General features: G+C 46.5%; 1 protein-coding gene and 1 long non-coding RNA gene across 7 annotated transcripts; one reads left to right on the forward strand and one right to left on the reverse strand.

The window, feature by feature from the left end:
• Nucleotides 1-38,122: 38,122 nt before the first annotated feature.
• LOC123086012 (uncharacterized) lies at nt 38,123-47,724 on the forward strand. 2 transcript variants are annotated; one of them, XR_006440264.1, is made up of 3 exons: nt 38,123-39,578; nt 41,976-42,172; nt 47,592-47,724. It is a non-coding gene; the product is annotated as an uncharacterized lncRNA (long non-coding RNA). The 2 variants fall into 2 exon arrangements; XR_006440263.1 differs by having other exon boundaries at nt 47,585-47,694.
• On the reverse strand, nt 41,934-48,786 carry LOC123086010 (uncharacterized). 5 transcript variants are annotated; one of them, XR_006440261.1, is made up of 8 exons: nt 48,206-48,733; nt 47,815-48,108; nt 46,766-46,816; nt 45,466-46,175; nt 45,249-45,358; nt 42,503-42,679; nt 42,278-42,336; nt 41,934-42,196 (listed from the first exon to the last, which is right to left on the reverse strand). XR_006440261.1 is itself a non-coding variant. In XM_044507713.1 (4 exons), exons 1-3 carry the CDS (start codon nt 48,284-48,286, stop codon nt 46,113-46,115), a joined length of 483 nt encoding a protein of 160 aa, XP_044363648.1. In that variant the 5' UTR covers nt 48,287-48,761; the 3' UTR covers nt 42,506-42,679; nt 45,249-46,112. The 5 variants fall into 5 exon arrangements, 1 of the variants encoding a protein (XP_044363648.1); XR_006440260.1 differs by having other exon boundaries at nt 45,466-45,565; nt 45,638-46,175; nt 47,815-48,733; XR_006440259.1 differs by having other exon boundaries at nt 47,815-48,735.
• Nucleotides 48,787-72,089: the final 23,303 nt, after the last annotated feature.

Here is a 72,089-nt window from a genome sequence, read left to right on the forward strand (position 1 = left end):
TGGACTACCACTTCATCACATGTGATATACATGGTGGATACACCCAAAGAAAATGATGACGAGGAACAGGAGGAAGCAGCGAAGGACAATTCCCTCGAGAAGCAACCAAGGCGACGGCGTAAGCACCGCTCCAAATCCCGCCCTGGCAAAAACAGCGATAACAGTGCAAGAAAGAGTAACACCCCGGTCGACCCCAAAGGAGATAATGACCACATCAACCCAGCGGTGGAGCAGGGCGAACCAGTAGACGACGAACATAGTATGGAGCCGCTGTCCGTTCACGACGACCCCGAGGGTAAAACTCATCAACCTGTCTCCGGAGACATGAATAGTCCAGATGACAATGCGCACATCATCCCTGAAAGACACTTGGAACAAGAGAATGTTCATAAAAGGCTCATTGAAACCGCGCGGAGCCTGAAGAAGCAGAAGCAAAGGCTTAAGACCACACAGAATACGCTCAACAGTAGATGGAATAAAGTGCTTGACACGGAAGAAAAGTATGGTGGTAATCGCCACACAAAAAGCTATCCAAAATGCAAGTTGTTGCCTGAATTCGATGATGAGGCCTTAGAGCCCACTCAGCCGGAAAATAAAATGGCCGATCAACTGGACCAGCCACCCTATGGTCGCGACAGGGCGGCTAACGATGGCATACACAAGTCAGCACACGACCTATGTGAGGACCTACACAAAAAAGCCAGTTTGACCAGGTCCATTTACGGACCTAGGAAGCGCATTCCGGCACAGGATCATCGCCGCCCAAATGACTATACTGACAAGATAATAGTTCGAAAGCAAAACCGAACACTACAACCATGAGACACACCCAAATACAGGGGTGCCGCGCACCCCCTATGCTTCACCGACGAGGTATTGGACCATGAATTCCCAGAAGGATTCAAACCCGTGAACATAGAGTCATACGACGGAACAACAGACCCTGGGGTCTGGATTGAGGACATTATCCTTCACACCCACATGGCTCGTGGATATGAACTCCACGCCGTCAAATACTTGCCCTTAAAGTTGAAAGGACCAGCTAGGCACTAGTTGAAAAGCCTCCCCGGAAACTCAATTGGAAGTTGGGAAGAGCTCGAGGACGTTTTCAGGGCTAATTTTCAAGGGACCTATGTCCGACCTCCGGATGCAGATGATTGAAGTTACACAATTCAGCAACCCGGAGAGTCAGCCCGAAAGCTTTGGAACAGATTCCTCACTAAGAAGAATCAAATTGTCGATTGCCCGGACGCTAAAGCCTTAGCGGCTTTCAAACATAGTGTCCGGGAAGAATGGCTTGCCAGACACCTCGGCCAGGAAAAACCAAGGACAATGGAAGCCCTAACAAGCCTTATGACCCGCGTTTGCGCGGGCGAGGATAGTTGGCTGGCCCACAGCGGCACCAGCGACCCAAGCACATCCAAAGTCAGGGATGGCAATGGAAAACCACGACGCAATAAAAGCAAGCATTGAAGCAACGAAGACAGGCCAGACAACACGGCGGTAAATGCCGGATTCAGGGGCTCTCGACCCGGTCAACAGAAAAGGCCTTTCAAAGGCAGCAGAGATGGACTGTCCAGCCTAAACAAGATTCTGGATAGATTATGTCAGATTCACGGCACCTCCGATAAACCTGCAAATCACACCAATAGAGAATGCTAGGTATTTAAGCAGGCCAGCAAGCTAAACACCAAACACAAGGGGACGGAGACACCAAGTGAAGACAAGGATGAGCCTCGCCAACAAAACACTGGGGGACAGGAAAAATTCCACTAGAAGTCAAAACAGTGAACATGATTCACGTAACAAAGAGGAGGAGCACACGCACACTCCGAGACGTACACACCATAGATCCCGTTACCCCCAAGCTCAACCCTTGGTCGGCCTGCCCAATCACTTTTGACCGCAAGGATCACCCGACTAGTATCCGGCACGAAGGATCGGCTACCTTGGTACTAGACCCAATAATTGACGAATACCATCACACCCGAGTCCTTATGGACGGCGGCAGTAGTCTTAATCTGATATATCAAGACACAGTCCGCAAAATGGGGATAGACCCAACAAGAATCAGCCAAAGCAATACTACCTTTAAAGGAGTAGTACCAGGCCTAGAGGCCCGCTGCACGGGCTCTATAGTACTAGAGGTTGTATTTGGTTCTCCCGACAACTTCCAAAGTGAAGAATTAACCTTCGACATCGCTCCATTCCGAAGAGGCTATCAAGCACTACTCGGCAAAACAGCCTTCGCTCGTTTTAATGCAATACCACATTACGCTAATCTTAAGCTTATGATGCCCGGTCCACATGGCATCATCATAGTTAGCAGAAGCTCAGAGCGTTCCTTACATGCGGAAGAAAGTATGACGGCTTTCGCAGCCGAACACTGAATGACCCCTCCAACCAGAATAAATGATCGGTCCTCAAGACCGCGGACACGGCTAGACGAGTCCGGTGCACCCCTCGCTGTAACAGTTCAGATAAACCCGAGATTGGGTCGATGGATATACCCCCATAGGTGGCGCTAGGGGCTTCCCGCATGTAAAAAGGACTATAGTTCGGTTTGACCTTACTTAGATTGAATTTCAATAGTCTATTAAAAATAACCAATTTTCCGCACGTAGACATTCACCTGGGTGTTTTCTCTCTTGCAGATGACAATCGTGCTACACCCTTCCAGGACACGTCACAACGGAGACACAGGCACAGACATGCAGCAGGGCCCCGCTCAAAGGTTTCTTTCTAGATTAAGACCCTGTGTAAACCTTTCTCACTATCTCTTGTTGCTTCACGCCCTCCGGATACTTAGCACAACCGAGAGGGATGCTGGCGTTATTGGCATTGTTGCCACGTCAGACTGATGCACGTACCTGGAAATTCAGGGTCCATTATCAAGGGCTTCGCTCATCCTGGTATATGTTGTAAAGTCCGAATACCTTAGGGAGTGTTCGGCGTCGCGAGTTTGACCTTATATGCATCAGCTCTGAATCATGTCTTTGGTCAAATGTTGGGTTTGCCCGGCTCCCGTGTTTTTCTACCTTACGTTCCGCTCTATCGGCTAAGATGGCACCGGGAGAACTACTGCGATTGTGCCCTGGTTCATCTGGATGAGCACATCAGTAGAGAAAGTCGAAAACTGACTATCATGATAAAGCATGAGACTGGTCAACCACTCGAGGACTCAGCGGAATCTTCGCGATTCCTCCGCATTAATGAAGGACCGGTTTCTCGGTCATGTATGTATGCGCACCGTATTCGGATAAGCGCGGAAGTACCAGGGGCTATATAGTAGCCCCACTGTCAAACTCCTATGGCTAAGTGAAAGTGTTAAAGCAATATAGTCTGATTGCCTTGTTCACTGCGCTATCACCTCCTTCATGGACCAAGACGTTGGATCAAGTGTGAATACGTGCTTTTCCAAACACCCCCGCATTATGTTCATGGGGGCTGAAGCCGACGACTACAAACTTTCAGGTTATATACTTACATAAACGGCCACATGGGAGGCATCATAATACCTTCAGGCAATAAAAACAGCCTGTATAATTCAAATAATACTATTTTTACAATGGAGATCATTGTTGAGGAAATAGTTAACTGGTAACTGCTCGGTTGGCTGGCGAGTAGGGGATTAATAGGCTAATCGGCAAGTTAATCGTCCATTTAATCAATTAATCGGACGATTTATCAGTTTATTGGCTACTCGGTGACCCTATGAGTAGGGATTAATCGGCAAGTTAACTGGTTAATCGGATGAATTCTTGAACAGGGATGGAGATACATGTCACTCGAACATGATACTCTTTGAGCACTGAGCCTCTATTAAACGAGCGCGTCTAGGACTTCTTCTAAATAGTGCTCGTCCGAGACCTGGCCTACGGCCGGACCCTGGGTTGCAATAGCGGGGGCATCCATCTCTGCCCAGTATGTCTTAATATGGGCAAGAGCCATCCGCGCACCCTCTATGCACGCCGACCTCTTTACGGCATCGATATGCTGCACAACACCAAGTAATCGTTGCACTAAACCAAAAATAACTATTCGGCTTTGGTCCTTCCGTCCAAAGATGATCCACGACAGACCTCATGGCAAGCCCGGATAACCTATGGAGCCAGCCCACTCGGCCATTTGCTCATTTAACAGCAGCGGATGGGTCGGAGCACTGAACTGCGACCAGAACAACTTCTCTACTTCGTGATCTTCTTGATCTTTGAAAAAACGCAGTCGCACAGCAGCACTCATTGCCAAGTCCGCATACGCATCTGCAACACTCCATAATCGATCCAGAGGGGCATACTTCGGATCTCCGAACTTCGTCCACAACAAAAAGGGCTTCCCAGCCGTGATATCTCCGGCTTGACGGAGCTCCTCCTCTGTCGCTCTGACTTTAGAACGGGTTTCCTTGGATGCCTCCACGGCTCTCTTCAGGTCAGCCGCTCTCACTTGGCTTTCCTTTTCAAGAAGCTCATATCGGCTGGCGGCATGTTTCAGCTCAACAGCCATCTTGGCTATTTCATCTTCGCTCTTGCGATGAGCAGCCTGTTCGGCTCTTAAGTCTTCGGCCGCCTTTAGGGCGGCCGCATCACTTCTCCTGGCTTGTTCCTTGGCTCAGGCAAGTTCCGCCCGAAGGGTCTCCACGGCGGCAGCTCCATCTGCAGTCAAAATGTATTATAGGTACTAGCATCATGCTCCTCTTAATACTTGCTGACCACCTGAAAATACATACCCTATGCCTCGTCAAGCTGCTTGTTCACAAGCGCAATGTCGGCATCCGCCGCATCCAGTTTCTGGCTTAGTCTGGCAAACTCAGCAGTCTGGCCAGCCACCGGACCATCCGCTGCCTGCACATGAAAGCAGCGCGATCATTACCAGGGACTATGATCCTCTGTTTGCAACCTCGGGACAGCAACCAGAGTCTCAGGGGCTACTATCTATATAGAGCACACCTAGCGTGTGCGGTATCGTCAAAAAAAATTTGCGTACCTCAAAGCCTTTTAGCAGGCTCGTAAAAGCTTCATGCAACCCACTTTTGGCGGATGAGATCTCAACCACCATACCCATTAAAGTACGATGCTCCTCTGAGATAGCCGCTTGCTCCAAAAGACCCATCAGTACGTCCGGTTGCCCACCGGACAATCCCGGACTCTTTCTGTTACTCCCTTTAGGAGCCGAATACTCTGGACTTAGAGTGGCCGAAGGGTTACCTTCTGGCCTTGGCGGATCAGGAGAAATCCTCTGTGATGACACCTCAGGGTCATCCGCCCTGGGAGGCGGGGAGACAAGGGGAGGAGTTTCGCTCTCCATCATCTCCAAAAGAAGATCCCCCGAAGATGAACTCTATCGGGAAGAGCTACGATCCGGACTGCAAGACATACGTGAGGCTTGCTTTCGGCTTCTTCGTCTCTCCCTTTATCTTCCCCCGAGGGCACTTGATAAGGTGCGTACTCCAGCATCCTGGCTAACAAAGGATCCGGCGAACCCTCAGGAAGGGGGGCCGAACACCTGATCATCTTTGCCTTTCTTACCCAATCCTGGCCAAGAGCAATTCTTTCAGAATTATGTTATGGCAAATGAAAAGACAGTGTGTTCGGTCATGGAAATACTTACCTGGGTATCTGAACGATTACAGTTGAGACCCGCATCCTTGGTGGTGTCCGGAAACTTTATTCGTGATCCGAAGAACAATCCATACATCTCTTCGAGCATCACGCCGAAGAACTGCTCAATAGTTCGCGGTCCTTCCGGGTTGAACTCCCACATACGGAGAGATCGACGTTGGCATGGCAGGACCCGACGAACTAGCATAACTTGCATTACTTTGACAAGACCGACATCCCTCTTGAGGAGATATCAGATGCGACTTTGCAGTGTCGGCACGTCATTAACCGGCCCCCAGTCTAGCCCCTTGTTGACCCATGATGCCAGTTGTGGTGGGGGCCCGAATGGAAGGCGGGGGCAGCCACCCACTTAGTACTTCGGGGAGCTGTGATGTAAAACCACTCACGCTGCCATAAGTTGGATATCTCTGGGAAGGAACCCTTTGGCCATGGGGCATCGACGCCTTTGCTTATTATGGCACCTCCGCATTCTGCGTGTCGCCCATCGATCATCTTCGGCTTCACATTGAAGGTCTTGAGCCATAAGACGAAGTGTGGGGTGATGCGGAGGAAGGCCTCACATACGACGATAAACGACGAGATGTGGAGAATGGAATCCAGGGCTAGATCGTGGAAGTCGAGCCCATAATAGAACATGAGCCCACTAACGAAGGGATCAAGTCTAAAGCCTAGCCCTTGGAGGAAGTGGGAAAAAAATATGACACCCTCATTGGGTTCGGGAGTAGGGATGACCTACCCTCGGGCAGGCAGCCTGTGCGAGATTTCGGCGGTCAGATACCTGGCCTCCCTAAGCTTCTTGATGTCCTCCTCTGTGACAGAGGAAGCTATCCGCCGGCCCTAAAGGTTCAATCCGGACATGATTGAAGGTCCGAAGCGCTTCGCCTAAGCCTTGGGTGTTGGAACTCGGGGTGGGGGAAGGAGGGGATTGAGCGCGGGAGGAAAAGGACAGGCTTTGGCCCCTTTATAAAGGGGGTGAATATCAAGCGTCCTCCATGTGACCATTTGGAACTTGCCTAAAATCGAGGAGTCATACTAACGAGCACGATTGGGTTACCCACACCTGTATTGATGACGATCACGTGATAAGGGGACCGACCTCTGCTTCAACAAGACGTGCCAATAAAACCGCCTCACAACACGTGCAGTGGCTGGTTGAGAAAAATGGTTCGAATAATAACCGGGGCCAGGTCGTGATGTCATGTTATGAAAAGTTGTTAGCAGATTAGATTTGTGGAAACATTATACTCTCTACGGTGGTAGGTGGAATTTGTTTTGCAGAGCCGGACACTATCCTTGTGTTCAAAATCTTCTATGGAGTATTCGGAGGAGGAACCCGCCTTACAATGCCGAAGACAATCTGCTCGTCGGACTCGTCGTCATTGAAGCCTAGTTCAAGGGCTACTGAGGGAGTCCTGGATTTGGGGGTCCTCGGACAGCCGGACTATATACTTTGGCTGGACTGTTGGACTATGAAGATACAAGATTGAAGACTTCGTCCCGTGTCCGGGTGGGACTCTCCTTTGCGTGGAAGGCAAGCTTGGCGATTCGGATATGTAAATCTCCTCCCTTGTAACCGACTCTGTGTAACCCTAGCCCCCTCCGGTGTCTATATAAACCGGAGGGTTTTAGTCCATAGGACAACAACGATCATACCATAGGCTAGCTTCTAGGGTTTAGCCTCTCCGATCTCGTGGTAGATCAACTCTTGTAATACTCATATCATCAAGATCAATCAAGCAGGAAGTAGGGTATTACCTCCATCGAGAGGGCCCGAACCTGGGTAAACATTATGTCCCCCGCCTCCTGTTACCATCCGCCTTAGACGCACAGTTCGGGACCCCCTACCCGAGATCCGCCGGTTTTGACACTGACACCCACCACTCAGGAGTTCATCACCAAGACCACTCAGGAGCTGCAAGACGCAAGAGCCATGCACGGTGACGGCCATTCACGAGGCGTAGCGCCCCATCCTGGCGAGGATGCTGGGCTGCGTGTCTGCATCGATGTCCCGGGGCTAAATAGGGCCGCATCTCAAGAGCGCTTCTGGCCTTCGCGTGTGGGCTGCTGTGAGGACCCGCCACACAGCTACGTTCGCATGCCCTTCGGCTTGCCGAGCATGGCATTAGCCTATCAGCGCAGCATGCGGCGTGTCCTGGCGGCTCAGGAGGCCCGGTACCACGTCGTACTGGAGGAAATGGACACGGTGTTTAGGGAACCTCCCGAGCCCCTAGAGCCTCCCGAGGCTCAGGGCTTCGGTGGCTCATGAAGAGTCATTTCTTCGATGCACGCCTGCAGCTGCACCAACTCTACTTCTTCTACAGAACCAGGTGACATCTTCCAAGCTCGTTTAGCTGGGAGCGCCCCTCGGGCTGCATTATTCCCAGGCCACGTGGGTCCGTCCCTGCGGCATGTACCCCTTTTGCTTATGTCTTTAGCCTACCTTGCTGGGGGCGCCCCTCGGGATGCATCATCCCCAAGCCGCTCGGGCCAGACCCAGTGGCATGTATCTTCCTGCATTTACCCAAGTCGATTTGCCTTCCCTGCTTAACCTGCCTACAGTTATCACGTGATCGATCATCGCCTCCCACGGGGCCTCCTCACAGGCACAGTGCTAGTGCATGGGCCCGTCCCTGCCACGTCGACAAATCTGAGCGGTCGAGCTCTGGCTCGCGGCACGCCCTCGCGCACGTCACCTCACCAGGCCCTCAGTGCCTTCACTTCATCCAGAGCAACCAGCAGCAGGCTGGCAGCTGTAACGGCAAACAGTGTTTCTTCTTGTGCCTGTTCACAGGGATCCCATGGAAAGGATAGCAGGCGGCACCGCGAGTCTCCTTTTCTCCTATACAATTCGCTTGTGCATTAAAAGGGGGCTCCTGAGCATCGTGACTCAGGAGCTCTTACTGGCTCTCCAGCCCTCACCCCCTGGCCTTGACCACGGCATCGCTACCTGGCATACCGGCGGCGGCTGAGCTTGCTCGAGGGCCGGGAACTGAGGACGTAGAGCACTAAGGAGAGCATGGGGGGAGTGTCGGGGATATACCCCGCAGCGTAAACCGGCCGGAAGTATAACCCGGCCGGACTAGGCGTTTCATTGGTAAACCGCCAGAGGATTGGCGGTTTACGTGATTGGCGATTTACATGTCTGGCGGTTCACGAGCCTGAAGACTCATTGGTGACCCGGCGCGTGTTCCAGATGGATGATAAGGCCAAGGCCCAGCATGCCGGTTTATGTTAATGGTGGGCCGGTTTAAGAGGAAAGGCATGAGGAACATTTATCTTACAAGGAGTTAAGACCTGGACTTGTATCCGGTTTGTATTAGAGATAGACTAGTCCTAATCCTAATAGGACTCTACATATAACCCGCCCCTCCAACATATATAAGGAGGGGCAGGGCTCCCCAAAAGGGACAAGATTCACAAGTTCCATGAGTTGGACAAGCTAGGTTTAGACAATAGCTCTCGGGATAGAGCACTCTTGTAACCGTGGTCATCATCATCAATATCAATGAAGCAGGATGTAGGCTTTTACCTCCACCGTGAGGTGCCGAACCTGGGTAAAACATTGCATCTCTCGTCCCGCTCAACCCCTCTCAAGCTACCACATAGATGCGTTGGCCTCGCGACTAAGTCCTGACACTAAGGACATCTGCCGTGACAATTCCATGACAGGGAGGGAAACTCGTGTGGGTCGGCCTAGCTATGCCGCACAAGTTGGCGTGCAGCCCTAGCGCAACGTCAGGAATCGCCTCGAAGTCAACAAGATAAGTTCCGCCCTCGGATCGGCTAAATGCTTGGGCCTAATGGTCACTCACGCCTTGCCGCAACCCCGTTGCGGCCACGTCAACTCCATGTCTTCCCTTACCATGTCCACTTGAGCGCTAAGGGGGACCTCCTGAGCATCGCGCCTTAGGGGCTCTTACTGGACCTCGGGCTGCACACATCCTGGCCTTGACCACAGCACGCGACCTGGCATACCAGCAATGGTTGTAGCCTGCCTAGGGACCGAGACCTGTTGGCGTAGAGCAACAAGCTATCGCGAGGAAAGAAAGGGGGCACCGAGCCTAAACGGGACGCGTGTTCGCCAAATTTTCATAACAAGGAAGATAAGCACAAAAGACATTACAAACCCTTACATGCCCCCACGGGGCACTTCATGATTCTTCGCAGGGAACAAAAGCAGAAACTAAGGGGGTTCCTATCTACACCCTCCCGCGGCGGACGCCATCATCAACAGTGGGCCACGGGAGGCTGACACCTACCCCATCCAGATCAGCGGCGGCGACGGCCGGACACCGCATCTCTGGTCCGATTGCGGCGAGAGCTCGGGGGCACGTAGCTGTCATTGCTCGTCTATGGAGTCTCGTAGAGCTCAGGAGAGCTACTGGACTCCCAATGGCTGCTGCTGCTAGAGTGGCCATGAGCGGAACACGCGTCAGCCTCGCGCTCCTCTCCGGAGCAGCACTCCAGGCGGCGGCCCTCAACATCGAAGACCTTGAAGAAGAGCGTGGAGACGCCATCATACTCAAAGTGGATCACGAGGACGCCCCTCGCACGGCAGACCCGCGCGATCTAGCCCTAGCGACGAGTCATGAAGATCTTGCCGGTGGGGACCGCTTCGATCTCTGCTCTAGTCGCCGGAGCGCTGCAGTCCGCGTGCTGAAACTAGAGCTCGAGAGGCCCCCTCGGCGGCATCACGTCGGAGAAGAACCGCCGAAAGCGGGTCCAAGAGCTTGGAGGCATCGGCACCCACAGCACCAGCTCGCGTGAGGAGTCCCTGGCATGGATTCCGGGGGTGACAGCGCGCGTCGCTCTGGCGCGGCGACCCCGAGCGCGGCGCGGGCGACGCTGCTCGTCGCTCCGTCCTCCTGGGCCCTCGGCTCGGGCATACAAGGGTAGTGGATACCCCAGAGGAGGCAGCTCGCACCAAGGCCTCGTCACCACCTGCATCGCCGCTTCATCACGGTGATGGATCGACCTCTTCTTTGGCGGAAGTGGCCCCGGATCACCCCGGGGGGCCTTTCCCTTCTCTTTGGTGGAGTACCTTCTGATAGGCGCCATTGTTGTTAGCAGTGGAGCAAGAAGGAAGAAGCAAGCGAGCGAGGAAGAGATGGGCGACGGGGGCTCCGCCCCCTCCCCATTTATAGCAAGAGAAGGCCAACCGGCACCTCCGACGATCGTAGGTAATGATGGTTTTCCTTGCATGTCGCAGGGACTTGTCAAGTCGTGCAGTTGCCGAGGCAATGTGGGGAAGCGGAGACGCCCACGTCCAATCAACCGCCACGCGACAACCGAGGCCGCAGGCTTTTGGGGCCCATGATGCTCCGAACTTGACCCTTGGCTTCGCCGCGAAGCCAAGCCTGAGCGCACCTTGGGCCCGAGGGCTACTGTCGGCATTCTGGGAACGGGGGTCCCAGACTTGCCTGCATGAGGCCCACGGCGTGGCTAAGCCAGCAGGTTGTACGGCGCATCTTCATCAACAAGGCATCCAAGACCCTCGCGAGGGGCCAAGTATCGCGAGGCGGACGACGTGAGCCATGACGATCGGCACCAGGCGGGCGCCAGGTGGGCGCAGCGTCCTTGTTTCCTCTTTGGTGCTAAGGAAGCAGGCGCAGGCAAAGAGTAATGAGACCAAGGGTATCGCGAGGCGGACGACGTGAGCCATGACGATCGGCACCAGGCGGGCGCCAGGCGGGCGCAGCGTCCTTGTTTCCTCTTTGGTGCTAAGGAAGCAGGCGCAGGCAAAGAGTAATGAGACCAAGACCCGAAGGACGGCAAGACGGAGGTAATCGTGGAGCCCAAGACGGCGTCACCACCAGAGCCTTTCACAGGCAAAGACCACTTTTGTCAGGATAGCTTGTACTAGTTGTCCCCCTTCGAATTTGCCCGCCGTTGTTGGCTCCCTTCCCGCTCAATATTTGGGAAGAGGACCAGGGCCTATATAAGTAGAGCTAGCCACCACCATAGGGGGGAGGCAGATCACTCTCACCCGCACAAGTTAGCCAAGCACAAGAACACCTCAACCTCAGGAGGTTGTTCTTCCCCTTGTACTGTTCATCATCAGCCCAAGAGGCAATCCACCACCACCACACTGGATTAGTGTATTACAACACAATGGTGGCCCGAACCAGTATAAACCCCGTGTCTTTCTATGTTGCGAGTTCATCGAGTTCGTCCGCGAGATCTTAGTGAGCTAGGGCGTAGATTGGTAGGAGGGAAAGACTTTGCGTGCACCCCAGTGTTCGAACCTTAAGGGTTTTTCCGGAACCCCACATCCGACAGACCCGGCCCCTCCTGGGCGGTTCATACCCAGTGGTTATATCCCCAATAGGAGGTCCTATTGGTTTTGTTTTACCATCGTCAAAATGTTTTGTGAACCGGGATTCCGATCTTGATCGGGTTGTTCCGAAATGGAGGATTTTCCTCTGTGGATCGTGAGAGTTTGTGATCAATTAAGTTGGGACACCTTCGCAGGGTTAAATCTTATCAAAAGCCATGCCCGCGGTTATGTGGCAGATTGGAAATTTATAATATCCGGTTGTAGAGAACTTGACAGCAGATCCGAATTAAAATACACCAAGCGCGTGTGTAACCATGACCGTCTTTTTTCGAGTGGGTTCGAGAAGAGAACATGGTGGGGTTATGATTGACTCGTAAGTAGTTTAGGATCACTTCTTGATCATTACTAGTTGCGACCGTTATGCGTAGTCTCTCTTCTTATTCTTGTACTCGCAAGTTAGCCACCATACAATGCTTAGTGATTGCTGCAACCTCACCACTTATCCATTCCTTACCCATTAAGCTTTGTTAGTATTGATACCCATGGTAATGGGATTGCTGAGTGTAACACCCCGGATATGATTTACCTAATATGTAATCCTACTCTTGCCGTTTCCGGCGTTAAATTATTTTATTTTTCTTGGGTTTGGGTTTTTGTCTCCATGTGTTGTTGTCGTTGTCATGCATCTCATATCATGTCATCATGTGCATTGCATTTGCATACGTGTTCGTCTCATGCATCTGAGCATTTTCCCTGTTGTCCGTTTTGCATTCCGGCGCTCCGTTCTCCTCCGGTGGTCATTTCTACCTTTCTTTCGTGTGTGGGGGTTAAACATTTCCGGATTGGACCGAGACTTGCCAAGCGGCCTTGGTTTACTACCGGTAGACCGCCTGTCAAGTTTCGTACCATTTGGACTTCGTTTGATGCTCCAACGGTTAACCGAGGGACCGAAAAGGCCTCGTGTGTGTTGCAGCCCAACACCCTTCCAATTTGGCCCAAAACCCACCAAAACCCTCTCCATCATCTAGAGCGTTCAATCACAATCGTGTGGCCAAAAACTGCACCTCATTTGGACTCTCCTAGCTCCTCCTATGCCTATTTAAACCCCCCTCCGAAATTCTCGTTATCCTCCCCCCGAAACCCTAGATCTAGCTTCTCTGCGTGGCCGGACACGTCTGCCAGCCGCCGGACACGTCCGCCGCGCGCCCCAGCCAGTACCGCGCCATCACCTGTCTCACGGGGGACCGCTTCGCCGCCTCAGCCACCAGGGCCCGCGGGGCCCATCGTCGGCCCTCCCGGCCCGCTCCTCCGCCGCCCGGACGCCCGTGTCCCGCCGCCTCTCGTCCCCGAGGCCGGCCGCCGGGAGCCACCGCGTCGCCATCTCCGGCCAGCTCCGCCGACCGGGTTGCCGCACCGGGCCGCCGCCTCCAGTCCGCGCTGGCGCCGCGTCCGGCGACCACCACCGTCGCCCCGTCCTCCTCACGCCGGTTCCATCTCCGGCGACCACACCCGCCGGCCCCTTCCATCTTTGGCGCCGCCCCTGCCCCGGTGAACGGCGTTTTCCGGCGACCTCGGCTTCCGCGCACCGCCCGATCTGGATCCGGATCCGGGTGAACAGTAACCCTAGATCCGGAGGGTATATTTTTCTTCTAAGTCCCTGATTTCCAGATTCAAATGCCCTTGTTCATCGTGCCGTAACTTTGCATCCGTAGATCCGTTTTTGGCATATAGCATATCAAAATTTTAGTCTCAGAGAGCACATCATTTCATCTCATTGCATCATTTTCATTTGAGTTCATCCTGATGCCCGAAATGCTGTTGGAAGAGTGCTATTTGAGATAATTGTCAGATCTGCTGCTCCAAATAGCTTTTTGTCATTTTTGCCATGATTAATGTGTGCATGATATGCCCCTGAGCTCTACATATGTTTTGTTATATGCTTTGTCATCTTTCCGGAGGTGCCATCCATGTATTTTTTGTGATTTGTGTAGTGACTAGCACAAGCTTGCAAAGTGGAGCATTCGTTAATGCTGATTTCAGGGACTTAGCAATTCCACTAAGTCCTTGATCTGTTTATATCAATATGCCATATGTTCATGTTATTTCCTAGTGATCCGTGCCTCTTTTGAGGATGATCAGTAATGATGATTTGTTAATCTTGTAGTGCTCTATCCATCCATGTCTTTGTTTGCAATTATGGAGCACCCTAGCTTGAGTCAATCGAGCTCTACTTTTGTTATTTCATGAATCTGGGCAGATTGTCTGCTTGTTAGCGATTTTGCCGAGGATGTTGTAGTTGATCCGTGCATGCTATGTTATTGTTCTTGCCATGTCTAGCTTGTATAATGTGTATGCTTGATGGGTGTATGCTTAGATTGTAATGACATGCTCTATAGTGAGTGCATCGAGCTCGTAAACATGCCTACTTGATATCTGATTTGCATGTTCCAGTTTTTCTCTAAGTCTGTGACCTGATTATGTATTTGCCATGTTCACATGCTTGCAATTGTATTTTCTGATCCCTTTTGGTTCAAGGTCACTAAGGGAATTTTGTTAAGCTCTTTGAGTAGCTCCATGCCATGCCTTGATTTGCCATGTTTAGTTCCTGTAGCATCTAGTTTTCTTGCTCCAAAGTGTGCTACCTGATCTGAAATTCCAGACAAGTGTTAATTTCACTAAGTCTGAGATCTGTTTATCAATTGCACTTTTGCCATGCTTGTTTGAACGTGTTAATGGATGAATTGGCCGTAGCTCAATGTTCATCCTTTGTTAAGCATCATGAATGGATTCCTGCCATGTATTTTTTTGCCATGTTTGAGTGTTGTAGCATGTTTAACTTGTTGCATTTAGATGGCTACTTGCTGTATATCGCAGACTGGTGCCATATTTGAATTGCTTGCCATTTCCAAACCGTGTCTCCGATTCCGGTGTTCTTTATACCGATTTCAACCGAAATCACCTCACCTTTCCTGTGGCACACTTGGTTTTACAAGTTGAGGCCAGGTTCATTCATTCCTTGTCAAATCTGTCATATGCATCACGTATCGCATCCCGCATAGCATATCATGTTTGCATCGTGTTGTTTGAGCTTTGCACGTGGTTGATTGTGTTCCGTTTGTTTGTTTGTCTTGTTTGGGTAGATCCGGGAGACGAGTTCGCTAATGAGGAGCCCATTGAGTTTGCTTTCGAGGATCCAGTCAACTCTGACAACTTTGCAGGCAAGATGATCATACCCTCGAAATCACTTCTATCTTTGCTTTGCTAGATGCTCGCTCTTTTGCTATGCCTATGCTACGATGCCTACCACTTGCTTATCATGCCTCCCAAACTGCCATGTCAAACCTCTAAGCCACCATGTCCTAGCAAACCGTTGATTGGCTATGTTACCGCTTTGCTTAGCACCTCTTATAGCGTTGCTAGTTGCAGGTGAAGATTGGAGACCGTCCCTTGTTGGAACATTGTTTACTTGTTGGGATATCATTATATTATCTTGTTATCTTAATGCATCTATATACTTGGTAAAGGGTGGAAGGCTCGGCCTCTCGCCTAGTGTTTTGTTCCACTCTTGCCGCCCTAGCTTCCATCATATCGGTGTTATGTTCCCGGATTTTTGCGTTCCTTACGCGGTTGGGTGATAATGGGAACCCCTTGACAGTTCGCCTTGAATAAAGCTCTTCCAGCAATGCCCAACATTGGTTTTACCATTTGCCACCTAGCCTTTTTCCCTTGGGTTTCGCGGACTCAAGGGTCATCTTTATTTTAACCCCCCTGGGCCAGTGCTCCTCTGAGTGTTGGTCCAACCGAGTGATGTCCGGGGCTACCAGCGGCAACTCTGGGCTGGCCTACCCGACGTCTTGCTCATCCGGTGTGCCCTGAGAACGAGATATGTGCAGCTCCTATCGGGATTTGTCGGCACATCTGGGTGGTGTTGCTGGATTTGTTTTAACTTGTCGAAATGTCTTGTAGAACCGGGATACCGAGTCTGATCGGAATGTCTCGGGAGAAGGTATATCCTTCGTTGACCGTGAGAGCTTGTCATGGGCTAAGTTGGGACTCCCCTGCAGGGATTTGAACTTTCGAAAGTCGTGCTCGCGGTTATGGGCAGATGGGAATTTGTTAATGTCCGGTTGTAGATAACTTGAACCTAAACTTAATTAAAATGAATCAACCGTGTGTGTTACCGTGATGGTCTCTTCTCGGCGGAGTCCGGGAAGTGAACACGGTGTTGGAGTAATGCTTGCGCAGGTTGTTCTCTAGTTATTCGTTCGCGCTTTGCCTTCTCTTCTCGCCCTCTTTTGCAAACAGGTTAGCCACCATATATGCTAGTCGCTTGCTGTAGCTCCACATTTTACCTTGCCTTACCTATAAGCTTAAATAGTCTTGATCGCGAGGGTGCGAGATTGCTGAGTCCCTGTGGCTCACAGATTACTTCCAAACCAGATGCAGGGCCAGACGACTCCGTTCCAGATGATGCGCTTGAGCTCAAGTGGGAGTTCGATGAAGCTTCCCTTCATTACTATGTGTCTTTCCCTGATGATCAGTAGTGGTGCCCAGTTGGGGCGATCGGGACCGTGTCGCATGTTGGGTTGATCTTTTATTTTGGCGCCGTAGTCGGGCCATGAGTGATTGAATGATGTAATGCTATTTATGTACTTTGTTTGACGTGGCGAGTGTAAGCCAACTATGCACCTTCCCCTTTTATTATCTATATTACATGGGATGTTGTGAAGATTGCCTTACTTGTGACATTGCTTTCAATGCGGTTATGCCTCTAAGTCATGCTTCGACACGTAGGAGATATAGCCGCATCGAGGGCGTTACAAGTTGGTATCAGAGCCTTCCCCGACCTTAGGAGCCCCCACCGATTGATCGTTTTTAGCAGCCGTTGTTGAGTCTAGAAAAATGTTTTGAGTCAATTAGGAATTATATATCGGAGAGTTTAGGAATTCTTTTTACTCCCCAGTCTCCTCATCGCTCTGGTAAGGCATCCTGACGTAGAGTTTTGACTCTTCTCTTCTCAAATTTCACTAAAAAAAATTTAGGATCACGCGGGTATCTTGGAATCGTTCTGATGGTTTTGTGACGAGAACATTGTTCTTGGTGCCTCCAGTCATTTAGGGGTTGGTGGCAGTGTCTCGGGGAGTTGAGCTCCGAGGTGTTGTCGTCACAATTTTATCGTTGCAGTTCTGGAATACCTGAGTTTAGTATGCCGACATCGAAAATCTCTTTTATGCAGTTGTTGGTGAGATAACCTCGACGCCACCCAGTACTGGGGCGGGAGTTCGGGAGTATTGCCATAACTTGTATAACGGATGCTTTTCGAAGGTTGAGGTAGATGGTTTCCGAAGTTTTTCTCGGTTATGTGTTGAAGGATGGATACAGCTGGATGTAGGATTTGCTAGATTTGGGTGAGATATTATGCTTCCCCTGTATCCCCAACACCTGATTGCATAACCGGAAAGGTTCGGGAGTTTCATAGGTGGGAATTCTTGTAGCTCTAGTTCTTCTTCCACGGATATTTGGTTTGAGATTGGGATTTCTTACCGAGTATTCGTTCTTGATCCGTACCTTGTTGATTTATTCCTCTACCTAAATTCTAAGTGGCTTCTCAATTTATGGATATGTGACCATTTCAAGTGGAATGCATTCGTTCATTATGTTCGGATGTGAAGACTATATGTTGCAATTTCAACCCGTTGGATTCAGCTTCAATTTTATCTGTCAATGTGCTAATGGATGTCACCCTCTTCAGGATGGCTCCCGCTAAGAGCAGCAATCAGAATCAGAATCAGGATCCGCCACCACCTCCTCCTCCTCTGGAGGCATGGCAAGCTGTGATGGCTGCTACCAATGCAAACACGCAGTTGATCATGCAAATTCTTCAAGAGCGCAACCAAGCGAACCAAGGCAACCAAGGCAACAATCAGAATCACTTTGCTACACTCAACCAGTTCCTTGCTAACGGGCCAAAGACTTCAGCAATTGTGTTGAGGCAACTGATGCTGACGATTGGCTCGTGGACTTATGCAAGCATTTCGAGTGCAGTAACGTCAGGCCTGAGGACTTTGTCAAGTTCGCTTCCTTCCAACTCAAAGACCAAGCTGCAGAATGGTTCCAGCAGTACAAGGATTCCAGAGGAGGCCGTGTGATTACCTGGGATGAATTCCGTCAAGACTTCAAAGCTCATCATATTCCTCAGAGCGTGGTTGAAAGCAAGCGTGAGGAATTCCGCAACCTGAAGCAAGGCTCTTTGTCTGTCTATGACTACAACAAGTTGTTTCAGAAGCTCGCCCGCTTTGCTAAGCAGGACGTCCCTGACGAGAAGAGCATGATATACCAGTTCAGGGGTGGTCTCAGAGAAGAAATCCAGCTAGCTCTTGTTCTCTTTGAGCCCTTGAGGTACGATGAGTTCTACAACATGGCATTGAAGCAAGAGGCTGCTCAGCTGAAGTGTGATGCTTCCAAGAAGTGAGTCAGAGATGCTACTCCTTCTTCCTCTACTCAAGTGGCCAAGCAGCAGAAGTATTGGCTTCCTCCTCCTCCGTTCCGTTAGCCGTATCAGCAAAAGAGCAAAGGTGGCAGTGGATCTTCCCACCCACCCAACCCTGGCTTTCAGAACAAGACTTCGTCTCAAGCTCCAAGATCGAGTGCTTCGTATCACCGTCCGCTTTCAGAGGTCACGTGCAACAAGTGCCAACAGAAGGGTCACTATGCCAACAAATGCTTCAATCAGAGGCGTCTCCCTCCTCCTCCTGTGAGATCGGCAAGTACAGCTATGGTCAAGCATAACACCAAGTCCGCCAAGGTCAACTTGCTGAACGCAGCTCAGGCAGAGGACTCGCCAGATGTGATTATGGGTAACCTTCCTGTTAATGACATTCCCGCAAGAGTTCTTTTTGATACTGGTGCATCTTTATCATTTTTATCGAAGCCTTTTGCATCCATGCATGATGTGCATACTATTGATTTGCCTAAGCCGATAGCGGTTTCTTCTCCGGGTTTGTTCATGAACACCAAAATGTTGGCTCCGGATGTTACTATCACGTTGGGCGATTACAAGTTTCTTTCTTCTCCAATGGTCCTTGGTAACTCGGATATTGATCTTATTCTCGGAATGGATTGGCTTTCTAAGCACAAGGCGCATCTTGATTGTGCTGCCAGGCAGATTCAATTGACTCATTCGTCTGAGGATGTAATTGTCTTTGCCGCTCGTGATGATACAATCCGTCTGTTTTCTCTCAATGAGAAGGGTGAACTGGATGCCATCTCGCAAATTCCAGTCGTTTGCGAATATCAAGACGTCTTTCCAGAAGAGCTTCCAGGAATGCCTCCGCACCGGCCAGTTGAATTCGTCATCGATCTTGAGCCTGGCACGGAACCGGTTTGCAAGCGTCCTTACAAGCTCGGACCTAAAGAGTTGAAGGAGCTGAAGAAGCAACTCAATATTCAAGAGAGAATGGGTCTCATCCGACCTAGTTCTTCTCCGTGGGGTTGTGGTGTTCTTTTTGTGAAGAAGAAGGATGGAACGGACCGACTTTGTGTTGACTACCGTCCATTGAACAAGAAGACCATCAAGAACAAATACCCACTTCCCAACATCAACGAGCTGTTCGAACAACTCAAAGGTGCCCAAGTATTCTCCAAGCTTGATCTCCGTATGGGTTATCATCAGATTCGAATCCGTGAGCAAGATATTCCCAAGACGGCTTTCAGGACAAGCTATGGTTCATATGAATACACTGTCATGTCTTTTGGCCTCGTCAACGCTCCTCCGACTTTCTCTCGCATGATGAACTTCATCTTCAACGCCTACACCAATGACTTCGTTTTGGTCTATCTCGACGACATTCTGGTCTTTTCGAAGAACAAGGAAGATCATGCCAAGCACTTGCGTTTGGTACTCGATAAGCTCAGGGAACACCAGTTCTACGCCAAGTTCTCCAAGTGCGAATTTTGGCTCGATGAGGTTCTTTATCTTGGTCATATCATCTCTGCCAAGGGCATTGCGGTGAATCCTGAGAAGGTGTCTGCAATTGTGAATTGGGAACCACCTCAGAACGTGAAGCAACTCCGTAGCTTCCTCGGTCTCGCAAGCTACTGTCGAAGATTCGTTGAAAACTTTTCTAAGATCGCGAAGCCTCTCTTAAATCTTCTCCAGAAGCACGTCAAGTACATTTGGTCTCCGGAGTGTGACATTGCTTTCAACACTTTGAAAGAGAAATTGGTCACTGCTCCAGTTCTGACTCCTCCTGATGAATCCAAACCGTTCGACGTCTTTTGCGATGCCTCTCTCCAAGGTCTTGGCACAGTATTGATGCAAGAGAAGAAAGTTGTGGCTTATACCTCTCACCAGTTGAAGCCCAACGAGAAAAACTACCCCACTCATGACCTTGAGTTGGCGGTAGTTGTGCATGCTCTTTTGACTTGGAGACATCTCTTATTGGGAAGAAAAGTGGACATCTTCACTGACCACAAGAGTCTCAAGTACATCTTCACTCAGCCTAATCTCAACCTCAGGCAGACTCGATGGGTCGAAATGATTCAAGAGTATAATCCGAGTATCGAGTATACTCCAGGCAAGGCCAATGTGATTGTTGACGCATTGAGCAGGAAGGCTTATTGCAACAGTCTAATTCTCAAGCCTTATCAACCCGAGCTTTGTGAAGCTTTCCGCAAACTTAATCTGCAAGTTGTTCCTCAAGGTTTCCTCGCCAACCTTCAAGTCTCTCCTACCTTGGAAGATCAGATTCGCCAAGCCCAGCTTCTTGATGCTATGGTGAAAAAGGTGAAGATTGGGATTGCTAAGAGTCAACCCAAGTACAAGTGCTACCGCCTTGATGACAAGGATACTCTCTTCTTCGAGGATCGTATGGTTGTGCCCAAAGGTGACCTTCGTAAAGTGATCATGAACGAGGCTCACAATTCTCTCCTCTCCATCCACCCTGGGAGCACGAAGATGTATCAGGACCTCAAGAAGGCTTATTGGTGGACTCGAATGAAGCGCGAGATTGCTCAGTTCGTGAATGAATGTGATGTCTGCAGAAGAGTGAAGGCAGAACACCAAAGGCCAGCTGGTCTCCTCCAACCTCTTGCCATTCCAGAATGGAAGTTTGACCACATTGAGATGGACTTCGTGACTGGGTTTCCAAAGTCCAAACGTGGCAATGATGCTATATTCGTTGTCATCGACAAACTCACTAAAGTGGCTCACTTTCTGCCTATCAAAGAGTCTATCACTGCAGCTCAATTGGCAGAACTCTATACCTCTCAGATTGTCTCTCTGCACGGTATTCCACAAGTGATCTCTTCAGACCGTGGCAGCATCTTTACCACCAAGTTTTGGGATTCTTTTCAGAAGGCCATGGGCACCAACATCCGCTTTAGTACAGCTTTCCATCCTCAAACTAGCGGTCAAGTCGAGCGTGTCAACCAGATTCTTGAAGATATGCTCAGGGCTTGTGTGATCTCCTTCGGCATGAAGTGGGAGGATTGTCTTCCATATGCTGAACTCTCCTACAACAACAGTTTTCAAGCAAGTTCGGGCAAGGCCCCATTTGAAATTCTGTATGGCAGGAAGTGTCGTACCCCTCTCAACTGGTCTGAAACCGGTGAACGTCAGTTTCTCGGTAATGACTTAATCACAGAGGTAGAGGAAATGTGCAAAGTCATTCGAGATAACCTCAAAGCAGCCCAATCCCGCCAGAAGAGCTACTATGATAGTAAGCACCGTGATTTGGCTTTCGAGATCGGAGATCATGTTTACCTCCGCGTCTCTCCAATGAAAGGTACTCGTCGCCTCGGTATCAAAGGGAAGCTTGCCCCTAGATATGTGGGACCTTTCAAGATCATCAGCAAGACAGACGATCTCGCCTATCAACTCGAGCTTCCTTCAAACTTTGCAAATGTGCATGACGTGTTCCATGTTTCTCAGCTCCGCAAGTGCTTTAAGACTCCTGACCGCACCGTCAACTTCGAGGACATTGAGCTCCAGAAAAGATCTCTCTTATCGTGAGCACCCCGTTGTTATTCTTGAAGAGACTGAACGCAAGACTCGCAACAAGTCAATCAAATTTCTCAAACTCAAGTGGTCACACCATTCCGACCGTGAAGCTACCTGGGAACGCGAGGATCACCTCCGTTCTGAATACCAGGCGTTCTTTCAGTCCTAGATCTCGAGATGAGATCCTTTCATAGTGGTGGAGTGTTGTAACACCCCGGATATGATTTCCCCAATATGTAATCCAACTCTTGCCATTTCTGGCATTAAGTTATTTTATTTCCTCGGGTTCGGGTTTTTGTCTCCGTGTGTTGTTGTCATTGTCATGCATCTCATATCATGTCATCATGTGCATTGCATTTGCATACGTGTCCATCTCATGCATTCGAGCATTTTCCCTGTTGTCCGTTTTGCATTTCGGCGCTCCGTTCTCCTCCGGTGGTCATTTCTACCTTTCTTTCGTGTGTGGGGATTAAACATTTCCGGATTAGACCGAGACTTGCCAAGCGGCCTTGGTTTACTACCGGTAGACCGCCTGTCAAGTTTCGTACCATTCGGACTTCGTTTGATGCTCCAACGGTTAACTGAGGGACCAAGAAGGCCTCGTGTGTGTTGCAGCCCAACACCCCTCCATTTTGGCCCATAACCCACCAAAACCCTCTCCATCATCTAGAGCGTTCGATCACGATTGCGTGGCCGAAAATCGCACCTCATTTGGACACTCCTAGCTCCCTCTATGCCTATATATACACCCCCCCTCCGAAATTCACGGTTCCACTCTCCCCCTAACCCTAGATCCATCCTCCACAGCCGCCGGACATGTCCGAAGTCTAGCCGGACACGTCCGTCTGCCGGCCCGCGCCAATAGCCGCTCGCCACGTGGCGCCCCCGTGCCCACTTCGCCGCCCGCCGCCGCCGGCCCGCGAGGGCCCGGGGCCGGCCCTCTCATCCATCCGACCAGGCCGCGCCAGCGCGCCCCGCCGCGCCGCCTCTTCCCCAGTTCTGGCGCCGAGCCGCCGCACCTCCACCACAAGCCGCCGCTTTACTTTGCCATGTTGAGGTCCTGTAGCATGTAGTTTTCATGCTCCAAAGTGTGCTACCTGATCTGAAATTCCAGACAAGTGTTAATTTCACTAAGTCTGAAATCTGCTTGCCAAATGCATTTTTGCCATGCTTGTTTGAACCTGTTAATGGATGAATTGGCCGTAGCTCAGTGTTCATCTTTTGTTAAGCATCATGTATGGATCCCTGCCATGTATTTTGTGGTCATGTTTGAGTGTTGTAGCATGTTCATCTGGCTGCATTTAGATGGCTACGTGTTGTATATCACAGACCGGTGCCATATTTAAATTGCTTGCCATTTCCAAACCGTAACTCCGATTCCAGTGATCTTTATATCGTTTTCAAGCGATGTCACCTCACCTTTCCAGTGGAACACTTGGATTTCCAAGTTGAGGCCAGGTTCCTTCATTCCTTGTCAAATCTTGCATATGCATCACATATCGCATCCCGCATAGCATACCATCTTTGCATCATATTGTTTGAGCTTCACACGTGGTTGATTGTGTCCTTGTTGCTTGTTTGTCTTGTTTGGGTAGAGCCGGGAGACGAGTTCTCTAACGAGGATCCCGTTGAGTTTACTTTCGAGGATGCAGTCAACTCTGACAACTTTGCAGGCAAGATGATCATACCCTCGAAATCACCACTATCTTTGCTTTGCTAGATGCTCGCTCTTTTGCTATGCCTATGCTACGATGCCTACCACTTGCTTATCATGCCTCCCAAATTGCCATGTCAAACCTCTAACCCACCATGTCCTAGCAAACCGTTGAATGGCTATGTTACCGCTTTGCTCAGCCCCTCTTATAGCGTTGCTAGTTGCAGGTGAAGATTGGAGGCTGTTCCTTGTTGGAACATTTTTTACTTGTTGGGATATCATTATATTATCTTGTTATCTTAATGCATCTATATACTTGGTAAAGGGTGGAAGGCTCGGCCTCTCGCCTAGTGTTTTGTTCCACTCTTGCCGCCCTAGTTTCCGTCATATCAGTATTATGTTCCCGGATTTTGCGTTCCTTATGCGGTTGGGTTATAATGGGAACCCCTTGATAGTTTGCCTTGATTAAATCCTTTCCAGCAATGCCCAACCTTGGTTTTACCATTTGCCACCTAGCCTCTTTTCCCTTGGGTTTCCGGAGCCCGGGGGTCATCTTATTTAAACCCCCCCGGGCCAGTGCTCCTCTGAGTGTTGGTCCAACCGAGCGATGTCCGGGGCTACCAGGGGCAACTCTGGGCTGGCCTACCCGACGTCTTGCTCATGCGGTGTGCCCTGAGAACGAGATATGTGCAGCTCCTATCAGGATGTCGGCACGTCTGGGTGGTGTTGCTGGATTTATTTTAACTTGTCGAAGTGTCTTGTAGAACCGGGATACCGAGTCTGATCGGAATGTCTCGGGAGGAGGTCTATTCCTTCGTTGACCGTGAGAGCTTGTCATGCGCTAAGTTGGGACTCCCCTGCAGGGATTTGAACTTTCGAAAGTCATGCCCGCGGTTATGGGCAGATGGGAATTTGTTAATGTCCGGTTGTAGATAACTTGAACCTTAACTTAATTAAAATGAATCAACTGTTAGAGTAACCGTGATGGTCTCTTCTCGGCGGGGTCCGGGATGCAAACACGGTGTTGGAGTAATGCTTGTTGCAGGTTGTCCTCTAGTTATTCGTTCGTGCCTTGCCTTCTCTTCTCGCTCTCTTTTGCGAACAGGTTAGCCACCATATATGCTAGTCGCTTGCAGCAGCTCCACATATTGTACCTTGCCTTACCTATAAGCTTAAATAGTCTTGATCGCGAGGGTGCGAGATTGCTGAGTCCCTGTGGCTCACGGATTACTTCCAAACCAGATGCAGGGCCTGATGACTCCGTTCCAGATGACGCGCTTTAGCTCAAGTGGGAGTTCGACGAGGACTCACGCCGTTACTATGTGTCTTTCCCTGATGATCAGTAGTGGTGCCCAGTTGGGGCGATCGGGACTGTGTCGCATGTTGGGTTATCTTTTATTTTGGCGCCGTAGTCGGGCCATGAGTGTTTGATTGTTGTAATGCTATTTATGTACTTTGATTGACGTGGCGAGTGTAAGCCAACTATGTTTCTCCCCTTTTATTATCTATATTACATGGGATGTTGTGAAGATTGCCTAACTTGCGACATTGCTTTCAATGCGGTTATGCCTCTAAGTCGTGCCTCGACACGTAGGAGATATAGCCGCATCGAGGGCGTTACACTGAGTCCTCGTGGCTCATGTATTACTGCAACAGTAGTTGCAGGTACAGGTAATGTGAGGATCTGGCGTGAGAGCATTGCTTGCTTGTTTTGGAGTTCCTCTACTTCTTCTTCTTCGATCAAGGGATAGGTTCCGGGTCGGGAGCCTGGGATTAGCAAGGTGGATGTCGTTCTTCTTTTTCGTTTGATTTCATCTGTAGTCGGATCCTGCTCTTCTGTATGATGGTTGCTCTGTATTGATGTATTCATGTTGTAGCTTGTGGCGAGTGTAAGCCTATATCTGGTATTCTCATCTATTCAGTACATGGTATGTTTTAACGATATCCACCTTGCTATGCGCTCGAAATGCGATTGTGCCCAATCATGAATTCATCACGTGATTGGGATAGAATCACATCTTGGATGCTACAAGTTGGTATCAGAGCCTCACCGACCTTAGGATCCTCCTTGATTGATCGAACCATTGCCGTTGTCGAGTCTAGAAAAAAACTAATTTGAGTCTAGTTATATCGGAGAGTAGGAATTATTTTTACTCCTTATCCCCATCGTTGCTCTAGTGAGGACTCATGACGTAGGTGTTTTGGATCCATCACTCTCCTTTTTCACTCAATGTTTTTTAGGATCACGCGGGTATTGTGGAATCAGTCTGATATCATTATGACGAGAACTCTGTTCTTGGTGCCTCCTATCATTTAGGGGTTGTGGCAATGTCCCGAGGAGTTGAGCTTGAAGGTGTTTTTGTCACAGTTGTTATTGTTTCAGTTCTAGAATACCAGAGGACGTCGACGTCGAAAACGCTTCTATCCTCTTTGTGGTGAGAGTAGTTTGGCGCCACCCAGTACTGCAGGGAGTGATCAGATGTATTGCCACAACTAGTATATCGGACGTTTTTTGAAGGTCTGAGGTACACAATTTCTGAGGTTCTTGATTATGTGTTGATGGAGGCAGTACATTTGGAGCCTAGAATTCTGCTAGGAGTTGTGTGATGAAATTTTGCTCCTTGTACTTGTTGTACCGGATTGCATAACCGGCAATTTTGGGAGTTCTCAGGTGGGAATGCAAGTAGTTACCTCCGCTATCTTTCCGACAAATGCATGATATGAGATTGGGGTTCAACGTCTACTGGTCCACTTGTCCACAGTTGGTTTTAAAGTGGTCTCATTGTGTCTTAAAGAGCCCTGTGTAGCTTTGTTATGGCTCGGGGACGCTTCGTATGTCATGTGCACTTCCTTGTACATGATGGTGCTGTACGATCGTGCCTGTGTGGGCCCCACCACAAAATTTTCAAACAAAATCTCTATCATATGTTTGTTCCGGTTTATTTTGCAAGCCAATCCTTTGTTTCATTTTCAGTTGTGGTATTCGAGTTGCTTCGAAATCAAGTGTTGATTCCATACCTTTTCCTAAGCGGTGTTCTCATATTTCTAGGGAGTGCTAATCCTTCTTGATCATCAAGATTGTCATGTCAATCATTTTCAACCAGTTCACTTCTCTTCTAGTTATTCCATACGGGCGCCATTGAGAAGCCTAGGGAATTGTCCATTTCATCCATCCCAAGTTGCCTTTGTTTTTTCCACCATCCCACCATTTACTTCTAGAACTCATATATATTATTCAAGTATCCATTTTACTCATGAGAAGTCTCTCCATTTTTTCCCTTCAATGTTCTTACCTAGTGATTCTCATGAAGATGCTAAGGAAGTTTCAAGTTAGTCATTCTCCATCTCTTTTCTTCTCTGGTGGACTCAATTAAAGCTTTCGGTGTTGATCACATCCCTTTCCTCATTACAAATTCTTTCTCATTGCCGGTGCACCTCTTAATCATTCACCTCTCGCTATTCTTTTGTTCTGGAGTGTTGAAGGTATCTCATAAGATTCATGTTTCCATTCTAGATCCATTCAAACTATTTTTGAGGTGGTTGCCTCATTTAAGCCATTTAATTCAACTGGTGCATAATCTCTTTCTAAGCATTCGTTCCAACGATGTTTCTTTTGAGTGGGCCCATAACCCACATGTCTTTCCCAGGATCTTTCCTAACTATTCTAATTTTTTCAGAGTTAATCTCAAATTCTTTTCAAAGTGTGATGTAAGAATGAATTGTCATCAGTCAATTTCCTTCTCTGAGATTGCTTTCAGATTAGTTTCATCTTTGGCTCAACATTTATGTTCTCCTTTGTTCCAGAGTGTCTCAACAATTTTGGCGGTATTTCTCGTCGACATTCTCAGCTTTGAAGACCGAAGAAAAGCTTCTCTTCGATCTTGGTTTGTTCTCTCGAATATTCATGGTTCTAGCTTCATGACATCCTCATGATTGTTTCCGATCATGAGAAATTCTTTTCATAACCATCCGAAGCATTTCAGGAGCTGCTTTTCTCTCTCGATCATCCGAAGGCTGTCATTTCAAAAGATTTCTTCATTCTCATCTTTCTACTTCATGTTCGCAATTCTTCTCATTTCATGCCTCTTCGCTCGTCTCCATACTCTTCCGGTGCATTGTTCAAGTATTCCAGTTAGGTCGTGATCTCTTCGTTCTCTTGCATCTAAATTCCCTCAAGTATCTTCGTTCATTTTCTAATTCTTCCTGGCGATTCATACTCTATCTTTGTTCATTTTCATATTTGTACATTGGTTCGTTCAAGATTACTCTTCATTTGTTATCGTATTAATTCATTCTTTCTTTCCAATGTCCTACCGGTGATTTGTTGAAGACTTTATCAAGTTTCCGCTATATTAATCCTTTGTTAATGAGAATAAGTAGTATGCTAAATCCATTGCTTGTCATCAATCTGAATTAGTGAAGGATACGCATAAAATAATTCTTATTCTTGATTCATTCAATTGAATAATTCCTTCTTCCGGAGTTCATCAAAGTATCAATTTCTCGGTTCTAAGCTGTTCATCTTTTCTTTCCGGAGTTCCAAGTTCTCTCGGTTATTTCATTGCGAAGCTCCATCTAAATCATTACAAGGTTTCATCTTGTTATTTTGCAACCTTCACTTCCTTCCTACCATTTTTTCTCTTACCGGAGTTCTTCATGGAGACTCTACATGGTGGTTCGTCAAGGATCTAATTCATTCTCGGAGTGTTCATCAAGATTCTTGTTGGAAGAGTTCAAGCATTCTTCTCCTTGCATTTCGAAGTGCAATCCCTTCTCCCTTATCTTTTGAGGTGGTGTTATGCCATCCTTGACAATTTCTCTTCGTGACATGATTCATAAGTTGTTAGGAATGAGATATTTAAAACTATCATTTTCTCTTCGTTCATGAAATCTTTTCAACCCAGCAATTTCTTTGTTGGGGTTATCTTGGGTTATATTTCACCTAAAGCCTTCCCTAAGGAATGTAGCTATTGTGGTTCCTATCAATGATCCATGTTTTCTCTTATCCTCTCGGCGAAAGAAGTTTTTCATCTCTTCGTTCATCTAAACCAAGCAAAAAAATCGTTACTGCCAAAATTTCACCTCTAGTTTTGAGATGTTTTCCATAAGCCCACAACAAGCATATCTTTGGTTGTTGATTCATTCAACAACTCCGTTCAAGCCTTTCTCCTAAGTATGCTCTTTCAAATTCATTTACGGTAGAAGATGTTGTTGTCTTCTCTATTCTTTTCATTCCATTCTTTCATTTGTTCTGAAGGCATTGTGTTGTTGCTCTCGTCAAGTACCGTCCCATCTTGTCAAGTTCATGCCCAAATTCTTTCCATGTCAATCGGAGTGTTGTCCAAATTCTGTCAATCTTGTTCCTTGGGTATCTCGTTATACTGTTGCGGTTTCATATTCTTTTGGTTCGTTAAGCGTGTGTTTCATGTCTTTCAACCTACAAGGTTCTCGTAATGTTCCTTGTTCATCTTTGCTAACAGAGTGTTCGCAATCTTGTTCATCTCCATTGTATTCTTTCTTTCAATTTGTTCAACCTCTCAAGGTTCATGGTTTCACTCGTTTTTCAAATAAGCAACTTTGTTTTACCTCTTACTCTTTCGCTTCTCTCCGGTGCCATCCTTAGATCTCGGGACGAGATCTCTTGTAAGTGGGGGAGTGTTGTAATGACCTGAAACCGACGCTCTAGATGCCTTCCAACTATTTCATCATCGTCGTGTGTTTTATTTGTTTGTAGCATTTCATCATGGTGTCATGAGCATTGCATCTGCATGTTTTCATAAAACTCGTAGTCATTCGTAGTCGCCGCTCCTTGCTTTGTCTCCATTTACCTTTTGTCAAGCCCCTTGTCTTTGTCGACCTCTCTCAGACCCCCTCGCATGCGCGTCCAAAAACTTACCCAAACCCGACCCGCTCAGTACGGATCATGCCCAAACAACCCTAAAACATTTTCGGATCATTGGTTGGACTTCCTAACCTATTTATTCTGAGCCGTACGATTAAGATCGGAGGGACCAAATAGCCCCTAAGCTAACCCACCTACCATATAAGCAGAGCAACCCTAAATTTGAGGGCGTTTGTCCCATCCCCGCCGCCACTCCACCTCTCACCTTATTCCTCGGGATCCCTCCCGGTCCTTCTACCCTACCAGCGCTCTCCTCTGGATCTGCTCAATCCCCTAGACTAGTTGAGCCGCCCATTGACCGATGCTCCCGAGCCCAAGCAACCGAGCCCTAGCACTCATCCTCCTCCTGTCGCCTCTGTCGGACACCCAAGCAGCAGCGCAGCGCCCGAGCAGCCCGGTCTCCTCCTCTTGCGCCTCTGCACTCGATCCCCATTGCCTCGTGCCACTTCGCCGCCGGCAAGCTTCACCAGAGATGAGCGTTGATGCCCCCTTCTTTTACATCTTCTTATGCTCCTCTCGTTTCCATCTCTCATCTCCCTCCCTTTTCTCTCTTTCTATGAGAAGGGAGCCGCCCATGGACAGCTGTAGCAGCAACCCCCATGGATCCCCGGCCGTCGACCGTCTCCTCGCCGCCTTGGAGACCCGCGCCCTCACCATTCTGGTGTTGCCCTTCGTCGGAACCGCACCAAGCTGCCGTCTCCTGCCTCACCTTCTGGGACCCGTCGGGCCTCCTTGCGCCTTCGCCGCCCCGCCAAGTCCCACGCCATGGACGCACGTGCGAGCTTCCAGTTGCTGCAGCCTTCCTCGCCGCCCCCATGCGGTTCCCCTCGCCCGCCTTCGGACTCGGCTCGCCTCCCCAAGTCCATCCATCGCCATGCTCTAGTGAGAAGAGCTCCCAAACGCCCTTGACTTCCCGTGCCTGCGACGTCATGCCTCATCGTCGGCCGACCGCAAGTCCCAGCCCCAGCACCGACAGCCATCATGTCTACATCCTCTGCTTTGAGCGATAGAGCGCAACGGGTCATGCTCACGTTGACTACCTCCACATCGACCGAACGGCCTCCCCTGCTCACGTGGGATGCACCCCTCTCCATGGCCTCAAGGCCCGATGTGAGTAGCTTCCCCGTGCCCTGGGCCAGATATCAATTTTGTCCCAAGACCATTTTTTCCCTCTTGCGATTTTAGACATTATCCAGAGAATGCTAGATCTTCAAAAAAAACCTCCATGTTCATGTATTTAAGAACTCCAGAACCGTGCATCGGATTAAAACAAACTTAATATGTAAAATGGTTAGAATTTCATGTAGGTTAATTATTTCCAACTTTCATCTGTGATAAAAATGTTTAAATTGTTTTTGCACAAATAACATGTTAAAATGATTTATTTCATAACTAAATAACCGTAGCAGCGAATTAAATAAACTTTATATGTAATTGGGGTAGAAAATGCATAGGTTAACATGGTGCACTTTATTTTGCTGTTTAACAACATTAAAATTATGTATAGGGCAGAATAGTACCAAATTCGAAAATTGCATATGATGATCTTTTGAAATTGTTGTTTGTTATTTCCGGCCTCCTTTAAATTGCCTAGATAGATAGTTTTATTATGCTTCACCTCTTGTCATTTTAATTAACATTTAATATTGCTGTCTACATGAATGAGAGCGAACTAAATAATTGTATGTGGTGATTCGTCAATATGAAACTCGTTGCATATTGAGCTCCACTTAATTTGTAGTATTGTTTGTTGCACTTTGCCATGCCATGACTCATTAAACCGGACATGCATCATCCTTGATTATGCACCATGCCATGGTTATGATATGTGTGTTTACCATGTTGTTCGCTTCTTTCCGGTGTTGCTTCTTCATGATAGTTCCGGTTACATTGCGATTGTGAGGATTCATTTGACTACGCTCGTTCGTCTACTTCATGGATTAGGTCTTCTTTCTAGCGGAATTTCAAGCAAGATGAACATTACCTTGGATACCACTATCTTTGCTTGCTAGTTGTCTCGATGCTATCGCTTTGTCGCGCTACCTACCACTTGTTTATCAAGCCTCCCAAGTTACCATCATAAGCCTCTAACCTTTTCCACCACCCTAGCAAACCGTTGTTTGGCTACGTTACCGCTTTGCTCAGCCCCTCTTATAGCGGTGCTAGTTGCAGGTGCAGTTTCAGGTTGTTCCATGTTGGGACATGGGTATCATGGGATATCACAATATCTCTTATTTAATTAATGCATCTATATACTTGGTAAAGGGTGGAAGGCTTGGACTTTTGCTTGGTTTTTTGTTCCACTCTTGCCGCCTTAGTTTCCGTCATACCGATGTTATGATCCTTGATTTTGCGTTCCTAACACGGTTGGGGTTTATGGGCCCCCCTTGACAGTTCACTTTGAATAAAACTCTTTCAGCAAGGCCAACTTTGGTTTTGCCATTTGCCTAATAACAACTAAAACTTGCATAGGGACTTACCGGTACTCGAGGATAATTAATCAACAACCCAGGCCAGTGCTCCTCATGAGTGTTGGTCCAAAATGGGGAGACTACGGGGCCACCACGGGGCAACTCGAGAATTGGTTTTACTCGTAGGCTGACCTATCCGATCGTGGCCTGAGACGAGATACGCACGGCTCCTATCAGGGTGTTGCACGTCGGGAGGTCTTGCTGGTTATGTTTTACCATCGTGGAAATGTCTTATGAACCGGGATTCCGAGCTTGATCGGGTTGTTCCAGAATGGAGGATTTTCCTCCGCGGATCATGAGAGTTTGTGATGAACTAAGTTGGGACACCCCTGCAGGGTTAAATCTTATCAAAAGTCATGCCCGTGGTTATGTGGCAGATTTGAAGTTTGTAATATCCGGTTGTAGAGAACTTGACACCAAATCCGAATTAAAATACACCAACCACGTGTGTAATAGTGACCTTCTCTTCTGGAATGAGTTCGAGAAGAGAACACGATGGGGTTATGATTGACTCATAAGTAGTTCAGGATCACTTCTTGATCATTGCTAGTTGTGACCGTTATGCATAGTCTCTCTTCTTATTCTTGTACTCGTAAGTTAGCCACCATGAAATGCTTAGTGCTTGCTGCAACCTCACCACTTATCCAATTACCCATTAAGCTTTGTTAGTGTTGATACCCATGGTAATGGGATTGCTGAATCCTCGTGGCTCATAGATTACTACAACAACAGTTGCAGGTACAAGTAATGCGATGATCTAACGTGAGAGCATTGCTTGCTTGTTTTGGAGTTCTTCTACTTCTTCTTTGATCAAGGGATAGGTTCTGGGTCGGGAGCCTGGGATTAGCAGGGTGGATGTCGTTCTTCTTTTTCGTTTGATTTCATCCGTAGTCAGATCCTGCTCTTTTGTATGATGGTTTCTATGTATTGATGTATTCCTGTATTCATGTTGTAGCTTATGGCAAGTGTAAGCCTGTATCTGGTATTCTCATCTATTCAGTACGTGGTATGTTGTAATGATATCCACCTTGCTATGCGCTCGAAATCCAATTGTGCCCCAATCATGAATTCATTACGTGATTGGGATAGAATCGCATCTTCGGCATTACATATAAGAACTAGCTCATCATTCTAGCACAATGTAGCACCTAAAAACCTAAGACCTCCTACTCTCTCGAAGGTAAAATAGCATAAAACAGGTAAACCCCTGATTCTCCATTATGGAGAATACAGATGAACATATCTCCCATTTGTGGGCTGCGCTTGATGTTGCTCCAAGTAGTTCTCTATGATCTTTCAGAACTTTTCTCCAATCTTTGATTGTGAGGATGTCATCGCTTCGACGAATCGTGTATGCACTGCGGTGGTATGTAGGCCAACTTGGCCGTAAGCTAACAATCCTCATGTCACCTTTCATTTCCATTACTCTAGGTATACAATCCGCCGGGAGTTTCTGTTGAAGAACATCATAATAACAGACTTAGCTAACTGTAGTTATTTTAAAAGAATCTATGCAAAAAATGCACTAATGACATAATAGGAAAAATCTTACCATGATATCTCGATGGATGTTACCATAGTTTAACACGTGCACTAGTGGCACGTACTAAGAATAACTTGGAGAGATATGATAATTCATCTTAAAAGTCTCAACATCTTTAATCCATGAAACAAAATGATGTATCTCCTCGCAATTTAGATTAGACCCATAACTATAGGAGGTTTTGTCTACTACTTTTCGTACATTTCTTGAAGAATAGAAATAAGTTGTCAGCTATTTTTATAAATACAATATAAATTGCTTATGGAATATGTTTGAGAAACTCACATATAGGTAGAAGTGGAAGCGTATGAACATCGACCTAAATGTCGATATTAGCTTCGTCGACATTATCTTCGTCCATGTCATCTTTAAGATCATCATCTAGATCGAAGGTGACAGACATACCCTCCTGAAAACCATATGCCTTGCATAGTGTTGCCCAATTCGAGTAACCAAAATGGAAGTAGGTCACCGCATTGTATAGCTTTACGTTAAAAGCATAACCATGATGGGTCCTGAGGTGAACTCTCTTTATCTGCATATTCTCATGATCTTCAAAATCCATCTTCTCCAAGACATAACGTCTTGCATGGTAGGGGATGCACTAGTTGAATTGTAGAAACCGGAAATTACACATTGAAGAAACATAAGTCATGCTTAATTACGGAAAAAGACTTGTCGTCATTGCATACCATATAAACATCGAAGGTCTCATCGAGCTTAATACTGAAGCATCGACCGCCTTCCAGGTGAGGCCTGTCGCACAGACCCCGATCGTCGCCGCAGTGCTCACACTCTTGGATCCTATCATCGTCGTCAGACATCTCCTATGTTCATAATTCAAAGGTCACTTGCATGAAAGACACCTAGACATATAACAATGCAACCACTAGATAAACTAGATATGAAGAAGCTCATGCACACAATATTATCATACTAGTTGTGACTTAAAAACAGAAGGAAAATCGTACTAAGCAAGTAAACATCTAAGTCATGGCATCAATCATTTCAAGCTAAGTACTATAAACTAGTATGAATAACATGATTCCATGCATTTCCTATCTAGCACATCATGCACTTGCAAGTACATAGATATGCAACCTAGTATGCAATAACATGACATAGTATTGATAGAGAACAATTTACTCAATAGAAGAATGTACAACATCAACAAACTACTACGGTATATCTACCAAGTAAAGCCTAACCAAATATATGAACATAAGGTACAAACTACCAATGATGTAACACATGGTAGGCATACACCCAAATATGCATTTTTATTTGAGTAAGTACTAACATGGCATGGCAATCAACTAAGTATATATGCATAGCTACCATCCTAGGTAAATGAAACAACTTGGATAATTAACAAGAAGTAATAAAGTACTCCCTCCTTCCCGAATTACTTGTCGCGGGTATGGATGTATCTAGATGTATTTTAATTCTAGATACATCCATTTCTGCAGCGAGTAATTTGGAACGGAGGGAGTAGGTTATATGCAACAAGCATAACCTATATGTTGCAATATAAATCTACAACATGACATAAAAAAACCAACACACCATATAATCATGGATAATATCATCTACAGAATAAGAGTAACCACTAAGTAATAATATCATCTATATAATTTGTTCTTTGATTTGCAAAGGAGCTATATTCTCCCCAATTCTTTTGCACCCACAAAAATTACTCCATCTGTTTGACAGTACCCACAACCCATTCCACCAAAAAAATTGGTTCCATAGTTCAAATTTCATTCAGTTAATATTTGAACTAGATTCAAAATCCATGGTCAAAGCCCAATTTAAATTGCTCAAAAAATTCTGAAACTTTGCCAGACTATCTTTTCTGCATCAACACCTCACCAAAAAAATTCTCAAAAATTCCTAAAATTCCTAGAGCCCTCTGGCATTTCATCATACACTTGATGTGCACTGTCAAAAAAAATCAGAAAATTCAGAACTTTGCCACAACTTACCACAAATTGCCCAAAAGATGCTTGCCACAACATTACTTTGCCACATCAAATTTTTCATATTAATACTTTTACAGAAACTTTGAGAGAAACTTGTTGAGTGACTACCCTAACCAAAAAATAGTAACGAAGAACTTGAAGGGGGGAGAGTGCTCACCGAGGAGCTCATGAAGGCTAGTAGCAGCAGACAAGGACGGTCCGCGATGAGGTCCAGTCGGCGATGTGGACGGGTGGCTCATAGGGGTGCAGCGATGCTCGGGGAGGTTCGTCCAGCGACGAGGAGCGAGCGGGCTCGAGGACGGTGTCGGGGCGGGGAATGGGGATGGCGTCGGGGGCGGCGTTGGGGCCGGCAACGAGGAGCGGGCTCGAGGAGGTGACGGGGAGGTCCAGCCGGCAGCCTGGTGGCGTCGTGCTCTGCTTCGTCGTCGTCGGGGAAAACTGGAGAAGTGTTTGAAATTTCTCTAAGCGTGCGGTTATATAGCCGCCCCGTTATTCCCAGTTGGTGGCTCCAACCGGGATTAAAGGCCCCATTTTCGTCCCGGTTGGAGCCACCAACCGGGACTAAAGGTTAATTTCAGCAGCCCAAAGGGCGGGAAGCACAGACCTTTAGTCTAACCTTTAGTCCCGGTTGGTGTCTCGAACTAGGATGAAAGGAGGCCTTTAGTCCCAGTGCGAGCCACCAACCAGGACTAAAGGGTTGTGCTGCCGCAACCAAAAGTTTAGTCCCACTTTGCTAGTTGAGAGGGGCTCGGAGTGGTTTATAAGCACAGCTGCCGCTACCCTCTCGAGCTCCTCTCTAATGTAGGCAGTACATGCCTACCTGACGCCCTGTTGGGCCTACTTGCACTGCGGGCCTGCATCTTGGCCCATTTCTAGGGTTTCTAGTCGTATGCAGGCCGTGGTGGCTATTAGGTGGGCCTTTTTTCTCCATATGTTATGTTTTAAATTTTTAATGTTATTTTTTGCATATGTTATTTTTAGTTACATAATTTTAGTTGCGTAAATTTTATATAACTAGCAAAAGGGCCCCTGTGTTGCAACGGGGTAACAAAACTATGTATTGACCACATATTACAATGAGTATTGCTAAAAAACTCAGTACAATGAGTGTTCAGTGCATGAAGATTTTGACTGTCTCGCGTCTAGTTGATGTATGATTGTTAGATAATAATCTAACACTTTATGAGGTAATTCGTCACTAATGATTATAATTCTAATGCACAGACTAATTCTAGCATTGTACATTCTTCTAAGAATAAAATGCAACCATCTAGATGAACACGCTGCTAGCTCTAGTTATCAATGGAGTGGCACTGTCCATCAATTTTATTTCATTCTGATAGACATGAAGATATTTGTTTGACCTTGATTGTCATGAAAAAGAAATAAAAACATTATTATGCTTCTCGATAGCTAGTCATCATCTATGTTTTCCAAATTATCATCTTTGTAGCTACAGACCACTGCAGAGGTAATCGCTGAATTTATCGGACACCATACCGGGCAATAATCTTAAGAAGCAAGAGACACAAGTTATATGTGTGAACAGGTAATAAATGCATCAGAAACCAAAGCAATATAGGAGTATTAGTCTATGGATCTACATCCTTTTAGTATAGTAATGACATGGTTATTGATCCAGTTGCCAAAAATGTATCATCTACGTGCTTGAGCAGTAATCATTAGTATGTGCACTGCCGAGGACGACCGTACAGTGTTGCTAACTCAAAAAATAACCATACAAAGACCATCCTATCATTTTCCAGTATATATACAGTACCAAATCCATAATGTCTAGTCTTGGCCAACCTAGCTCATTTCAAACCGTTATTGATGGTGTTGAGTTGATCTAACCTTGTAATAAGAGGGTTGTGCTTATTTAGCCAGCACTCAGTAGAAAGGGAAAAAATATGAAGGCATTGGTTCCTAAAACCTGACCATGTGTCCTCCTCTGTTCTAAACGAACACCACTGCTCTGTTTTCTCCCCTGGCCGAGCAGTTTGTGGGCACGCGTGTGTAACCGTCGGTGAGGGACTTATTGAGAAGGACAACGGCAACACATGAAAAACACATGCGCTATGACATTCTGCAACCACCACATGAATTTAGAATCAACCGTATAAAAAGTCTAACGAGTAAGATGTAAGGCCCCAAGACCGGAGCTTCAGATGCCTTTCATGATTTCTGAGATTCATCATGTGATTTGTTTGGTTTGTTACTTTCATTTTTGCATCATGTCATCTTGCACCTCTTCTTAAAATTCAACCAATTAAATCGTATGGATCTTCGATCCATTTAAATCGAGGAAAGGATGACTTCTCTTTATAACTTATCCTCCCAATATTAGGGAGCTATTATAAAGTATTCCATGGATGTGGAATTACCGTTGACACACTTGCAAATAAATCCCAATGCCTTTGTTATCTTAATTCTTGGTCTCCAACCTTGCCATATATTCTTTCATCATATTCCGGAGCTCCACCAAAAATCTGAACATTTTTGAACCTTCCTTTTACCAAGTTCTAGTTCAAACCATTTGAGATAAATTCAAATGAGTTTGAATTTACATCTTTCAATCATGACCTTTTCTATTTTCTTGAAACAAGCATATTTTTGTGAGTCCGGGAAAATAATCCCATGCCCAAACTCTTTAACCTTTAATTCACTCCTTTTTCTTTCTTTGCATTTGTTTTTCTGCTATGTAAATTAAGAGAAGAGAGGAGAGAGGAGCCAGCCCGGCCGGCCTCTTAGGCCTGACCGACTAGGCCTCCCTTGGCCCAACTCCCCTTCTCTGTTTTTTTTCCTTTCTTTGCACTTTAGCCAACAATCAGGTTAGCCTGTTTGGCCCATCCAACAGGCCATCCATCCGTCTCAACCCTAGCACGCCCGATCCCATCTCCCCTCTCCCATCGAACTCCCTCGCGCCGTCAGGAGACAGCGAGCGTGCTGCCTCACTCGATCTCCCCTCGCCCTCTTCTCGATCCCATCTCCCTCCACCGCCGCCTCGCACGCAGGAGCCCCGCGCCCGAGCCTCAAGCGCCGCTTCGCCCTCCTCTGGCGTCGTCCCTCTCCCTCGCGCCGCCAACCTCCTGCTGCCTCGCTCCAGCCACCGTAGAACCAGGCCACCGCTCCGGCAAGCCACCCCGGCGCCGCCCTCGCGCGCCTCGTATCTCCTCGCTGGGACACGAGCCGCGTGCCCGCGATGGCCGCGCCATGGCCACCTCCCTCCTGCTCAGATAGGGGAGGAGCGCAGCCCCTCGCACCGCCCGGCAACCCTACTGTCGCTGGTGAGCGACGCCGTCGGCAGGACCTTGGCTGCTCTCCGCCATGGCCTTCCTCCTCCCACGCCCTGCTTCTCGCCGGTGACCACGACCAGCCCCGACCTCCTCTGTTTTTCCTCCTGCTTCGCCGGCCTAGTCCGCCTCGTCGCCGTCCTCCCAGTGCCGCCTCGAGCTCGTGATCGCCTTGCTTTGCCTCCTAGTAGGCAACAGCAGCGTTCACCTCGCCCCTCGTTGGCCTTCGACCCCTGCTCGACGCCAAGACCATGGCTCCATGTCCCCGTGGACGCCAAGTTCTTTTCCGGAGACCTCCCCAAGACCAGGATACGCCAAGACCCATTCGTGGATTTCTTCAAGTTCAAGCACCGCTGAACGAGTGCTTTTGCCTTGCTCATTTTGGGACACGATAAGTTCCTCTTCGAAAGTACGTCTACATGATGACCTGACAAGTACCATGGCACCGAAGACCTTTGATGCGTCAAGTCCATTTTCGGAAGTGTACCACTACCACCGTCTTCGGAATTGCTAAGAACAACAAGTATCTTGACGCTCGATGCATAGAACAACTACCGTCATCGACGACCCGGGTACCAGAAATGCCAAGTACCCCTTCGAATTGACGAGACCGGGAAGTTCGAAGACCTCAAGTACCTCTTGGAAACGACCGAGTACCACCACCGTCGACCCTCGAAGACCCCGTGGATGTCAAGTTCCTCGTTGTGACCCCGAACACCTACGGAGTGTGTACAACTACGAAGCGAGAACGACTACTTCCACTACGACGGTCACGAGAACGTCTGCTTCCCCTACACCGCTCCAAACTTGTTCCGTTCCGAAAAGGCACGCTTCGAAGGTATAATCGCCGAGACGATGACCCGTGGTCGAATGCATGTGTGTTGTATGAGACGCATGTTTATATGTGGTACTCGCCCGTGAACGTTAGTTGTTCCTCCTCGTTTCCACGTCGTCCACCCGTGGGAACCCGGTAACCGGGGTCACCCCACCATCTTTTGCATGCTCCCGCCACACTTCCTTTGCATCGGTATCTTCATGAGCTATCGGAACCGTTATGTTGTCGTGGCATCATTTCGGATTCGTCGCCGTGGCCCCTTTTCCTTCTGCCATGGCGACAAATGCTCCATATCATGTTCATATCAACATTTTCATAAAATTGCATAAACTTGCATATGCCATCCGCATCATGATAACAACATTTAAAATGGTTTAAATTGTTTTTTTCCTTAAATTGCTAAATACATATGGGAATTTTTCGGAAATGTTGTTTGTTGTTTCCGGCCTCATTTAAACTTGCCTAGATAGGTAGTTTTATTATGCTTCACCCCTTGCCATGTTTAATAACTTTAATTTTTGTTGAGTACCTAACCGGGAGTGAACTAAATAATCAAATGTGGTGTCTCGTCAACATGCATCTTGTTACATGTTGAGCTCCACTTAACTTGTAGTTTTGTTTGTGCACTTTGCCATGCCATGCATATTTAAATCGGACATGCATTATACTTGATTGTGCATCTTGCCATGTTTATGCTTGTGTGTTTACCATGTTGTTTCCTTCTTTCCGGTGTTGCTTCTTCGTGTTAGTTCCAGTAACGTTGCGTTTGTGAGGATCCGTTCGACTACGTCTGTTTGTCTTCTTCATGGACTCGTTCTTCTTCCTTGTGGGATCTCAAGCAAGATGACCATACCCTCGAAATCACTTATATCTTTACTTGCTAGTTGATTACTCTATCGCTATGTCGCGCTACCTACAACTTGCTATATCATGCCTCCCATATTGCCATGTCAAGCCTCTAACCCACCTTCCTAGCAAATTGTTGTTTGGATAAGTTACCGCTTTTGCTCAGCCCCTTCTTATAGCGTTGCTAGTTGCAGGTGAAGTTAAAATTTGTTCCATGTTGGAACATGGTTATGTTGGGATATCACAATATCTCTTATTTAATTAATGTATCTATATACTTGGTAAAGGGTGGAAGGCTCGGCCTTATGTCTGGTGTTTTGTTCCACTCTTGCTGCCCTAGTTTCCATCATACCGGTGTTATGTTCCTTGATTTTGCGTTCCTTACGCGGTTGGGTGTTATGGGAACCCCTTGACAGTTTGCTTTGAATAAAACTCCTCCAGCAAGGCCCAACCTTGGTTTTACATTTGCCTAGCAACCTAAGCCTTTTTCCCTTGGGTTTTCGGAGCCCGAGGGTCATCGTTATTTTAAACCCCCCCCCCCCCCGGGCCAGTCCTCCTCTGAGTGTTGGTCCAAAACAGAGCCACTTGCAGCGCCACCTCGGGGAAACTTGAGGGTTGGTTTTAGCTGTATGTAGTGTTCATCCGGTGTGCCCTGAGAACGAGATATGTGCAGCTCCTATCGGAATTTGTCGGCACATCCGGGCGGCTTTGCTGGTCTTGTTTTACCATTGTCGAAATGTCTTGTAACCGGGATTCCAAGGCTGATCGGGTCTTTCCGGGAGAAGGAATATCCTTCGTTGACCGTGAGAGCTTGTGATGGGCTAAGTTGGGACACGCCTGCAGGGTTTAAACTTTCGAGAGCCGTGCCCGCGGTTATGTGGCAGATGAGAATTTATTAATATCCGGTTGTAGAGAACTTGACACTTACATAATTAAAATGCATCAACCGCGTGTGTAGCCGTGATGGTCTCTTTTCGGCGGAGTCCGGGAAGTGAACACGGTCTTGTGTTATGCTTGAACATAAGTAGTTTCAGGATCACTTCTTGATCACTTCTAGCATCACGACCGTTGCGTTGCTTCTCTTCTCGCTCTTATTTGCGTATGTTAGCCACCATATATGCTTAGTGCTTGTTGCAGCTCCACCTCCTTACCTTACCATACCCATAAGCTTAAATACTCTTGATCTCGCGGGTGTGAGATTGCTGAGTCCTCGTGACTCACAGATACTTCCAAACAGTTGCAGGTGCCGATGATACCAACGCAGGTGATGCAACCGAGCTCAAGTGGGAGCTCGATGAAGATCTTGATCGTTGTTTTGCGTCTTTTGTGGTTGATCAGTAGTGGAGCCCAGTTGAGACGATCAGGGATCTAGCATTTGGGGTTGTCTTCTTTTATTTTGGTTCTGTAGTCGGAACTTGATTGTATTCTGGTTGATGTATGTTTGACTTGTTATTTGTGTGAAGTGACGATTATAAGCCAACTCTTTATCCCTTTCTTTTTAAGTACATGGGATTGTGTGAAAATTACTCCACTTATGACTAAACTACCATGCAGCTATGCCTCTAAGTCGTGTCACGGCACGTGGAAGATATAACCGCATTGTGGGTGTTACATAAGATTACATCCCTTAAAGGCATGCAAGGACTCCAGCAGCGGAAAGGGGTTAGGTCTGTGCCTTGTTTGGGACAACTCCATCAGTCTGAGCCTTCTTCAACAGTTGGGCGCCGAAGCTCTCGATGCTTAAGTGATTGGTAAGCCAACCATTTCTTCTTCATCTACAAACATATGAGAAGGTATGTTTCTGTTCATACAATTGGACTGAAGATTGGAAGAAGGAAAGGACAGGGAAACGAAACCTCAGTGGTGGGGAATGACGGCCAGCATGGGTCGAAGCGTCTCATCGACGCCACAGTGCCTATTCAGTTAAGAGAGGGTGATGCATCACTTTCCACCTTTTTATTATAGGGACTACAACAGGCTTACACAGCCTAAAACACTTCATAAAATGAAAACTATACAAAGGAAAATGATAAAGTAGGATTAATAGAAAAGAAAAGGAGGGAAAAAAATCACAATCTTACAGATAGGTGATACAACATAGTGCTCCAACCTCTAAGGATGCCTTTGTTAATTTCATTTGAATACATGTTGGACTACAACATAAGATCATCAGCAATCTTGCTAGCAGTAATGTGCAATTCCTCAAAAACATCCTGGAAGAGCTTGGAGTTTCGGCACTTCCATATATTCCAGGGTACCTAGCAATTTTGACACAAAGAAGCAATTCAGAAAATTCAGACCCAAAGAAGCAGTTTAGTAAACTTAATAATTCTTAGACCGTTCGATAATTCAGCAAATTCAAACCCAAAGAAGTAGTTCAGTAGTTTAGTAAACTGAATAATTATTAGACCGTTCAGAAAAACTAAGAGCTTTGAACACTATACCATTTAACCTAGCAATCCATTTGAAATGTATAAGCACGTGCAATAATCAGTGCTACTCACTTCCTCATGAAAGAAATCAAATCGAAGCATGACACCATTAGGAAGAAAAACACACATATTAGACATTGACGGGAAAGTTTAGCAAGAAAAGGTAATCGTCACTGCTCTTATTCTCTTGACTTGATCAACAGATCGGAAGGAGTTGGAGAAGGCACAATGCCCCATCTTCCACTTGAACTACATATGCGCAGAAAAACACCTTGATGGCTTGTCCTTTGTGAGTGCTCATTAATTCTGCAGCCCGAAACATAAACGCATGAAACTCATGAACATATAGCTAGCTCTTGTTGAAGGAGTGATCTGGTGAACCAGTTCCTAGCCAAAGAAGAACACACACAGCCAGGCAAACCGCACGCTGTCGGCCGGTAAACCACACTCCACGGCCTGGTGAACCACATGACACAGCCCGGTGACTGCACGTTGTTGTAGCACGACCACCAGCGGCGAGGAGCACAACACCAGCTCACGGTGGGAACTCGTCATTTGGATGCCCAGTGACACCCCCAATCCCCACCCAACTACCTAGATAGACCAGGGTGACGCCGGTAAACAGGAGATCATGGGACTGCAGCCTCATGACATAGAACAGAGCAAAGATAACTGAATCAAACACATGAAAATTCTACTGTAATGAACTGCACAGGAGACTGACAACGGAACTTGTAAGTTCTGAATTGCACTTGATGCGGGCAACATTTTACAACCCAGATGCAAACATCATCTAGAGAACCTAAGCCCAAGAGAAGAAAGAACTGCACTGAACTGTATTTTTGCACATAAAGAAACTGAAACAAAAATGCAAAAACTTTGAACTCCATGGGAGAGGAATCCATACAGCAGAGCACCACACTACGGTCTTCCTAGGCGTCAGCGCCAGCGCTGTTACTCCTCTCGCACTCTCGGGTCCATGAGACCCCTTCCAGCCTCGTGGTTGCCATGGTCGGTGACACAGAGAAAATAGGGGAGGGTATGCTCATGGGGATCGGGGGCCAACACCGAGAAGGTACATGACGGGACGGACACGATGAACTGCACGGCTTCGCCACCCCGTACTGCATGTCGTGAGGCGGCTGGGAAGGGAAGGTCGGCAGAGAGCAGGCACCAGTGAGCTCACAGTCGATCTTGACGCAGAGGAGAGGAAAGAGGGAGCGTGGCGGCTGGGGCTCTCCAGACCCTAAGATGGAAGGGAGGGTAGTGGAGGCAATCAGTCGCGGGGGAGGAGGGGAGTAGTTGTCGGCCTGGATCCGCTGCCGGGAGGCATGCTGGGGCGGTTGCCAGCTTAGATCCATCGCGGGCGGCGCTTTGGGAGCGGTGGGGGATTGAGGGAAGCCCAGCCGAGGGCGATGAGGGGTGGTGGCGCCAGATATAGCTCATGGCGAGAGCTTTAGAGGTGGGAGGCAGTAGCCAGGGGATAGGAGGTGTGGTTCGGCGGGAGTTTTGTGGAGCGGCGGCGCGACGCAGTGAGGAGGCGGCCGGCGGCACGGGGGGAGCGCTACGAGGCAGAGCATGGCTGCGTTATTTTCCCCCTCGTACCGGTTTGATTTGGAGTGCAGACTGAATATCAAAAACCACAGGGGCTTTTTCACAAAAGATCCGTGACGGTGTACCCGACAAAGTCAAACCGTGCTTTATTATTACTACCACAAATGCCCGTGAATTGCAACGGGAGAAACAAACTCAAGCCCCTCCCTGCACCGACTTCTAATTCCTCATGTGTTGCAACAACCATCACATTCACTTCACGTGGTTCAACATAAATCATGTCTTTACATATCATGTAGTGCATTTCCTTATTTATCGCACACAATAATAATTCTTAATGCAAATTATGTTAAAGGTACGACTCTTGACTGAACATAAGCTACACACACTTTACTGTCGCCAATGAGCCTGGGCATTTTTCAGGCAGTAAACTTTGTCGTCATGTTCTTCGACCATGGCCATCGAATCATAGTACAAAAAAACAAACCGACGAGAGTAAAATTATAGTTTCCATGGCTTTCTAGAAAGGGAGACGACACTACGATAGTGAAAATCTGAAGTATATAAGCTATAGAAACAATGTAGATAAAAGAACAAAGCATGTTCCTTTCCTGAGTACACAGTAGGGTGGCTGTTTCTACATATCAAAATAAAATCCACCAAAAAAAAGGAGAAAGAAGATGAATACCATGGCTGGTAACTTGAACACACTTCAAATATAGTATTGGTATAATTTAAAGCATAGTAAAGCTTGATAAAATAAAAATAGAACTTAGCAAACAGCGCGTGAAGTATCATTAAAAATGAGTGAATTACTTGTAGATATGTACTTTGTACGTACAGATATTTTTCTTGGAAATACATTCCATTAGTAGGAGGTATCAAAGTGTGTGCAACAATGGAGACACCCATAAAAATGCAGTAAAGATTGTGTATCCTCTACCTTCAAGTCTGCAGAGAGTAAAAAAGAACAGGATCCTGAATCGTGAAAGGAATTATTGGTCGTTCATATGCAGTATGCTCTCATAATAGAGAAAGAAAAGATGTTGAGTCCTTACATTTTTTAGTCAGTTTGACCTATCTTTAATCCGAAAATGAAGCATCAGTTGTTTCGCCAATGGAGAACACCCCTCGGCAACGGAAAAGGATGATTACAAACTAATTGCAGGCACACTGTTATTCATCATAAAATGCAAAATCAGAAGTATATTTAAATTTGAAGGGGGTAACCTTGATGACACAAATTTGCAGCAGTAGAACATGTGAGAGCCATTCAACCACCGGAAAGCTTTGCATAATCTAATATCATCGTTTGCTGACATTCTCACAAATAGCTTATGTGCACAATCTCAGTCACAAAATACATTGGAAGTTGGAAGTAGGAAAGCATGGTAGGATGAACTCGTAGATGAACTGGACTATCTCTTTGAAGCCCGGTGTGGATCATTCATATTGGCTGCTCTCTGCAACAAACAGCGAAACACAACCTGCAAAACCTGGTGCCTTATTCCTTGGTTCCAACCTTGGCCACTTCAGAAGATTGAAGTTGTGGTATCAAATCTGAGTCCTCTAGAAATTCTCTGTAACGGAAGACGTCCCTTTGTTCCCCGCTCGTGACACCACGTGAGCCTGGCCGAATTGTGGGCGGAGGAGCAGTCGAAACAGCCAGGCATGATGACATCAACAAACAGCGTTTGTCTTATACTCATCTTGTTCTGTTCCACGTGGACTGGCCCGATGAGGAAATCCTTATACTCCTCTGGGCAACCTGTGTGTGTATAGAAAGATGGATTGAGGAAATGTTTCCTTATCATAGTAACAAATCACACAAAGAACTAGACAAGAAAAGTCTTCTGAATAGCAAATGCGGGTTATTTCATTGCCATGGTGACAAATGCCAATGGATGATAATTTTTCAATCTATGGTTCTTATGCCAATGCAGAGACATTGTTTAGGTAAAGTATGGAGTAGAAAAGGGTTTCAGATATGACAGAACATGCAGTTTAACTCTCTAGTATACTAACCACTGCAGAATATTCAGTATATCCGTATTAGCTTCATTTCAGCCAGTTCTCTCTTGATAAAACTAATTTGCTCATCCGTTTTCTGATTAATTTAGATGTTATATGAAGGTTTCATCAGGAAAAGAATGTGTTCAGTTTGTACAAGTTCATGAATTGCCCCTGCTTCAGTGTGCTACTCATGATATTATTGCTAACCTACCAGCAAACATTCTAGAGGGACTAAGCAATGATTAAAGAGTGGTACTGTATAAATTTCTCTATCTAGAAAATTCAAAATTATGAAAAAGATCTTAAACTACGACTGTCAAGATTACATTATTGCAATACATGTACCTTCAAGTGAAGAAACATGGCTATGCTAGCATTGATCCTTGGCGGAATCATCTGGCCAACAAAAGATAGAAACTGAGATAACTGCAAAGCCCAGCTGAAAAGTGGAGATACCAGCAAGCAGCTTTGTTTATCTAAACAACAATATATTATGTGCTTCTGAATATTGACAGTACATAATATTCAGTTTATATAAACAACAATATATTCTCTGAAGTTTTAATTGCTTTCTTTTATTTCTCTGAAACTCTCTCAAGTTGTACTCACAACAAATATATAAAAGTTTTGTTCCTGTCATTTATAATTGAAATACAGTTCTGCTCCAGAGAATTTTGTATGGTGGCTCTAGTAATAAAAGAATATAAGGAAGACAACAATATATTCTCTGAAGTTTTATAAATACAGTTCTGCTCCATTTATAAATACATAGGGTCAGGTTTTATCTACTGGAAACACCAATAAACCTCACAAATAGTTAGACAAGATTAAATGTTCAAAAATTCAGCTAACTAGAGATTCCAGTTTTCAGATTTCTGCATTTCTAGTTCTCAGATTTCAAATAGTGTTAATGAACATTTGCACATTAACACTGAAATCTGAGTTTATAACACTTGAACATTAACACTGAACATGAACACTAAAGATCATCTTCAAGATTGAACATTTCATTGCTTCAAAAGTGAAGGGTGAAAGGCCAAAAACAGGCAAAAGTGATTGCATATATGCAAAACTCAGCTAGTAATTCAACCTGACTGCTAGCCATGGAAATTGTTTTAGAAATACTGCAGTTGTACAGCAAGTAATTAAGGTAACATACTCCAGTTGCCAGGGTTGATATTCGTGGGAGGCCATGGAGCGAAGAATGGTCGTAGGAGAGGCACGGAGTTTGTGCAGCAAAGTGGGGACAAAGAACCGAATTTTGTGCAGCGGGGAGGGGCAGAGGCCGGTCGGTGCCAGGGGGGGTGGGTAAGTTGCTATTCTTGTCTTGCTTAACAGCTGCAGTGCTTTTGTTTAGTAACTGCACTTTTTACAAGGTGGTTGTATCATCTCACCCTGTTCTTGTCGCAGTAGTAGTCGATGTTGGTCCAGCAGCTCTCATCGAGGACCTCCCCGGCCGGCCGGCCCGGGCTAGGCAAGGTGGTTGTATCATCTCACCCTGTTCTTGTCGCAGTAGTAGTCGATGTTGGTCCAGCAGCTCTCATCGAGGACCTCCCCGGCCGGCCGGCCCGGGCTAGGCACGACGGCGGAGATGGCCGAGGTCACCACCACCCCGCCCACGCCCCGACATCCTTGGCGGCGCGCAGCACGTGGAGCGTCCCTTCCACGGCCGGCGCTACCCGCTCCTTCTGCAGCCACAAAATGAGACAGAGGCCACCCCGTACTCATACTGAGAGGTCTAAACTCTAAAGGAACAACGGCAGGACGGTCATGGAGCAGCAGTACTTGGGGGTCCAGGACGCGGTCGACGGTGCAGGGCAAGGCGAGGTGGAAGATATCGTAGCAGCCGCGCGCGGCGGCGAGCATGGCGGCGCCATCGAGGAGGTCGCACGGGAAGACGCGGACGCGGGCCTCGTCATGAAGTTGTCGGCGAGCCAGGCAATGAAGTCCTCCCGCGACGATGGCGCTTCACGGAGAGGATGCGGATGATCTCGGCTAGCGCGGGGCAGCCGGTGTAATCCTCCATGAGAGAGGCTCCACCGCCGGATGGCGGCGGCGCGCGGCGGTCGGCGTAGCCGGCGCAGAGCGTGGCCCAGTGGCCGCCGATTTGGCAGCGGAGGGCGGCGCGCGCTGCGTCGCGGGTGTCGTAGAGCTGAGCGCGGAGTGGAGGCTCGTGAGCGGGCAGAGGTGCAGCCATGGCGACGGGCGAGTTGAGGTCGGCCGCGGTGGGGGAGTGGTGCGGCGGCGGCTAGGGGGATTTGGCTGGGCCTGGCCACAGATGAACATGCTATTAGTACCACCTTATTTATATTACAATTTTGTTCATACAAATTATAAAAGTGTATTATGACATGAGAAAAAAGCTTATTATGATGGTGAATCCGACAAAGTCAATCCATGCTTTATTATTAAAGATTATTATTATTATTATTATTATTATTATTACTAACACATATGCCCGTGCGTTGCAACGGAAGAAAAATTAACATATCCACCAAAACTTCTATTGTTGAAACTAAATTGTATGTAGTTGTACCCACGACATAATTGTCGCTAGGCGTAAGTTGTGATTGACTCCAAAGAAGAAGGTTGTTGAAATAATGGCATCCGACTCCACAACAATGGTGGTCGAGCTTTGCAGCATGCGGTCCGCCTTACAGCAACAACGGTGGTCCAGCTTTGGAGCATTGCGTACTTCTTGTAGCAACATTAACTGGGCTTGCAATGTCGTGTGTCGATTCTTGATCAAAACTGCATGTAGATCAATCAGATATATTTTTGGTAAATATGCAGCAAATTCCTATTTGACGTAGCAAAATCGCTGAGAAATAAAAAGATGGACAGTATGAAAAAACAACACCGAAAAGATACTCAGTAAAATGCGCTAGCAGGGCACACAACGACTTGATTCTCTTTCGCGGGGTTACACACAAACCAACCAAGCAGCCGTTTAATTGGAGTGAGTCAGCACAATGCATGTCCTTCCTTTATTTTAATGGGGGCTCAATTCCTATTGGCAGGTGGAGCCATTGGGTAACTAAAATTATGCCATATCGACTGTGTTAATCAATGGCAGATTTATTGGTTTGTAAAGTGATTTATCAGGCTTTTGTTATAAATTGGTTTGGCTCCTCCAAGCTCAAAAGTTAAGGCAAAATTCCTCCACTTCCGTCGGTAGTCGTAATCATCACCAACATCACCGGACAAACAACTCCCGGAGTTCGCCTTTATCGATCAATGGCTATAAGCAGGGAGGAGTCACACAAAAAGTGAGCCAAAGAAATTGATGTAGATCTCGCAAGGGAAATACGTCGACAGGGTTGGCCTGCGCATGGTGCGGCTGCTCACGTGATGTCAGTCGAAGGCTGTTTTAAATCCGTCCAGGCTTTGCGTTCAACCATGCCAGCACTGTGTAGATTAATACAGATGTGGTGTCGTTATTGGATTAAAGACATGTGGTATTTTTCTTTTCATGTTGCAACGCACGGACATGTTTACTATATTTTCAACCAAAATAGTTTGAATAATGCTGCCCTGCTTTTTTTTGTTACTTGAAAAGTTGTTTGAGTGGAATTTCCCCCGTGTTTTTAAGAAATATTCATATTTGGTACCTACTGGCTCTTATGTTTTGAACTCCTAGATATTGTGAGAATATTATGGATAATAAATTATGAATATTACAATCAAATATTACTTTTGCATATCGTGAGAATATTGTGGATAATAGGATTTTCAATGTTACTTTAGTCTTAAAGCATTGCAGTTATAGACCACACGTAAGCAAGGGAAGGATGGGAGGGAGGATAAGTGACGACATTGTTGATGCTATGTTAAAATAGAGAACGGGGACCTGAGTGAAGGGTCTTGAATCATTCTTAGAGATGTGGTATTTTTTTTCTCCCGTTGCAACGCACGGGCATATTTCCCAATAGGGTAGACTTTGTTGTGTTTATTGACCGCCAACTCTCATAATAACATTCGAAAGGTACCACCGAAATATGCCCATCAATTGCTGTGGAAGAAACAAAAACACTTTACTCTCCTATCCCAGTAAGCATTTAATGATTTAAGCCAAAACTTGGCCTAAAACATAAGCAAAAACCTAAATGTACGCTTTTGTGATGTTTTGTGTCACAAGCATTTACTCTTTCATTTATGATGCACTTCAATTATTCCGGCCATGAATAAGAATTATGTACTTTCAGCATAACCATCTTTGCAAAAATGCTACACCTCTGCATAACTATTCAACAATTAATATTATAGAAGAGCTCACATTGATCTTGCATATGTAGTTGTTGAGTTCCTCCTTCGCATACCTAGCTTGATATGCAAATTAGTTTAAGTGAGTGTCGGTTTTCTTCTACACCGAAAGTAGTATGAAAATAAAAGATTTTGACCTTGGAGATGAACAGAAAAGGTAACATGAATGCTTTTAGGGTATGCATTGCGTTGAGGATCCCAATTCTTGCAAAATATCTCTCTAGCACTCCCCGAGTTATGCAAAAACACATATAAAGTCGGATAGAAATAAATCAACAGCTAAAAATTCAGAATAGTAGGAATACGAAATTCCTCTTTCATACCATAAAAAAACCTCTTTCCTACTCCTTGTAGAATAGTAACTTCCAGTGCAATCAATTTAGCTATGGAAAACTGATTTCACAGGGTGCATGTACTTGTCCCGTTGGCTTACATGCGAGTTCTCAGTAGCAATAAATCGAGCCATCTACTCTCCGCCGGATCGATGCAGCTGTGTAAACATAATACGTAAGTAGCGTGCGTGTGTATTCATCATTATGCTAACACAGATCAACCAAACTAGCCGGCAACTTGTATTTTTTGCTGCTGCTCCTGCGTACATGTGTTTTTACCTAGGAAAGAGTCGACCCTACTTGCTTTGTATGCGTGCGTCATCACATAGTACTGTTTCTCGATTACATGCATTGGCTTGGAAGTAATCAATACTCGGCAAGTATGTGACGCACCATGGTCGCGCATTAAGTGCAGTGGCATCAGCGACACTCGCTGTCGGAGTGGTCGCATGGCATCATCGATATCGGGGGCGATGGCCGGTGGTCGCGGCTGTTGCGAGGGGCTTAAATAGATTCGATTCCGACTGCCTCTTTGACTCTTTCCTTCCTTTCATTAATATCAATTATGCTTACTTCCTTTAAGGACCATCATGGATAGGATTCAATTTTGCTTCCTTTCTTAATTTCACGAGCAAGATTCATCTTCTTATTCTCTTTCCAATCATGTGGAGGAATGGATCGGCTTATTCTCCTTTCCTTCTTTATATTCTCTTTCATTCCTTATTTATCTTAACATGACAAATTATTTCGTTCCTTTTTGATTCCTGAGAAGGCTCCTTGATATCCTGAAAATTTAAAGACGCATTTAAGTTGAGAGGATTGCGTGTAAGGGACCGAGGTGGGACTAATATATAGGTCAGGCTTCCTTTACAACACATAGTTTGTGGTACCTTAGCTGGTATTGACAGTATTTGTTTGTCATCATGTAACACCCTCGATGCGACTATAGCTCCCACGTGTCGAGGCACGACTTAGAGACATAATCGCATTGAAGGCGTATGTCGCAAGTTAGGCAATCTTCACAACATCCCATGTAATATGATAATAAAAGGGAAGATAGCATAGTTGGCTTACACTCGTCACGTCAATCAAGTACATAAATAACATTACATCATCCAAACACTCATGGCCCGACTACGGCGCCAAAATAAAAGAGAACCCAACATGCGACACGGTCCTAATCACCCCCAACTGGGCACCACTACTAATCATCAGGAAAGGAAACATAGTATCGCTGAGAGTCTTCGTCGAACTCCCACTTGAGCTCATACGCGTATTCTGGAGCAGAATCATCAGGCCCTGCATCTAGTGTAATAGTAATCTATGAGCCACAGGGACTCAGCAATCTCGCACCCTCGCGATCAAGACTATTTGAGCTTATAGGTAAGGCAAGGTAAAATATGAGTGGAGCTGCAGCAAGCGACTAGCAAGTATGGTGGCTAACTCCTTCGCAAAAGAGAGCGAGAAGAGGAGGCAAAGCACGAGCGAGAAACTAGAGCAACCTGCGCAAACATTAATCCAACACCGTGTCCACTTCCCGGACTCCGCCGAGAAGAGGTCATCACGGTAACACACTCAGTTGATTCATTTTAATTGAATTAAGGTTCAAGTTATCTACAACCGCACATTAACAAATTCCCATCTGCCCATAACCGCGGGCACGACTTTCGAAAGTTCAACCCCTGCAGGGAAGTCCCAACTTAGCCCATGACAAGCTCTCACGGTCAACGAAGGAATATACCTCCTTCCAAGACGTTCCGATCAAACTCGGTATCTCGATAATTCAAGACACTTCGACAGGTTAAAACAAGACCAGCAACACCGCCCGAATGTGCCGACAAATCCCGATAGGAGCTGCACATATCTCGTTCTCAGGGCACACTCAGATAGGTCAAGCTACGAGTAAAACCAACCCTCAAGTTTTCTCGAGGTGGCCCCGCAGGCTGCCCGGTTCGGACCAACACTCAGAGGGAGCACTGGCCCGGGGGGGGGGTTAAAATAAGATGACCCTTGGGCTCCGGTAACCCAAGGGAAAAAGAGGCTAGGTGGCGAATGGTAAAACAATGGTTGGGCATTGCTGGAAAAGGTTTAATCAAGGCGAACTATCAAGGGGTTCCCATTATAACCCAACCGCGTAAGGAACGCAAAATCCGGGAACATAACACCGATATGACGGAAACTAGGGCGGCAAGAATGGAACAAAACACTAGGCGAGAGGCCGAGCCTTCCACCCTTTACCAAGTATATAGATGCATGAAGATAACAAGGCAATATAATGATATCCCAACAAGTAAATAAAAGATGTTCCAATAAGGAACGACCTTCAATCTTCACCTGCAACTAGCAACGCTATAAGAGGGGCTGAGCAAAGCGGTAACATAGCCAATCAACGGTTTGCTAGGACAATGGTGGGTTAGAGGTTTGACATGGCAATTTGGGAGGCTTGCAAGCAAGTGGTAGGCATCGTAGCAATGGCATAGCAAAAGAGCGAGCAAACTAGCATAGCAAAGATAGTAGTGATTTCGAGGGTATGATCATCTTGCCTGCACAGTTGTCAGAGTTGACTGGATCCTCAAAAGCAAACTCAACGGGCTCCTCATTAGCGAACTCGTCTCCCAGCTCTACCCAAACAAGACAAACAAGCAACAAGGATACAATCAACCACGTGCAAACTCAAACAACAAGATGCAAAGATGATATGCTATGCGGGATGCGATGCGGGATGCAAAATGTAAGATATGACAGGAAATGCATGAACCTGGCCTCAACTTGGAATTCCAAGGGTGCCACTGGAAAGATGAGATGAAATCGCTTGAAAACGATATAAAGAACGCCGGAATCGGAGTTACGGTTTGGAAATGGCAAGCATTTCAAAAATAACACCGGTCTGCGATTTACAGCAAGTAGGCATCTAAAAGCAATGAGATGAACATGCTACAGCCACCAAACATGGCATCAAAATACATGGCAGGGATGCACACAAGATGCTTAACAAAAGTCTAGCACTGATCTACGGCCAAATCATCCATTAACAGGTTCGAACAAGCATGGCAAAAACGCAAATGACAAACAAATCTCAGACTTAGTGAAATTAACACTTGTCTGGAATTTCAGATCATATAGCCTTCTTCGGAGCAACAAAACAACATGCTACAGGACCTGAACATAACAAAGAAAGACATGGCATGGAGTTACTCAACAAGCTTAACAAAAGTCCCTTAGTGATCTTGAGCTAAAAGGGATCACAAAATATACTAACAAGCACACGAACATAGCAAAAACATAATCAGTTTTCAGACTTAGTGAAAACTGGGACATGCTGAAACATAACTCACGAAGGCATGTTTACGAGCTCGATGCACTCACCACAGTGCAAATCATGGCAAGACAAGCATACATCCCTCAAGAAGGCACAAAATACAAGCTAGACATGGCAAGAACAATGGCATAGCATGCACGGATCAACTACAATAACATCGGCAAAATCGCAAACAAGTTGATGATTTGCCCAGATTCACAACGAAGCAAAAGTAGAGCTCGATTGACTCAAGCTAGGTTGCTCCATAAATGCAAACAAAGACATGGATGGATAGAGCACTACAAGATTAACAAAACTCCCTTACTGATCATCCTCAAAAGAAGCACGGATCACTAGGAAACAACAAGAACATATGGCATCATGAACTAAACAATCCCAGGACTTGGTGAAATCATAAGTCCCCGAAAACAGAATTAGCAAGTGCACCACTTTGCAAGCTTGCACAAGTCACCACACACATCCTAAAAATACATGGGTTGCACCTCTGGATAGATGACAAAACCTTAACAAAACATATGAAGAACTCACGGGCATAGCATGCACACAATAATCATGGCAAAAATGACAAAAGTGTTAAACGGAGTAACAGATCTAACAATTAACTCAAGTAGCCCTCTTCTAACAGCATTTCGGGCATCAAGATGAGCTCAAATGAAAATGATGCAATGGAATTAATGATGTACTCTCTGAGATGAACATTTTGATATGCTATACGCCCAAATCGGAGCTACGGATGCAAAGTTACGGAGTCTCGAGCATGAGCACTTGAACTAAAAATTCTGGGGACTTGGGAAAAAAATCAACCTCCAGATCTGGATCTAGGGTTTGCACGGAAACCGAGGCACGGTGCGGCACTGTAGCTGTTCGAGGACCGCCGAAAGAAAAAGAGCCGCGGCGGCCGGAGCTCTCGCTGGAGAGGCCGCCGGCGACGAGGAGGCGGGGCGGCGGAGCTTCACGGAGGCGGGGCGGCGGCCATGGGGCGCGGGGCTGCCCAGCGACGAGCTTGGCGGCGGGGGCGGCGAGGCGAGGCGGTCGTCGCCGGCCGGTACGGCGGGGCCGGCAACGGCGCGCGGCGGTGCCGGCCACCGGGCGCGGGGACGTGGGAGGCGCGAGGGCGCAGGCGGCGCGGGCCGGGGAGGGCCGGCCACGGGCCGCGGCGGGCTGGCGGTGGAGGCGACGAGCGCAGCCAACGGGGCGGCGGCGGGCTGGCGGTGGAGGCGGCGGGCGCAGCCAACGGGGCGGCGCCACGTGGCGGCGGCGGGCGGTGGCGGACACGTCCGGCCCGAATCGGACGTGTCCGTCGGCAGGAGGAGTAGTTTTAGGGTTTCGGGGAGGACGAAGATCCGAAAACGGAGGGGTGTATATATAGGCCTAGAGGGAGCTAGGAGAGTCCAAATGAGGTGCGGTTTTCGGCCACGCGATCGTGATCGAACGCTCTAGGACATGGATCAGAGTTTGGTGGGTTTTGGGCCAAATAGGAGGGGTGTTGGGCTGCAACACACACGAGGCCTTTTCGGTCCCTCGGTTAACCGTTGGAGTATCAAACGAAGTCCAAATGATACGAAACTTGACAGGCGGTCTACCGGTAGTAAACCAAGGCCGCATGACAAGTCTCGGTCCAATCCGGAAATGTTTAATCCCTACACACGAAAGAAAGCTAGAAATGACCACCGGAGGAGAACGAAGCGCCGGAACGCAAAACGGACAACGGGAAAAAATGCTCGAATGCATGAGACGAACACGTATGCAAATGCAATGCACATGATGACATGATATGAGATGCATGACAAAGACAACAACACACGGAGACAAAACCCGAACCCGAGGAAATAAATATAACTTAACGCCGGAAACGGCAAGAGTTGGAGTACAAATAGGGAAAGTTACATCCGGGGTGTTACAACACTCCACCACTACGAAAGGATCTCGTCCCGAGATCTAGGACTGAAAGAACGCCGGGTACTCAGAACGGAGGTGATCCTCACGTTCCCAGGTAGCTTCACGGTCGGAATGGTGTGACCACTTGACTTTGAGAAATTTGATTGACTTGTTGCGAGTCTTGCGTTCAGTCTCTTCAAGAATAGCAACTGGGTGCTCACGATAAGAGAGATCTTCTTGGAGCTCAATGTCCTCGAAATTGACGGTGCGGTCAGGAGTCTTGAAGCACTTTCGAAGCTGAGAGACATGGAACACGTCATGAACATTTGCAAAGTTTGAAGGAAGCTCGAGTTGATAGGCGAGGTCGCCTCTCTTGCTGACAATCTTGAAAGGTCCCACATATCTAGGGGCAAGCTTCCCTTTGATACCAAAGTGACGAGTACCTTTCATAGGAGAGACACGAAGGTAAACATGATCTCCGATCTCGAAAGCCAAATCACGGTGCTTACTATCATAGTAGCTCTTCTGACGAGATTGGGCTGCTTTGAGGTTATCACGAATGACTTTGCACATTTCTTCTGCCTCTGTGATTAAGTCATTACCCAAAAGCTGACATTCACCGGTTTCAGACCAGTTGAGAGGGGTACGACACTTCCTGCCATACAGAATTTCAAAAGGGGCCTTGCCCGAACTTGCTTGAAAACTGTTGTTGTAGGAGAATTCAGCATAAGGAAGACAATCCTCCCACTTCATGTCGAAGGAGATCACACAAGCCCTGAGCATATCTTCAAGAATCTGGTTGACACGCTCGACTTGACCGCTTGTTTGAGGATGGAAAGCTGTGCTAAAGCGGATGTTAGTGCCCATGGCCTTCTGAAAAGAATCCCGAAACTTCGAGGTAAAGATGCTGCCACGGTCTGAAGAGATCACTTGTGGAATACCGTGCAGAGAGACAATGCGAGAGGTATAGAGTTCCGCCAATTGAGCTGCAGTGATCGACTCTTTGATAGGCAGAAAGTGAGCCACTTTGGTGAGTTTGTCGATGACAACGAATATAGCATCATTGCCACGCTTGGACTTTGGAAACCCAGTCACGAAGTCCATCTCAATGTGGTCAAACTTCCATTCTGGAATGGCAAGAGGTTGAAGGAGACCTGCTGGCCTTTGGTGTTCTGTCTTCACTCTTCTGCAGACATCACATTCATTCACGAATTGAGCGATCTCGCGCTTCATTTGAGTCCACCAATAAGCTTGCTTAAGGTCCTGATACATCTTCGTGCTCCCAGGGTGGATGGAGAGGAGAGAGTTGTGAGCCTCGTTCATGATCACTTTACGGAGGTCACCTTTGGGCACAACAATATGATCCTCGAAGAAGAGAGTGTCCTTGTCATCAAGGCGGTAGCACTTGTACTTGGACTGACTCTTGGCAATCCCAATCTTCACCTTTTTCACCATAGCATCAAGGAGCTGGGCTTGGCGAATCTGGTCTTCTAAGGTAGGAGAGACTTGAAGGTTGGCGAGGAAACCTTGAGGAACAACTTGCAGATTAAGTTTGCGGAAAGCTTCACAAAGCTCGGATTGATAAGGCTTAAGAATCAGACTGTTGCAGTAAGCCTTTCTGCTCAAAGCGTCAGCAATCACATTGGCCTTGCCTGGAGTATACTCGATACTCGGATTATACTCTTGAATCATTTCGACCCATCGAGTTTGCCTGAGGTTGAGATTAGGCTGAGTGAAGATGTACTTGAGACTCTTGTGATCAGTGAAAATGTCCACTTTTCTTCCCAATAGAAGATGTCTCCAAGTCAAAAGAGCATGCACAACTGCCGCCAACTCGAGATCATGAGTGGGGTAGTTCTTCTCATTAGGCTTCAACCGGCGAGATGTATAAGCAACAACTTTCTTCTCTTGCATCAATACTGCGCCAAGACCTTGGAGAGAGGCATCACAAAAGACCTCGTACGGCTTGGATTCATCAGGTGGAGTCAGAACTGGAGCAGTGATCAATTTCTCTTTCAAAGTGTTGAAAGCAATATCACACTTCGGAGACCAAACGTACTTGACGTGCTTCTGGAGAAGATTTGAGAGAGGCTTCGCGATCTTGGAAAAGTTTTCAACGAATCTTCGGCAATAGCTTGCGAGACCGAGAAAACTGCGGAGTTGCTTCACATTCTAAGGAGGTTCCCAATTCACAATTGCAGACACCTTCTCAGGATTCACGGCAAATGCCCTTGGCAGAGATGATATGACCAAGATAAAGAACCTCATCGAGCCAAAATTCGCACTTGGAGAACTTGGCGTAGAACTGGTGTTCCCTCAGCTTATCGAGTACCAAACGCAAGTGCTTGGCATGATCTTCCTTGTTCTTCGAGAAAACCAGAATGTCGTCGAGATAGACCAAAATGAAGTCATTGGTGTAGGCGTTGAAGATGAAGTTCATCATGCGAGAGAACGTTGGAGGAGCGTTGGCGAGGCCAAAAGACATGATAGTGTATTCATATGAACCAAAGCTTGTCCTGAAAGCCGTCTTGGGAATATCTTGCTCACGGATTCGAATCTGGTGATAACCCATACAGAGATCAAGCTTGGAGAATACTTGGTCACCTTTGAGTTGTTCGAACAGCTCATTGATGTTGAGAAGTGGATATTTGTTCTTGATGGTCTTCTTGTTCACTGGACGGTAATCAACACAAAGTCGGTCCGTTCCATCCTTCTTCTTCACAAAAAGAACACCACAACCCCACGGAGAAGAACTAGGCCGGATTAGACCCATTTTCTCTTGCATGTCGAGTTGCTTCTTCAGCTCTTTCAACTCTTCAGGTTCGAGCTTATAAGGACGTTTGCACACAGGTTCCGTGCCAGGCTCAAGATCAATAAGGAATTCAACTGGCCGGTGCGGAGGCATTCCTGGAAGCTCTTCTGGAAAGACGTCTTGATATTCGCAAACGACTGGAATTTGAGAGATGGCATCCAATTCACCCTTCTCATTGAGAGAAAACAGACGGATAGTATTATCCCGAGCGGCAAAGACAATTACATCCTCAGACGAATGAGTTAATTGAATCTGCCTGGCTGCACAATCAAGCTGAGCCTTGTTCTTAGAAAGCCAATCCATCCCGAGAATAAGATCAATATCCGAGTTACCAAGAACCATTGGTGAAGAAAGGAACTTGTAGTCGCCCAACGTGATAGTAACATCTGGCACCTCCAGACTAGCACTCAAACGTTTGCCAGGAGAAACGATATCCATTTGTTTACCCAAATGAGAAGAAACGAACTCATGCTTTGTAAAAAATGGCTTTGACATGAAACAATGCGATGCACCCGTGTCAAAAAGAACTCTTGCAGGAATATCATTAACATGAAGGTTACCCATGATGACATCTGAAGAATCCTCTGCCTGAGCTGCATTCATCAAATTGACCTTGGCGTGCTTGGGGTTGTGCTTGACCACAGCTGTACTAGTCGATCTGACAGGAGGAGGAGGAGGAAGACGCCTCTGGTTGAGACACTTGTTGTCGTAGTGACCTTCTGTTGGCACTTGTTGCACGTGACCTTTGAAAGCGGACGGTGATACGGAGCACTCGATCTTGGAGCTTGAGACGAAGTCTTGTTCTGAAAACCGGGGTTGGGTGGGTTGTAAGAACCACTGCCACCTTTACTCTTCTGCTGATACGGCTGACGGAACGGAGGAGGAAGCCAAAACTTCTGCTGCTTGGCCACTTGAGTAGAGGAAGAAGGAGTAGCATCTCTGACTCGCTTCTTGGAAGCATCACACCTCAACTGAGCAGCCTCTTGCTTCAGTGCCATGTTGTAGAACTCATCGTATCTCAAGGGCTCGAAAAGGACAAGAGCGAGCTGAATTTCTTCTCTGAGACCACCCCTGAACTGATATATCATGTTCTTCTCATCAGGGACGTCCTGCTTGGCAAAACGGGCGAGCTTCTGAAACAACTTGTTGTAGTCATAGACAGACAAAGAGCCTTGCTTCAGATTGCGGAATTCCTCACGCTTGCTTTCAACCACGCTCTGGGGAATATGATGAGCTCGGAAATCTCGACGGAAATCATCCCAAGTGATAACACGTCCACCTCTGGAGTCCTTGTACTGCTGGAACCATTCTGCAGCTTGATCTTTGAGTTGGAAGGAAGCGAACTTGACAAAGTCCTCAGGCCTGACGTTACTGCACTCGAAATGCTTACACAGATCCACAAGCCAATCGTCAGCATCGGTTGCCTCAACGAAATTGCTGAAAGTCTTTGGCCCGTTAGCAAGGAACTGGTTGAGTGTAGCAAAGTGATTCTGATTGCTGCCTTGATTCCCATGACTGCCTTGATTGCGCTCTTGAAGAATTTGCATGATCAGCTGTGTGTTTGCATTGGTTGCGGCCATCACAGCTTGCCATGCCTCTAGAGGAGGTGGAGGTGGTGGCGGATCAGGATTCGGAGTCGTGCGCGTTGGAGGAGCCATCCTGAAGAGGTTGACCACCATTAGCACATTGACAGATAAATATTGAAGCTGAATCCAACGGAATGAAAATTGCAACATATAGTCTTCACATCCGAACAAAACGAACGAATGCATTCCTCTTGAAATGGTCACATATCCATAAATTGCGAAGCCACGTAGAATTAAGGTAGAGAAATAAATCAACAAGGTACGGATCAAGAACGAATAATCGGTAAGAAATCCCAATCTCAAACCAATATCCGTGGAAGAAAAACTAGAGCTACTAGAATTCCCACCTATGAAACTTACGAAGCTTTCCGGTTATGCAATCAGGTGTTGGGGATACAGGGGAAGCATAATATCTCACCCAAACTAGCAAATCCTACATCCAGCTGTATCCATCCTTCAACACATAACCAAGAAACCTTCGGAAACCATCTACCTCAACCTTCGAAAAGCATCCGTTATACAAGTTATGGCGATACTCCCGAACTCCCGCCCCAGTACTGGGTGGCGTCGAGGTTATCTCACCAACGAACTGCATAAAAAAGATTTTCGATGTCGGCGTACTAGACTTAGGTATTCCAGAACTGCAATGATAAAATTATGATGACAACACCTCAGAGCTCAACTCCCCGGGACACTTCCACTAAACCCCTGACAGGAGGCACCAAGACAATGTTCCCATCATAAAACCATCGGAACGATTCCAAGATACCCGCGTGATCCTAATATTTTTTTGTGAAATTTGAGAAGGGAAGAGTCAAAACTCTACGTCAGGAAGCCTTACCAGGGCGATGAGGAGATGGGAAGTAAAAAGAATTCCTAATCTCTCCGATATATAATTCCTAAAGACTCAAAACATTTTTCTAGACACAACTCGGCCGCTAAAAACGATCAAGCAATGGGGCTCCTAAGGTCTGGGAAGGCTCTGATACCAACTTGTAACACCCTCCATGCGACTATAGCTCCCACGTGTCGAGGCACGACTTAGAGACATAATCGCATTGAAGGCATATGTCGCAAGTTAGGTAATCTTCACAACATCCCATGTAATATGATAATAAAAGGGGAGATAGCATAGTTGGCTTACACTCGCCACGTCAATCAAGTACATAAATAACATTACATCATCCAAACACTCATGGCCCGACTACGGCGCCAAAATAAAAGAGAACCCAACATGCGACACGGTCCCAATCACCCCCAACTGGGCACCACTACTGATCATCGGGAAAGGAAACATAGTATCGTTGAGAGTCTTCGTCGAACTCCCACTTGAGCTCATACGCGTCTCCTGGAGCGGAATCATCAGGCCCTGCATCTGGTGTAATAGTAATCTGTGAGCCACAGGGACTCAGCAATCTCGCACCCTCGCGATCAAGACTATTTAAGCTTATAGGTAAGGCAAGGTAAAATATGAGTGGAGCTGCAGCAAGCGACTAGCAAGTATGGTGGCTAACTTATTCGCAAAAGAGAGCGAGAAGAGGAGGCAAAGCACGAGCGAGAAACTAGAGACAACCTGCGCAAACATTACTCCAACACCGTGTCCACTTCCCGGACTCCGCCGAGAAGAGGCCATCACGGTAACACACTCAGTTGATTCATTTTAATTAATTAAGGTTCAAGTTATCTACAACCGGACATTAACAAATTCCCATCTGCCCATAACCGCGGGCACGGCTTTCGAAAGTTCAATCCCTGCAGGGGAGTCCCAACTTAGCCCATGACAAGCTCTCACGGTCAATGAAGGAATAGACCTCCTCCCAAGACGTTCCGATCAGACTCGGTATCTCGGTAATTCAAGACACTTCGACAGGTTAAAACAAGACCAGCAACACCGCCCGAATGTGCCGACAAATCCCGATAGGAGCTGCACATATCTCGTTCTCAGGGCACACTCAGATAGGTCAAGCTACAAGTAAAACCAACCCTCAAGTTTCCCCGAGGTGGCCCCGCAGGCTGCCCGGTTCGGACCAACACTCAGAGGGAGCACTGGCCCGGGGGGGGGGGGGGTTTAAAATAAGATGACCCTTGGGCTCCGGTAACCCAAGAGAAAAAGAGGCTAGGTGGCGAATGGTAAAACCAAGGTTGGGCATTGCTGGAAAAGCTTTAATCAAGGCGAACTATCAAGGGGTTCCCATTATAACCCAACCGCGTAAGGAACGCAAAATCCGGGAACATAACACCGATATGACGGAAACTAGGGCGGCAAGAGTGGAACAAAACACTAGGCGAGAGGCCGAGCCTTCCACCCTTTACCAAGTATATAGATGCATTAAGATAACAAGGCAATATAATGATATCCCAACAAGTAAATAAAAGATGTTCCAACAAGGAACGGCCTCCAATCTTCACCTGCAACTAGCAACGCTATAAGAGGGGCTGAGCAAAGCGGTAACATAGCCAATCAACAGTTTGCTAGGACAATGGTGGGTTAGAGGTTTGACATGGCAATTTGGGAGGCTTGCAAGCAAGTGGTAGGCATCGTAGCAATGGCATAGCAAAAGAGCGAGCAAACTAGCATAGCAAAGATAGTAGTGATTTCGAGGGTATGATCATCTTGCCTGCACAGTTGTCAGAGTTGACTGGATCCTCAAAAGCAAACTCAACGGGCTCCTCATTAGCGAACTCGTCTCCCAGCTCTACCCAAACAAGACAAACAAGCAACAAGGATACAATCAACCACGTGCAAACTCAAACAACAAGATGCAAAGATGATATGCTATGCGGGATGCGATGCGGGATGCAAAATGCAAGATATGACAGGAAATGCATGAACCTGGCCTCAACTTGGAATTCCAAGGGTGCCACTGGAAAGATGAGATGAAATCGCTTGAAAACGATATAAAGAACGCCGGAATCGGAGTTACGGTTTGGAAATGGCAAGCGTTTCAAAAATGACACCGGTCTGCGATTTACAGCAAGTAGGCATCTAAAAGCAATGAGATGAAAATGCTACAGCCACCAAACATGGCATCAAAATACATGGCAGGGATGCATACAAGATGCTTAACAAAAGTCTAGCACTGAGCTACGGCCAAATCATCCATTAACAGGTTCGAACAAGCATGGCAAAAACGCAAATGCCAAACAAATCTCAGACTTAGTGAAATTAACACTTGTCTGGAATTTCAGATCATATAGCCCTCTTCGGAGCAACAAAACAACATGCTACAGGACCTGAACATGACAAAGAAAGATATGGCATGGAGCTACTCAACAAGCTTAACAAAAGTCCCTTAGTGACCTTGAGCTAAAAGGGATCACAAAATATACTAACAAGCACACGAACATAGCAAAAACATAATCAGTTTTCAGACTTACTGAAAACTGGGACATGCTGAAACATAACTCACGAAGGCATGTTTACAAGCTCGATGCACTCACCACGGTGCAAGTCATGGCAAGACAAGCATACATCCCTCAAGAAGGCACAAAATACAAGCTAGACATGGCAAGAACAATGGCATAGCATGCACGGATCAACTACAATAACATCGACAAAATCAAAACAAGTTGACGATCTGCCCAGATTCACAACGAAGCAAAAGTAGAGCTTGATTGACCCAAGCTAGGGTGCTCCATAAATGAAAACAAAGACATGGGTGGATAGAGAACTACAAGATTAACAAAACTCCCTTACTGATCATCCTTAAAAGAGGAACGGATCACTAGGAAACAACAAGAACATATGGCATCATGAACTAAACAATCCCAAGACTTAGTGAAATCACTAAGTCCCTGAAAACAGAATTAGCAAGTGCACCACTTTGCAAGCTTGCACAAGTCACCACACACATCCTAAAAATACATGGGTTGCACCTCTGGATAGATGACAAAACCCTTAACAAAACATATAAGAACTCACGGGCATAGCATGCACACAATAATCATGGCAAAAATGACAAAAGTGCTAAACGGAGTAACAGATCTGACAATTAACTCAAGTATCCCTCTTCTAACAGCATTTCGGGCATCAAGATGAGCTCAAATGAAAATGATGCAATGGAATGAAATGATATACTCTCTGAGATGAACATTTTGATATGCTATGCGCCCAAATCGGAGCTACGGATGCAAAGTTACGGAGCCTCAAACATGAGCACTTGAACTAAAAATTCTGGGGACTTGGGAAAAAAATCAACCTCCGGATCTGGATCTAGGGTTTGCACGGAAACCGAGGCGTGGCGCGGCACTGTAGCTGTTCGAGGACCGCCGGAAGAAAAAGAGCCGCGGCAGCCGGAGCTCTCGCCGGAGAGGCCGCCGGCGACGAGGAGGCGCGGCGGCGGAGCTTCACGGAGGCGGGGCGGCGGCCGCGGGGCGCGGGGCTGCCCAGCGACGAGCTTGGAGGCGGGTGCGGCGAGGCAAGGCGGCGGTCGCCGGCCGGTGCGGCGGGGCCGGCAACGGCGCGCGGCGGTGCCGGCCATCGGGCGCGGGGACGAGGGAGGTGCGAGGGCGCGGGCGGCGCGGGCCGGGAAGGGCTGGCCGCGGCGGGCTGGCGGTGGAGGCGGCGGGCGCAGCCAACGGGGCGGCGCCACGTGGCGGCGGCGGGCGGTGGCGGACACGTCCGACCCGAATCGGACGTGTCCGTCGGCAGGAGGAGCAGTTTTAGGGTTTCGGGGAGGACGAAGATCCGAAAACGGAGGGGTGTATATATAGGCCTAGAGGGAGCTAGGAGAGTCCAAATGAGGTGCGGTTTTCGGCCACGCGATCGTGATCGAACGCTCTAGGACATGGAGCAGAATTTGGTGGGTTTTGGGCCAAATAGGAGGGGTGTTGAGCTGCAACACACACGAGGCCTTTTCGGTCCCTCGGTTAACCATTGGAGTATCAAACGAAGTCCAAATGATACGAAACTTGGCAGGCAGTCTACCGGTAGTAAACCAAGGCCGCATGGCAAGTCTCGGTCCAATCCGGAAATGTTTAATCCCCACACACGAAAGAAAGCTAGAAATGACCACCGGAGGAGAACGAAGCGCCGGAACGCAAAACGGACAACGGGAAAAAATGCTCGAATGCATGAGACGAACACGTATGCAAATGCAATGAACATGATGACATGATATGAGATGCATGACAAAGACAACAACACACGGAGACAAAACCCGAACCCGAGGAAATAAATATAACTTAATGCCGGAAACGGCAAGAGTTGGAGTACAAATAGGGAAAGTTACATCCAGGGTGTTACCCATCAGGTCCCGTATCCAATTCACAAAACCAACCATTATTTTTTTGCCTCCTCCAGACTACACTGGGCCATCCTTGTTCAGCTGAGCCATCAGGCTTCATTGGGCCGTATGGGCCAGAACAATTTGACCAGGCATCGGTCAAGAAGGATTGATCGTGCCTGGGAAACCGATCGTGGGTGCTTGAGGAAAAAGAGTCAATATCTGGGAACTTTACTTTAGTACCACCTCGTGTATATGTTTTAAATTCAAAGTGAAAGCATGAACCTACGGGAAGAAGCGTATTGTGACGATGAACCCGACAAAGTCAATCTGTGCTTTATTATTAGGGAAAGAATAGGGAAAGATTTTAGTTGCATAAGTTTTATTTTTTTATTGATTCTTTCTAGTTGATTCCTTTTGCTATTAGAGTTTTATAAAAGCTTTTTAGTTTTCTATTAAAGTTTGTAACAAAAATACTTTATGAAAATTATTTTTACGATTAAAGTTTTTAACAAATAAATACTTTGATAATTTTAGTTAATATTATTTCATTCTTTTTAGTTGATTCTTTTTCCTATTGATGAATATTATATTTAATTGATTCTTTTTATTTCATTCTTTTTGCTATTAGAGTTTTATTAAAGATTTTTAGTTCATTCTTTTTGCTATTAGAGTTTTATAAAAGATTTTTAGTTTCTTTTTGCTATTAGTTCATTTTTTGAGCTAAATGACCTTGAAATTGAAAAGCACTACAAATGAACTCTAAAAAGGTTGAAAGTTGGCATGTTATCATCATTTCACCCACATAGCATGTGCTAAAATGTTGAGAGGGTTACGGCAAAAACTGGATGATATTCGTGTACAAAATGGACAATCTCTTTAGAAGTATCACGGTTTCGGACGAAACCTCATCTGTTACTAAGGCATTTCATTTTTTTAACTTATTTCAACTCCAGACTTTTTATGCGTTCAACATGCACCATTCAAAGCCACATCATTAATTGTCAACCCTTTTGACTTCATTTGCTATTTTTCATGCATTTGCTAATTTTTTAGCTAAATGACCCTAAAATTGAAAAGCACTACAAATGAACTCTGAAAAGGCTGAAAGTTTTCATGGTATCATCATTTCACCCACATAGCATGTGCTAAAAAGTTGAGAGGATTACGACAGGAACTAGATGCACTTCGTGTACAAACTAGACAATCTCTTTCGAAGTATCAAGGTTTCGCACGAAAACTCATCTACTACAAAGGGATTTCATTTTTTAACTTATTTTAACTCCAGACTTTTTGTGTGTTCAAAAGGCACCATTCAAAGCCACATCATCAATTTTCAACCGTTTTGTGACTTCATATGCTATTTTTTCATGCATTTAATGATTTATTTTGAGCTAAATGACCCTGAAATTGAAAAGCACTACAAATGAATGAAGGAAAGATGCCCTAGAGGTAATGATAAAGTTATTGTTTATATTTCCTTATATCATCATAAATGTTTATTATTCATGCTAGAACTGTATTAACCGGAAACTTGATACATGTGCGGATACATAGACAAAACATAGTGTCCCTAGTAAGCCTCTACTAGACTAGCTTGTTAATCAGAGATGGTTAAGTTTCCTAACCATAGACATGTGTTGTCATTTGATGAATGGGATCACATCATTAGGAGAATGATGTGATGGACAAGACCCATCCGTTAGCTTAGCATGTTGATCATTCAGTTTTATTGCTATTGCTTTCTTCATGTCATATACATATTCCTTTGACTATGAGGTTATGCAACTCTTGGATACCGGAGGAATACCTTGTGTGCTATCAAACGTCACAATGTAACTGGGTGATTATAAAGATGCTCTACAGGTATCTCCGAAGGTGTTTGTTGGGTTGGCATAGATCGAGATTAGGATTTGCCACTCCGAGTATCGGAGAGGTATCTCTGGGCCCTCTCGGTAATGCACATAATAATAAGCCTTGCAAGCAATGTGACTAATGAGTTAGTTGCGGGATGATGTATTAAGGAACGAGTAAAGAGACTTGCCGGTAACGAGATTGAACTAGGTATGAAGATACCGACGATCGAATCTCGGGCAAGTGACACACCGATGACAAAGGGAATAACATATGTTGTCATTATGATTTGACCAATAAAGATCTTCATAGAATATGTAGGAACCAATATGAGCATCCAGGTTCCGTTGTTGGTTATTGACCGGAGAGGTCTCTCGGTCATGTCTACATAGTTCTCGAACCCGTAGGGTCCGCATGCTTAATGTTCGATGACGATTTTGTATTATATGAGTTATGTGATTTGGTGACCGAATATTGTTCGGAGTCCCGGATGAAATCACGGACATGACGAGGAGTCTCGAAATGGTTGAGAGGTAAAGATTCATATATAGGACGATGATATTCGGACATCAGAAGTGTTCAAGGGTACCAGGTACATATCGGGTCACCGGAAGGGGTTCCGGGCACCCCCCCCCCCCGGCAAAGATTTGGGCCTATTGGGCCAAGAGGGTAAACGAAGCAGGCAGCATGGGCTGTTGCGCCCCCCATGTAGGCCGAATAGGAAGAGGAAGGAAAAGGGGGAATAGAGAAAGGAAGGGGAGGGATTCGGCCTCCCCCTTCCTTCTCTCCCCCCTCCTCTTTCCTTCTCCCTCCGGAAAACAAGGAAGGGAGGCCCGAATTGGGATGGGAGCCCAAGTAGGACTCGGCCTACTTGGGCGCCCCCCTGGCTGCCTCTTCCCCCCTCCAACCTATATATATATATGCGGGGAGGGGGCGCCTAGAAGACACACAAACATCTGTTAGCCGTGTGAAGTGCCCCCCTCCACAGTTTACGCCTCCGGTCATATTGTCGTACTGCTTAGGTGAAGCCCTGCACGGATCACTTCACCATCACCGTGACCACGCCGTCGAGCTGACGAAACTCTCGCTCAACACTTTGTTGGATCAAGAGTTCGAGGGACATCATCGATCTGAACGTGTGCAGAACTCGGAGGTGCCGTATGTTCGGTGCTTGATCGGTCGGAACGAGAAGAAGTTCGACTACATCAACCGCGTTGCCAAACGCTTCCGCTTTTGGTCTATGAGGGTACATGGACACACTCTCCCCCTCTCGTTCCTATGCATCTCCTAAATAGATCTTGCGTGAGCATAGGATAATTTTTGAAATTGCATGATGCGTTTCCCTTCAGTGGTATCAGAGCCAGGTCTATACATAGATGATATGCGCAAGTAGAACACTAAGAGTTGTGGGTGGTGATCATCATACTGCTTACCACCAATGTGTTATTTTGATTCGGCTATATTGTTGGATGAAGCGGCCCGGACCAACCTTACACGACCACGTTCATGAGACCGGTTCCACCGACAGACATGCAACTAGTTTTGCATAAAGGTGGTTGGCGGGTGTCTGTTTCTCCAACTTTAGTTGAATCGGATTTGACTGTGGCCGGTCCTTGTTGAAGGTTAAAACGGCAAACTTGGTAAATCACCGATGTGGTTTTGATGCGTAGGTAAGAACGATTCTTCCTAGAAGCCCGTAGCAGCCACGTAAAACTTGCAACAACAAAGTAGAGGATGTCTAACTTGTTTTTGCAGGGCATGTTGTGATGTGATATGGTCAAGGCACGATGTGATATATGTTATTGTATGAGATGATCATGTTTTGTAAAAGTTATCGGCAACTGGCAGGAGCCTTATGGTTGTGGCTTTATTGTATGAAATGCAAACGCCATATAATTGCTTTACTTTATCACTATGCATTAGCGATAGTTGTAGAAGCAATAGTTGGCGAGACGACCACGACGCTACGATGGAGATCAAAGTGTCAAGCCAGTGATGATGGAGATCGTGATGGTGCTTTGGAGATGGAGATCAAAGGCACAAGATGATGATGGCCATATCATGTCACATATTTTGATTGCATGTGATCTTTATCTTTTATGCATCTTGTTTTTGTTAATACGGCGGTAGCATTATAAGATGATCCCTCACTAAAATTTCAAGGTATAACTGTTCTCCCTGAGTATGCACCGTTGCGACAGTTCGTCGTGCCGAGACACCACGTGATGATCAGGTGTGATAAGCTCTACGTTCACATACAACGGGTGCAAAACAGTTTTGCACATGCGGAATACTCGGGTTAAACTTGACGAGCCTAGCATGTACAGACATGGCCTTGGAACACTAGAGACCAAAAGGTCGAACGTGAATCATATAGTAGATATGATCAACATAGAGATGCTCACCATTGAAAACTACTCCATCTCACATGATGATTCAGACATGGTTTAGTTGATATGGATCATGTGATCATTTAGATGACTCGAGGGATGTCTATCTAAGTGGGAGTTCTTAAGTAATATGATTAATTGAACTTAATTTATCATGAACTTAGTCCTGATGGTTTTTGCATATCTATGTTGTAGATCAATAGCTCGCGTATAGCTCCCCTGTTTTATTTTTGATATGTTCCTAGAGAAAACTAAGTTGAAAGATGATAGTAGCAATGATGCGGACTGGGTCCGTGATCTGAGGATTATCCTCATTGATGCACAGAAGAATTATGTCCTTGATGCACCACTAGGTGACGAACCTGTTGCAGGAGCAGATGCAGACGTTATGAACGTTTTACAAGCTCAGTATGATGACTACTTGATAGTTTAGTGCACCATGCTTTATGGCTTAGAACCGGGACTTCAAAATGTTTTGAATGCCATGGAGCATATGAGATGTCCCAAGAAGCTGAAAATGATACTTCAGACTCATGTCCGTGTTAAGAGGTATGAGACCTCTGACAAGTACTTTGCCTACAAGATGGAGGAGAATAGCTCAGCTAGTGAGCATGTGCTCAGAATGTCTGGGTACTACAATCGCTTGAATCAAGTGGGAGTTAATCTTCTAGATAAGATAGGGATTGACAGAGTTCTCCAGTCACTATCACCAAGTTACTAGAACTTCATGATGAACTATAATATGCAAGGGATGACGAAAACGATTCCCAAGCTCTTCGCGATGCTGAAATCAGCGAAGGTAGAAATCAAGAAATAGCATCATGTGTTGATGGTTAACAAGATCACTAGTTTCAAGAAAAAGGGCAAGGGAAAAAAGGAAATGGCAAGAAAGTTGTCACTCCCATTAAGAAGCCCAAAGCTAGACCTAAGCCTGAAACTGAGTGCTTCTACTACAAAGGAAATGGTCACTGGAAGTGGAACTACCCTAGATACTTGGCACATAAGAAGGATGGCAAAGTGAACAAAAGTATATTTGATATACATGTTATTGATGTGTACTTTACTAGTGTTTATAGCAACCCCTCGGTATTTGATACCGGTTCAGTTGCTAAGAGTAGTAACTCGAAACAGGAGTTGCAAAATAAACAGAGACTAGTTAAGGATGAGGTGATGATGTGTGTTGGAAGTAATTCCAAGGTTGATACGATCACCATTGCACACTCCCTCTACCTTCGGGATTAGAATTGAACCTAAATAAATACTATTTGGTGTTTGCATTGAGCATTAATATGATTAGATCATGTTTATTGCAATATGGTTATTCATTTAAGTTAGAGAATAATTTTTGTTCTATTTACATGAATAAAACCTTCTATGCTCATACACCCAATGTGAATGGTTTGTTGAATCTCAATCGTGGTGATACACATACTCATAATATTGATGACAAAAGATGCAAAGTTGATAATGATGGTGCAACATATTTTTGGCACTACCGTTTAGGTCATATTGGTGTAAAGCGCATGAAGAAACTCCATATGGATGGACTTTTGGAATCACTTGATTATGAATCATTTGATGCTTGCAAACCATGCCTCATGGGCAAGATGACTAAAACTCCATTCTCCAGAATAGTGGAGTGAGCCACTAACTTACTGGAAATAATACATACCGATGTATGCGGTCCGATGAGTGTTGAGGCTTGCGGTGGGTATCATTATTTTCTGACCTTCACAGATGATGTGAGCATATATGGGTATATCTACTTAATGAAACACAAGTCTGAAACATTTCAAAAGTTCAAAGAATTTCAGAGTGAAGTGGAGAATCATTGTAACAAGAAAATAAAGTTTCTACGATCTGATCGCGGAGGCGAATATTTGAGTTACGATTTTGGACTTCATTTAAAACAATGTGGAATAGTTTCACAACTCACGCCACCTGGAACACCATAGCTTAATGGTGTGTCCGAACGTTGTAACCGTATTTTATTAGATATGGTGCGATCTA

Source organism: Triticum aestivum, chromosome 4A (assembly GCF_018294505.1).
Source record: "Triticum aestivum cultivar Chinese Spring chromosome 4A, IWGSC CS RefSeq v2.1, whole genome shotgun sequence".
Taxonomy (NCBI): domain Eukaryota; kingdom Viridiplantae; phylum Streptophyta; class Magnoliopsida; order Poales; family Poaceae; genus Triticum; species Triticum aestivum.

Excerpts from the sequence above, each read along its gene's own strand:
- LOC123086010 (XM_044507713.1), bottom strand. The coding sequence starts at position 48,286 with ATGCTCGCCGCCGCGCGCGGCTGCTACGATATCTTCCACCTCGCCTTG. Across the intron at positions 46,817-47,917 it reads ACTACTGCGACAAGAACAGG|ATGATTCCGCCAAGGATCAA; the intron begins GTGAGATGATAC and ends TTTGTTGGCCAG. Across the intron at positions 46,176-46,765 it reads CCATGTTTCTTCACTTGAAG|GTTGCCCAGAGGAGTATAAG; the intron begins GTACATGTATTG and ends ATACACACACAG.